Consider the following 72,089-nt stretch of genomic DNA (forward strand, 5'->3'; position numbering starts at 1 on the left):
TCTAAAGAAAAATAGCACGTCTGACCAACTGGATCGCCTCGCTGCTGGTTGCCCGTAAAAACAGGAAATGAGCTTAGGATGTAGCATTCAGGTCAGCGTGACCCTGAGCCCAACACTCTGGGCTGTGACGTATAAAGATGATGACTGCTATTATTGCTGTCTGACACGACTATTAGCAATTTTCTCTTCTGTTAATCTTATTTAATATTACACAACACAAATGTTGTTTTCCACAGAAACAAGGCTAGCTACTTGTACAGCTCCTTCTGGAACACTGTGCTCAAACAGACTAGCCCATTATTTTACATAAACCTCTAATCTCTGTCTTTGTGATGGCAAACACACTCCAAGGTCATGGGCAACATTTCCATGAAAATTAGAAATAGAATAATGCAAATATATTCCATACAAGTGCAGTTATCTTGTAAAATGTGTTTTTGCTCCAAGCTAAATGGCAAAATTTACATGCAAGATCAGTTTGAGAATTTTGCTAAGGCATTTCTGTTTTTGTTATTCTTGCGTTTTGTTCTTAAATCTTACATAGACAAGAGAGGCATTTCACTTTTCAGTGTTTTGCCTCCACCTGGGGTTTTCTACAGGAACTGCGGTTTTAGATGCCTTTGCTTTACAACTGGCCGAAAATCTACAGAGAATGAAATGACTAATGTTGTCCGATGAGTTCCTCTTGTTTCCTTTAATTTGTATTTACAATGTTAACAGTCCAGCCAAACAAAAACAATAAATAAAACACCGAATCATAAACAAAAAACAAATGTGGGAGCGTCAGAACAGCAACAGGACCTTCATGCAGCTAATATATGATTGTCCAGCAATACCTAAAAATCAAGCTGACTCTTCATGCTTTACAGTCACTTCATCGACCCAAATTAGATCCAAAAAACATTTGTCGCGCTCCGACACATTATTCTGCTCTTGTACAAGTCTTCTCCCATCTCTTCGTGTTGCTTCCGTGTTGGAGGGCAGTTTACTCGTCCACTGTCGTCCCAACAGATGTTTCTGTGCAGCGTGATCTAATCTGCAGTAGCCTTGCGTTTGTAACCAGCAGCTCACCATCTGCCACTTTTACAGTAAGGCACTTGTTTGCATTTAGAAATGTCAGTGCTGAAATGAATGTACTGTCATATCCTGACTGCTGTGAGTGGAGTACATTGGCAGGAACAGAGCGACCAACTACAGTATTCATACAAAGTTCATGATGTCTCCTGGTGAAACATCCTCATCTGAGAAAAAAAAACAAAAACATAATGGTTTCATTTGTCTAATTCAGTCACATGGAGTAGAACAGGTTTTAAATTGAGGCTGGATGTTTTCACACTTAATCCTTTCGAGCACTGAGCTCTTGTTCTGCCGATGAAAGGCAGGACGTCCTTAAAAAAACATTTGGTTCAGAAATTAAAGAGGGAAACTACATTTTAAATATCGCTTTGCTTTTCTGACAGCAGCAGCAGCAGCTATCCACGGCCATGTCATGTTAAAGGCTGTACTGTGGCTTCTCGTTCTCATTCAAGTTCACTCAGGCGGTCGATGATAACGATGAACAGCACATTTGACTGACGAACTAACAAAAGATGGAAAACATATTCACACAAACTAAAAAGGCTTTCTTCATTTCCTTGAATACAAAAACAAGTGAACTTATTTAACGGCTTCTTTAACCAGCCCAGAGTAATCAGCGAGCCCAGAAACACATTCAGTGTTTTGTACTGATATTTTCCCAGTGTTCACCAGTGCTAACTAAAAGAATTCCCTAAACATCATTTATATGTATAAAAAAATGCTTTTTTCTTTGCCCGTATCAGTCGTCAGTCTTACAGTAGTTAAGGCAAAAAGTAGTCTATGTCTTGGGCAGTGGCTTCTTTATCAATAATATGTCTGTATGTATCTAGTAATATTCAGTATGTCTGTGCATTCATGCATGTCTGTGATTTTCAGTCCTCCTTTGTTCTGCCCGTCAAAACGGATGACAGACAGTGAAGCAGCAATGCTGGCTGTGTAGGCTGTGAAACATACTGAGCAGCGAGACTGGTTCTAATCTTGTTGGGGGCCTTCAGTGTTTACTGTAAAACTGTGACATAGAAGCACAGTATGAGCAGACTATCTAAGGCCAGCCGTCAACAGGCGACAGTAGGAAAATAGAGATCCAGTCACAGTGGAACAGGCCACCAATACTGACGCAGTAAAGTGTGCACAAGGTTTCAAGATCCCAGTCTTTGTGCACTTTGTTTCTTTTTTTTTTTAGTCAGTTAGTTCCAATGCAAAGACAGAATGAGTGCCACATGTGGTGATTTGAATTATTTCAGTCAGTCGGTGCTTCAAAGCGAGTTACGAGGTCCCGTCGCTCCAGTGCGTGGCCCATTCCTTTTTGTGGACACCTCCTGACTTCTCAGTCTGGAACTGTGGCCGGTCCTCACGAGGAATCTTCACCGCGTGGTACTGAGGCAGTTTGTCTTTGTATTGAGCTCGCTGGAAGAAGCCACACTGTCGACAGAGGAAGGAAAGCAAGTTGAAGTGCAAGAAGGGGAAGAAAGGGACAGATGGAAAAGAAGGAAAAAAAACAAAGAAATAATTGTTGTCATTTAAAGGAATCTGATTGCATTTGTTTGATTTTATTTCAGAAGATGCTTCTATTCAGTATCATGCCTCGTAAAATCTAAAATATTCTGTTAAAGTAGCCTCCTCTAGTTCATCTCAGACAGACGAGAACATAAAGTTAATGTCAGCATGGCTTTTGCTAAAATCCACCCATAAAAATCACACCCACATGCTGTGCATTTCTAAATCCGCATCAGTCTAGTGTTTGTCATTACCACACCAACACGCTGAAGTGCCATTAGGAAAATGTACACTCATTAACGCCAACAAAAACACCAAGTGATCCTAATGACAAGTGCATTCTGGCACCTGGAAAAGCCAGCCGGTCGCGAGATGCAAGTCAGACGGAAATGTACGTCCTGAAAAGGAGTCATCTTCACAGACAGATGCCAGAATGAACAAGTGCAGCTTATTAATCAGTGAGAGCCACAACACACAGCACAGCAGGCATGTCGAAGGCCTGAAGGAGGGACGGCTGGATGGTGCTCAGTAGGCACAGACTAAAAGGGAGAAGCAATGCTGAATAAAGGGAGCAGTTTTGTATTTATTTATTTATACACTAAAGCCCACATTTCTGCTTGAATGATCCAATAAAACAGAGCAGCAAGGTTGCAGAAGTGTATACTGAAGGGTTGTTTCAGCCGAGTGAGTGATTGGATACAGAGACCTTGAAGCTAAAACCATGCAGTGTATGAATAATACCGCTTAAGCTTTAAGCACGGCTAGCTGCTCTGCTGTAGCGGTCCATGCTATGCCAAAGCTGACCATTTGCTAAACCCCTTCCCTGAATATAAATGATCACATCACAGCTTATAGCTTAGTAACCGTAACCGGTCGGATTTCTCCATATGTTGAAGCAGTTTACGAAGTTCTTGTACAAACGATACCTGTGACGTGAGGAGTTTGGCGGGTCTGGTTAAGTCTTTTCAAATAAAAACACAACAAGGATGCCTTTAATATCAACAATGTCTGTATGTTTCTCACTGTGTGGGAATTGGTCCTAGATGCTCTCAGTTTTGTTGACTAAAATTAGTGGGCAGCTGCTTCCTGCTTATTAGATTTTGGAAAATGAACAATAACTTCAGCCAAACACATTCTTAAAAAGAAAATCCCTTGAATCTCATTTTATTAAGGGAGAAATCCTGGTTGAAGAGACAGCAAAATACGAATTGAACCTCTGTCTTGTTAGTCCAAGTAGCTACGTAGGTGAAAGTTCTGCTTCAAAAATACTTTATGGTCAGTCTCATTTCTCTTGGACACTAAATGACCATGTGAACATTTTCCTGCTGAAAGTCAAAAGTTGCTCTAAGTTGACCTAAAAAAAATGAGCAGGATTCACAACTTCAAAATATATGTTGTGGAAACTCTACGCACACTCTCAGAGTGGACTCCAAGTGAAATAAGAAATGTCTTGTTTCCAGAGATTAAACTTTGCAATTAAAACTATTTTCATATTCATTCTGAATTTGAAGGAGACATAGGTGTCATTTTAGGAACAAACTATTTAATGTAATTTTTACATTAAGTTCTTATTTCTGGCAGAGGAGTTTTTTTTTTCTTCAAATAGGCCTGGAGGGAATCTTTGAGTAAAGCAAGAAATTTAGGGTTATTGGAGGATAAAATAAAATGTCTGACCTTATATTTCTCCTTATCAGAATAATTGGATGAACTGAACACCGTGACATTAAAACAATGCTCTAATTTAAATACTATATGTCTCTATGATTGAGCAGAATGCAGAATACATAACTGGAACATTTAGCTTCATAATATCATGTATGTAGGAAACAATTACATGTTGTTCAATACCTGTTTAACAGGGATCTTGTTTTAGGACATGTTCACCAAAAGCACTACAAAAGTCCCCCAGAGGCAGTGTTTTCAACAAACTCATGAAGCATAGAAAATCTAAATCCAGTCAGCAATGTCTTGGAAAAACTTGCTAAGCGACTGTAGCTAAGAGGGGCAGAGCTTTAGCAAAAGGTCAGTTACCATCCATCTTAGGTATTACTGCTGTGACATCACCCCACTTTTGTGGTCATTTGTGCCTAAATGTGCCCATATTTCATGCTGTAATGAACACCACCGGCCTGAGAGTGGGTCGAGAAACAAAGCTAGGGTTTTTTACCGCATGGAGGGAGAGGAGGAGGGGAGAGCAGGCCAGAGGGAAATATTTTTTCTATATTATAGTTCTGATGCCTGCTTCTCCGCCTCCGAGGGTTGGACCCCCAAGTGGGCACGGTAGTACTCCGTCTCATAGTGCCGGCGCCGCTCACTGCGTTTGAAGAACCCACACTGGGCCAACAGATCACCGCGGGGAACAGGGGAAACAAAGGATGGATGTAATAGAAAGGGGGATTTAGGGGACAGACGGTCCCCAGACAGAAGAGAGAGAAGACAAAACAAAGGGGGACAAGACACAGAGGACATACAGAAGAACAAAGGAGGAAAGGAACAGATGAGAATGAGCTGGAAGGAATAAAATGATTACAGGACACATCAGAGCAAAGTAGGCAAATAATTGGACGGCCGTGGAGAGTGAGAAGAAAATGGCAAAGTCATGGCCAGTGACGAGACAGGAATGACATCAGTGACTTATGAAGTATTACCACTTTACTTTCCTTTACTGTTTTACTCTGGAAAACTACACAATTAACTACAGACATGTTAGCTTTTGCTGGCTCACTATACAGTACAATATTGTACAATTAGTATTTTTACTTTTGCTACTTTAAGAGTACTTAGTGACAATATTTTTCCACTTTTACATGAGTAAAATTCTGAATGTTTGAATCCTACACTATTCCTGTTTCTTTACCTCTGCTTACTTGGACAGAATCTTGGGAATCCACTGTTTACTGATATCGGTTTCACGTTCTGTTTTCCATCGTTTTAATAATAAATACTGTCAGTGCTGTTCATGATAAAGAACTGTAATTTAACAAAAGACACTGAAGCATGTGAGAGTGTGCAGAAATAAGAGTGTAGGCAGGGTGGATGCCTGAGAGTTATTCTGTGTGTTTTACCTTCCACAGTATGCAGACCAGTAGAGTCAGCAGCAGGATGCCTGCCAGGATGGCGATGAGAATGATCCACCAGGGGATCCAGTACTGGTCAGCAAGACCAGGCTCAGGATAAATCATTACTGGAACCTGGAGAGGAAGGCAGGATGGAAAAACAGATACATATTATCAGTGCATCAGTCTGTAGGGATAATACGTGTATTTAAAGGCATATTTTTATTCATATATCTTCAAATTCCAACATTTTTTTTTGCTAAGTGTGAGTCATTGCTGTTAAAATAAACTGTTTATTCATACATCTATGCACTAACAGCTGCTCACTGGAGAGTGACAGTAAACACATCTTTAATCTTTTCTTATTTTTGGAAAATTTGCTTTTGCATGAATAAAGCGTGAGTACCTGTGCAGAAGCATCCCTGAGGACGAGATGTTTGATGGTGGACTTCACAGTGATGTTGGCTCTGACCAGCAGCTCCAGAGCACTGACTGCAGGAAACTCCTGAGAGACACAGACAGAAAAAACTGCTGTCAAAACTAGTTAACACCTGACGAGTGAAACTACTGTATCCTTACTTTTAAAGAAAAAAAATAATGGGAGATCTTGGAGCCATTTTCATTGGTTTAAACAAAATTCTACATTTTTCTGTTTCTGTTTTCTTCGCACACACACCCAGCGCACAGAGATATTATGATTTTAGCCAAAAACAATATGATTTTGTCTTATCAAATCACATCAGACAGGTTCTAACAAAAATTAGAAATATAAACAATGCAAAGGAAAACATCTCAAGTCCTGTAATTGTGTGAATAGTTTCTGATTTCCAAATGAGTCTCAAAAAAATTGGCATCCACCATTTCTTTGAATACCCCGCTAACATACTGGGTGAATTTTTTGTTGTTACTCTTTGGTCTCACAGAAAATTAAATGCACATTTGCCTCAGCAGTCAGCAATTAAAGCTGACTGCTGACTGCTTTCACATCAAACCTCCCTGACATCTCTCATTCATTCTGTAAAAGCATTCGCTGCAGTTATCACTCATTCACTTACAGCACATTAGTCACACACTTAAACGAACGTGAGAGCCAGAAACAGCCGTAACAGTTGGACTGAAGCTGAGATGAAGAGCAGTGTGTACAAAGGTGCTCCTGTGTTGATGACAGGATAGTTATCTTTTTGCTACCTCGATGAAGCTGCTGTTCCACAGTCTGGCGTGGATCTTGAGGACAGCCTGACCAGAGAAGCTGTGCAGGGGACACTGGAAGAGTACGCAGCGTGCCGAGCCCAAGAGACAATCCTGGAGAACAAAATGACAAACTGAGCACTCCGAAGGGTTTGTTCTTTAATAAACTGGTGCCAAATGTAAACAGTGATGAAAGCAGAGAAAAGCCTGCATCTCTTCATTTGTCCATCTACAGTTTTTTTTAAAGCCTGAGTGCATTAACAGGGAATCAGTAAATCATTTCCCTCTCGCTGCTTTCTTGTCCTGCTTACCAGTTTGAGCGACTTGCGTCTCTCTGAAGCTGCCACAGCTGGTGTGGTTCGTCCCACGCTGCCTTTTGTCGTGACTTGACCTTCCTCCTCTGGGTGGGAGCGCCGTGTTCTCCTGACCTGTTGAAAGAGACGCATGAATACAAGTTAGAAGAAAGAAAAGACAAAGGATGTGGAGACATAATGGATGCTGTTTTCGAAGAAAAATTACGCCTTAAATGAATTTTGAGAGAAAGTATTTAATGAATCCCACACAGTCACATTGTTGACATCCTCTCATATGATCTAGAGGCAAAAAGGTCCAGCACCAGGTTTCGAATTAACCCTTAAATTTCAATTCTCAGTCGGTATTTTTATCCTAAAAGAATAACTTGTTTGTGCGACTATAAAACAGATAATGAAAGAAAACACTGCTGCTTCATTGTTTAGCTTGTTAGAAAAATGTTAGCATGCTTGCCGAATATTTGGTACTCGTGAAAAAACATGCGTGTTGTTGGAACAGATTCTCTACCAAAGCCAGAGCTGAAGTGCTCCACTTACCGTGTGATTGGCCGGCTGAAGCTCTTCAGGTGAGGAGCTCTGAAGTGTCAGAGGATTCAAGGCTCCAGTGTTGCTGCAGTGTGTGTCTGGGTGGCCCTCAAAGTTCAGACTGGCCGGATACAGGAGCCATTTCTCATTGGCCAGCTCGTAAGGCCACATGATGTTGAGGAAGGCAGAGCCGAGCGTCTGGAGAGCTTGTCCAGGATTAGAAACCTGACAGAAAATACAAACAGCATATTATATCAGAAAGTGCACTTTTTGGCATTAATTTTTATTCTTTGCACTGTGTCCTTTATGTTTGCTGGACTATTATAGAGTATATTAAGATATCTCTCATCTATAAGTTACATCATTTGATTAATCTAAGTTAATATTAACTGAAAACTTGTCCAATACAGTGATCACACTGATGTGTACACGTGGCAAACAAAGCACACCTACAGAGACATGAGTGTCGTAGATAAAGTTTCCTCACCACAAACTCGAAATCCACCGGGCTGCCGATGTCCTCCAGACTGGCCATGGCACTCTCTCCTCTCACCGTCCCACTGAAGAACAGCTGGTGAGGACGAGCCAGTCTGCAGCAAAACACGATCACATCAGTGTGTCAGATAGCTCCATAAACGATCACTACAGCTCCACAGGAAAATCTGTTTACTTTGTAGATGCACTGCTTTCATTTCCAGTCATTTCAAATTCATGCTGTGAAATCATGAGTATGTCATGCAGATTTTGGAAAAATTAATCTCAAGACATCTGGAATATTGTTGAATACTTCTCAGAATGGTACAGACATAAAAAAACTTCCCGCAGTGTTCAACATTGGGAGTTGTTGGAACAAGACCATGAAGAATATATGTCAAACAGTGCGGAATAACACGATTCCAGCAACCTTAACCAGCATGTTAAAGGTTTAAAAATAAGCCAGCTTTACTCCAGCAGACAGTTTTATTATATTTATCGGAAAAAAAACTGTGTACTCACCCACTGACAGACAGAGGGAGCTCTATCACAACTTTAGCAAAAGCTGTGACCGGGGCCAAGTCAGGCTGCTCACTGATACTGAGGACAAAACAATAAAAACAGAACAAAGAATTATTTAGTCTTAGCAAGCAAAATACTAAATGGATCGAAAGCTTAACTTTAACTAAAACACTGATCTGTGCTGTCACATTCAGGTTTTACTCTCAGAGAGGATGTGGAGGCCTTACGTTGTCAGTAAGAGATCCACTGTCAGCTCAGTGGTCACAATGGTGATGTTAGCTGTGCTCAGGTTGATGGAGAATTTCAGCTGAGAGACAAAAATAAGCGTATAAACCAATTAAACACTCAAAATAATGACAATTATTGAACAAAATGCCTTTTAATTGATGTTTCTGCTGATGTTTTGTTCAATCTGGATGCATTATTGTTCCCGAAACTTAGTGCATATACTCAAAAAATAATGAAAAATGAATTAAAACTCAACGCGGTAAGTATTAAATGTTCATGAAAATGCATGACACAGTAGCTTTCATCAATTTTAGGATAAACGAAATGTATGCAGCATGTTTATATGACAGCAAGTTGTGCAATTTCAACATTTTGACAAACATATCCACTTTTTTCTCACCTTAGTGTCTCGTTTGACAGGATTTCCGAGGTCGCATTCAACTTGGGAGCCATTCGGGTTAGCCTGACACCTCATCTACAGTCAGGAAATATGATATAATATGATACCACCTCTATGACATGAATTTGAGACTGTATTTTTCTTAGCAGAGCTCACACCTGTGGTGGGATCCTGGAGCCGGCGTATGACAGGGTGTTTGGTAAAGATACGAGCAGCTGAGCGGCGTGAGCGTCATCGCCATCCTCTTCAGGGTTCAGAGGGTCAGAGGGCATGTTGGTGACGGTGATCTCCAGAACCACCAGCCGCTGGTCTGACAGAGAAAACACCTGCACGTCATCCTCATCTCTGCATGAAGACAAAGGACACAGTGGGGACAGAAGTAAACACATTGCTCAGCTAGTGGCATATCAACACTCTCTGAAGTACGGGCGCAAATGTGTTAAACAGAAGAAAAATAATTTATTATTATTTTGTATGAATACATAATCTGGCGCATTTTTACTCATACAGCAGAAAAATCCAGCAGTCCCTTCATTGTATATAAAATGGTTATCCTTCTTTCACATAAAATTTTGTCTTTTCAGCTTCTGACCCATCAGGACGACACATTCAGTGGAGACTTTTGCAGATATAAAGCTTATAAAATTGTTGTATTTAGGTGAGAAACACATATTCAAATGGTGAAAACTAAAGCTAAATGGATAAAATTTCTTATTATGAAAGCCAAACTATAGATTAATCATTTATTAATGCCTATACAACATCAAGAAATGATTAAATAATGAATAGTTACTCCATTAAAGCTTTTGAAAAGGTAACTTCCTATAATTTAGTACCAAGCAATTAATTTAACAAACATTAAATCAAGTGAATGTTCAAGTCTTAACACCAAACGGACCAAAAAACAGACATTATTCCCATTGCATACACAAAACTTTGTTGGTGTGTAGGTTGCTAGGCAACAGTTTACATCATCATATCCATCAGCTCATGCAGAAATGAGTGGACAGGTACTAACTTTGGCAGGGGGGTGAAGAGGTCAGAGTTCAGGGGTGTTGTTCCAAACTGATAGTTCAGCTTCAGGTTGCTCTGGCAGGTTTTGTCGGTGCCACATCCTTCTCTCAGGAAGTTCACCTTTAGGGGTTAAATCAGACCAATGTCAGGCTGTGGATGAACTGCACATCTGCGAGGGCATTCTCTATCTACTAACAGGTTTTTAAGTAGTGAGCAGAATTATTTTTTCAACAAAATTGTTCAAAATCCACTGTCTCCAGCTTCTCGTAATAGAAAATGGCCAACAAGATGTCAAATTTAGAAACTATGTGCATTGTGATCAGGTTTCTTCACTATTTTCTGACATAAATGATTGATCAGTTAGTTTAGAACATAGTCACCAGATTAATTGACAGTAAAACATTTTTTTGCATTTCTGTTGTACATCTGCATGCGTATAAAGACTGTTTAACAGCAGATATTAGTAAAAGGGTAAATAAAACTGCAGCAAACTACGCTAGTTAGAAGGTAGAGAGGATACATCAGCATAGGAACATTTCAGTCGATTGTGCTTTATTAAAATTTCATGGAGCCCTACACTCGGTTTATGGATGTTTCTTGCAGCACTAGTGTTCAACTGGGATGCATGCAAAGTACCTCTGTTGTAACAAAAGAATCAAGCAATCAAGCATGTCATATGTGAAAATAACATGTTAAATTGCTGTATAAAAGAGTCTAAATTAAAGCAGAGGGGCTATGTTGATGGAAAACATTCTATAAAGCATTGGCTTGTTTATGCAGTAATCCGTAGCCCATTAAAATTTAACCCAACCACAAAAAAAGTTTGTTTTGTTACTGACCTCAGAATGCAGTGTGTTAGAGGGGGAGACATTGAGTATAGGAGGCAGCTTCTCCAACTTCTTGGCAGAGTGTCTGCGTGGCGGCTGGGACTTGATCGTGTAGGTTATCGCCAATGAGATGGGACGCAGTTTGTCACGTATACTCTCCTATATAGATAGAAGATAACACAATAATGGCCAATCAGAGATTTGGACTAGAGGTTGGGGTCAGATTTTTGACTGCCATATATAAAATATATCATGAAAAAGAACAGTATCAATGCACTAAAAGTAAAGCAAAAAAACACATTGTACAAGTATAAATCCAGTATATTTCCCACTACTTGAATAAAACAGAGAACCCAAACAGTAAGCTACCAGTTATACGTTACTGACATGCAGCTGGAAGACAGCGGTGGTGCACACAGGTTGAAGCTGTCGATGCAGCTCCACCTCCTCTGTCTGCGTATACTCGGGCTCCAGTGAGCTGCGGCCCAGGAAGTTAACGCGGTGCGGGAGGCCAAGCTTCCTACGCTCGGTGTCAGCTTCAAAGTGCACCACAAGGGCTTGAAGGGGAGTAGGATGGGATGATGCATAGAGTGAGACAGAGTGATGGAAATACAGAAATGTCAGGACACACACAGAGAGCACTTAAAGAGCCCACCAGGGCCAGAGCATATAGGAAGTATTACACAGCTGTGATTTAATCCTAATAAAGTCTACTGTTACCTCACAGATAAGGTCTACTCTAAATAGAAATGACTGCTGCCACTGTGGGGAGTGACATGAAGTCCCACATGAGAGAAGAACAAGTTTAAAAACCGGGGTCAGACTTACTAATGTGTGGAGAGTAGTGGACAGGGTGGGCTGTGAAGGTGAAGCAGGCCTTGACCTCCACACTAAACAAGAAAAGGGGTAGATAGTGAACAAAATACATGTTTAGAAGCTTTTGAACTATACAAATTATGTTTTTAAAATCAAGGTTTAGTTATCTTGGTATTTTTTGACATTGTCAGTGCTTACCAGACGCCATCTCTGCCTTTGCAGTTGTTCTGCTCCAGATCGATGTATTGAGGTTCAATAGATCTGATCTCTCTGATCACATGGATGACTGGACGAGACCTTGAGGATAGAAAAAAGCACAATTTCTATAGGAAAAATTATGACTACCTGATGTAAAAACTATGATACAGACACAAGATTTATGACCCCACTTGTATTTCACACATATCATCACAGGTGAGGCATCTTTATTGTCTAATAAGACATGACTCTGATATTTAAGATTTAAGAAAAATATTTAAATAAGAACATATCTGATCTGATTTGAATGGTTTCAAAACTCACCTGAACAGAACCACTGAGTCATTTAGAGACCCTACTGCCACATCTGGATAGTGATTGTTGTCGATATCCAAACCACCTGAGATGGAGTATCCAAATCGTCTCACATCAAAGTCTCGGCCGTCCAGCACCTAATGGGTTAAAGAAAAGTGATGCTCAGTCTCATATGCGTCTTTCCTTCATTCAGTCTTTTCACCTTTATCCCTTAGTTCTTCTTTTATATATATATTGTTCATGACATATGTAAACTTACCTGAGCAGGTTTTGTCTCAATTCCAGCATCTGAGCCTCTGTAGATGAAAACTTTTCCGTGTCCATCAAATGGTGCTCCCACAGCAATATCTGCATAGACAGAAAACAGCATTCAGTTATGCTGTAAAAGTTTTAAACCTAAACCAAACAGTGATACTTCTGTTCAGTTTCGATTGATATTGTTTTAAGGAAGACCTCAAGACTTATACATTTTCAGTGGCTTTTGGGTTTTTGGCTGCTCTCAGTATGTCATATTTTTGTATTTTATTCCATTCTATTTTACTTTTAGATGTAGGATTAGGGTGATTTTTTATTGGTTTTATCCTGTTTTGATATTTTCTACATAATGTTGTTGCTGCCTGTCTGATAACACATACAGCACTTTGATTAGCTCCGGTTGTTTCAAATGTGCTAATTACAAACAACTGATTTGATTTGATACAGATATGAATGTTCCAGATGTTATCAAAAATGCTAACTGGTATATTAAAAAAAAAAAAAGCTTATATGATTTTCAACTTGCCCATCAAAAAGCAGTAATGACATTTTTATTTTAAATAACAGCAGTCTGAGATTATTTAAGCCCAGATCTTTGTTAAAGATAACACTGTCTCCTGGAACATGACAAAGACCTGAGCTCATTCATTCACCCAGTACATTAAATAAACACTGCTCCCACCTCCGTATCCATCCTGGTCCAGATCTCCAATGTTGGTGACTGTCATCCCAAACATGGAGTCATACGTCCCGTTGAGGCGGATGGGACGAGCCTGATCGTCCCAGTGGCCAAAGGGGTTCAGATACACATAAACGGCTCCACCAATTTCTGCTTTCCGGTCAAAAAAGTTAGGAGCTCCAACAATCAGGTCAGTCCAGCTAGGGACAGAAAACAAGGCAAAAAAACACCAATTATTTCTGGAGTCACCTCTGAGTCACTACTAGATTGTTTTGTACTTAAATGCAAATGTAAGGTATTGTTCTTGAGTTTATGTCACTACAAACTAGAGAAAACTATGAATAATTTCAACAGTTTTTAAGAAGAAATGTTACCTTTCTGTCTTGAGGGTTTTTTTAATAGTGTAGCACTTCTACTTTTAGTAACACTGGTCACAATGCCGTGTTTTATTTATGACCATTATCCAGACTGACTTTACATTCAGCTTCTCCTCACCCGTCCCTGTTGAGATCCGTGGTGGCTACTGAGTATCCGAATGAAGACGCCAGCTCCTCCCCCCAGAAGATGTGCTGTGGCACCAGCCGGTACACGTTGTCCTTCTTCAGCAGCAACACCGCCCCTGTATGGTTGGCCCGTGGTGCACCGGCCACGAAGGTCAGCTCCCCGAGGCTCATTATCCCCATGGCCGAGTCCACAGAAAATCCTGGAAGAAGAGGAATAAGATAAAAAAGAAGAAAGAGGAAGAAGAAGAGGAGGAGGAGGAAGGGTCAGGGGTTAATATTGACTGTGGGGTTCAGAGGCTCATCTCCTCTCAGTGTGCCATGTTCTGCTCATCTCCTTACTAATGAAATGTGTGCCTTAAGTGACTATTGATTTTATGCCAAACTCATGATGGCTGTAAACGTTGTGTGTGCCGTGTTTGCAGATGGTTGTAAGCCTGTTGGCAAAAGCAGAAAGGCCGGTTGTGACAGTAACAGGGGGGAGATGTATCGGCCTCCGTCTAATGTCTCAGGAGACGCTGCAGCTCTGCACCAGTTGCCTCTGGCGAAGGCAGTATGTAAACATGGTGGGAGGAGGACGTTAATCAGATTTATTACCTAAAGCATCCCCTGCTTTGTGTGGGTGTGCTGTGAAAATATGCATCTACACGTGTGTGTGTGTGTGTGAAGGAATGTGAAGATGTGCTTGCATGTAAATCAAATAAAGCAAAGGAGTGAATAAGAAGTGGGGGGGGTATTTACTTTATGTGCAGAAATTTTCTCATCAAGCTGCGAAAAATAACATGTATATCAAACATTTCAAGCTAACACAAGCAATTGCATGCTTTGCTAGTTTAAAAAAAGAAAAAGCAAGCAGAGGGTGAGAAAAATAATCTATCAGCACACGGAGGACATTTGTTAGTCCTGAGTAAACATGCAGAAGGAGACACAACAGAGACACACAGGGAGCAGCTCCAGGGTGGCAGGTGTGGAATGCAACATCGCAGCTCCTATAAAACCAGCGGACGGAGAATAGGTGCTGCTTTTTCCCTCACCGGGTGGCTTTTAACACACATGCTCTCAACAAGGTCGACACTGTAAAGCTTAATAGGGAATAGAAGCCTAACGGAGCACAAGGTTTTCAAAGGAGATGGGGACCCTGCGTGAGCCGAGCAAAGGCGCTAAATTCAATAAACAGCTTGGTCTAGGTTCATTATTTAGGCCAAGGACGTTATTTGTAAAGAGTGGAAGCCATTTCAGATGGTTTCTTTCCTCTAATTTCAGTCTACAGGTGTTTTTTTCATCTTATATTGTTAATTTAGTAATATTTCTATGTCAACATCTAATCTGATGTGCAGCTGTGCATAACTTGACCCAATAAATACAAATTATTCAGTAAATATCTGTTTAAGGGTAAAAACATCACCTGATTGGTACTTACATGCCACATTCTACATATATTATTAGACATTTTATCCACATTTCACCCTCAACACATTCACTGAGTTTAATTTCACATATTTTTATTTGCATGGTGTGACAAAAAAATTTTTTTCTTTTTACTTAAAACTCAAGATGTAGGCAGGACTAAAGATTTCAGTTTCAGCCTGATGAAACTTAAATGTAAAATGATGTATATGCAACAAATTAAAAGAGCCTTCATTGTTTTGACAATGACAATATGGGAATATAATAAAGCCTTTTCTTTGTCATTTTAGCCAAACACTCCGCAAAGAGGAGATTCTATAAACAGGATTTGATTTGGCCCTGAAGGAGGTAAAAGGGATGTTTTGGTTTTATTCATCCAGACTCTTTCTTCACATGAATCAATGGTTTTACTGTTTATATGTGGCCACATTTTAGCAGCAGTTGAAATCCTGTGACACTTGAGATCCAACAGTTGCTGCACATTTCTCCAACAGTCCCTGTCATTTTAGTGAGCATGCATAGGTGTGGCACATCATCTGGTTAGGATCAATGGAAGCATGTGAGTTATAAATGAAGGCTAAAAGGTCATGTGAGAATTAGTGTTGTCAAGGAGACGGCTCAATACGGCGAGGGAGAGGGTAAGCAGGCTCGGAGGAATGTGAATAAAGAGATTTATAGCAGATACACACACTTAGTTGGAAATAATAACTGCAACCTCACAAAACAATAAACAGGCCCTGTTCAGCAGAGGGCGGGTCGTTACCCACAGACACTGAAGATTCATAACTAATGTCTCACAGCGCTTTCTTCAAAACAAAAGAACAAGCTATCTTTTGGAGCTGCATGAAGGATAATGTCAGTCTGTCAGTTCACCACTGGTCGATTTAAGATTACAATGAAAGTTTGTACAAATATCCATGGTGCCCATTAATGAACCAACTCCACTGTCTTTGGTGATCCCTGGTATTTGTGTATAAATATCAAGCGGCTGTAGGCACATTTTGCCTGTCATGTCTACACATTTTAAGGTTTTCATGTGCCATTGTAGGGCATTAAAATAATACGCGACAGTAATTGTCAGGAGGAGAGGTAATTTGTCATGACTATGTGGTATACAATCATATGCAAAAAGACATTCTAAAAACATGTTTTTATATTCGCAAAATTGGCAAATCACTGAATTTGATATCCATCTTACCCTCAGGCAAATTAATCCAACTTTGGTTATTCCTTTATTTGGCATACAGAGTTATCATCTTATCAAAATTTCAAATTGTTTAATATGTAGTTATAAAATACCTAATAAAAACAGTCCAACCTCACCAGAAAAAATACATTACAGCGACAATATTGTGAATATCTCCGGTGAGGGATCAATAAAATTTATTGTATCTTAATGCTGGTCAGTTGTTCAGAGGGGTTTGAATGACCCATATTTATAAAGACAAACTGTTGTAAGCATGTCAATAAGTTCATGTAGACTCTCTGAACTTTTCAGAGTTGCGACAATGTTGTCACAGTAGCTCCTTTTAGACGGCGCGTGACTCATCACCGTGGTAACCAAGAAAACAGAGGAGAAGCCTATTGCAGATTTGAAAGCGTCTAATTTAACCCAAAACGTGAGATTTTCCGGAACTTAACCAAATAGTTTAGTCTAGTATAGTAACTAACAAAACAAAATCTGAATATGGATAAGAAAATAACAATAATAATAAAGAAATATTGAGTCAACTACATCTAAAAATGATGGTTCGACTTGGGGTATGGACCTCATTCTCCCTTGTGAACAAGCTCTGAAAGACTTACGGCACTGCCTTGCCTACCTCCTCCAATCACAGCCTTTAGTCCTTTCTTATAGTACCTCAATTAGCAAAACAATTATTTGCAGTGCAAAGTTTTGGGAGTCATTGGCAATCAATCTTTTCTGTCGTTTAGATGTGAGGACGTGTTTAAAAAACTTATGCCATTCTCATCACCCTCCATTGTACTTTGTGTTTAGTGCTAATTAGCTACAGGTTAGCATGCTGAGACTCAAAACTAAGGTGGAGAACATGTCAAACATCATACCAGCTAAACACCAGCATGTTCTCATGATCACTGTGGACATGTCAGTACGCTGATGTTAGCATTTAGCTCAAAGTAGAGAATGAGCTGTGAGGTTCAGCTTAGTAAAACTACAGCAATCGTCAGTAAAACCACCACCAAGATACCCTGGAAAGCTTCATCCGGACAAACACATGCAGCGGGCTCGACACACTAAAGACAACAAAGATCTACAGACAGAACACACAGACAACCTCCTGCTACTCAAAGAGACAACCATCTTTTTAATTCAACAGCTAGTTAGACAAAAAAAAATAGCCGTGAAACAAATCAAACTGAATAATTTTACAGAATAAATTTACAGTTTTGGATGGCTGTCTCTTTATAACAGTAAAGACAAGGTCTGACCTAGAACTACACTAAAATCTATAGACACCATGTGGAATTAGGAGACAGGACTAAGACAAAGACGGAGAGGAAGAATGTCCACTACAAGCCCAATCCCAGGTCCAAACAACAACAGCAACACTTCAGGCCTACAAACCTAAGTAGCTATTATGAGCTACATCCTCAAACGGTGTGGGCCGGTTGGTGGGCTCCAGAGTTTTGTACAGCAGTGCATCTTCAATGGGGCTAGCCATGAACAAGAGCCCTGAGGCCCAAAAAACAGGAAGAGAAAGACAGAAGGAGACAGAGGGAGGAGGAGCGTGGGAGGGGAGTGATGGGATGGTGAGGGTAACAGAAGAGTGACAAGAGAGAAAAAAAGAGGGGGGAGAGGGAAGTGCAGGTGAGACAGGTGGTGATTGATTGGTGCTTTGTTTTCGTGGCATTGCAGCGGTTCGTCCTGCAAAAACCGCCTGGTACCTGGAGGAGAGACGTCACTTTGGGCTCAGATTGCACTGTAAACCACCCTCTTAAAGTAAGGAGATGTTTTCCTCTTTTCAGACGAGGGCGGTGGCTGGTATGCGGATAACATCATTGTAGTGTTTTTTTTGGGACATACAGTGTTTGCCTTGTTCGGGAGCAAATACTGGCATCATAAGAATTCACGTCAGGCCACATGTCTACCCACAATGAGAAAGAGCTCAAATAATGAGGTGGAGTCATATTCAGGGTGTTATGAGTCATACACAGATAGGCTCAGCCAGAAATAATCCCCAGGGAAAGACAGGGACACTGAAACAAGTTTTCCCTCAACCGGTCGGAGGCAGTTTAGCAGCAGCTACTGTTCCCATGGTCGAGTCGGCCATGTTGGAGTGCAGTCTGAGCCCTGGTGTCGTCCCTCCCCCGGCCCTCTCTTTCTCTACTGTGCACAGGCAGCAGTGAGCAGGGAGGGCGAATCCTACCCAGGTAACTGTGGTAGGGCACAGGGATGAGCTGGGCATTAAGTTGTTTCTGATCTGCCACCTCGTAGGGTCCGTCGTCATAGTAACCGAGGTCGAGCAGAGTCTGGTTGAAGAGCTGGACGCGCATCTCACCTGGAGAGGAAGCAGGTGAAGGCACAGCAAAGCAACAAGAAAACATTTGCACAATGTCTTACACAGCAGACAAAACACCAGATACACACAAGCAAACACACACACACACGAGTGAAGTTCTACAATATGAGCTACATACTGATCAGTGTAGTGCATTATTTTACTAGTTAATGTACAAAAAATAAACATACTTTACCATTTCATACAAACATGATATGATAAAATTCACATGCAGCATTGGTTTTCGATCAAACTGTGACTTTGCAAAGAAAAGACAAAATTAAAATTCACAAATAACAAGTTGGCAAAATGTTTCCTTATGATTTTTCTTAAGTTATCTCACCAACAGTTGCAATTTACTTTTAATTTTAGCCATAAACAGTTCCTTTATTCCTATGGTGCATTGCACTGTGTGAAACAAGCATTCACCATTTGCAGTATTTTTAATTTCCATACTTTTCCATTATGAACTCACTGCAAACTCAAAACCTGCTTAGAATTTGTGGATCAAATAAATAAATTTGAATTCATCCAAGATGGTCACACAGTGTCTATCCGTTTAAGTACATATTCTTTACCATGGACACAGTGGATAGGCTTTCTAAAATATCATTTAGTGAAATGAGAAGCATCAGTTGCATCTAGCAGACTACACACAGACTTACATTGCAATGTTTTACAATGTGAATTATATAAATTAAGACTGTAGGGCAGCAAAGCACAGCATTGATCTCATGTGGCAGCCTATGACAATAAATTATAAATCAATCCAGTAACTGATTTCTACATCAGATAAATCTCAGGGCTTTCTTTAATTAAGTGCGGCCACTGTGCTGCATAATTTCACTTTCAATCAATAGATTGAGGTATAAATTAATGGCATTGTCCTATTAATAGCACTACTTTCATTAGGCAGTTTACATGGATTGCCTTTTTTCCTCGAGCTTACAGTTCACATATTATATGTTTTTACATCCACTGTTTGCACGCGAGAAAAAGTCTTTGAGGCAATCATATGACGGGTGTCAGCTCTTTATATCTATGCATTCCCAAATGACACCACACAGATTTACTGAGGGTTGATTTGGACAAAAAAAGAAACAAGCTTGCCAAAGTCAGACACTTTACCTTTCCAGTTGTATGTTCCTGGAGCCCCAAATAGAATGAAGTTGTTGTCTGGGGTGAAACTGACAGACAGGCCCTGCTGACAGAAACCAAACTGCTCGTGTCCCTGCGGCCGACCCTCACAGAACTTCCATTCCCCTCCATCCAGGTCATCTCGTTCAGTCAGGTCTTCACTCAGGACGTAGCAGCGCCCGATGGGATCCCGAGTCTCTGAAGGTTTACTGACACGTTGCCTCAGCTCATACAGGTGAGCACAGGTCTGGTGAGGGACATGGATGTCATGTCTAAACAGAATCATTCTCAATATTGTTGAGTCATGTGGAAAAATCTAATCTTCTTGCACCTAAATAAAATTGTAGCAGATGAACTAAAGCTGAAAATGTGTTCACACATGTCTAGATCAGCAGCCGAACATGATTTTTTTGTTATTCTACACATGAACCGACCGCACAGATGAATTTACACGATGTGTCTGATACTCACCACCACCTTCCCTCCAATCCCCTGACTCTTGACTGTAACTCCCAGCCACTGGTTGTCTTTGCTCTCTCTTTCCCATTTCACTGAGCGAAAACACAGAAGGAAATGCCGGTCGTGATGATTTCCATATTGTAAACCAATTAGGATTGAGGCCACAGTAAGCAAACAGCATTTTGTTAGGTAATGAGTTGTACAAATTACATTTCACTTTTGAATATTGCAGAGAAAATGTGTTTGAGTACTTTTTAATGACAAGCTTATGAAAGCAAAAATATGGTGGCATTCATAATTACTCATTATAATCAACCCAAAAAGGCTTTTTAAGGGAACATGTTGATGTTGCACAATATAATTCAAGAAAAGACAGGCTTTAAACATTTCTACTGTTGCACATACTAATGCTGTATTTAAGGATTCATTCTTAAAACTCTACATTAAAAAAAAAAACGCTCATTCTTTACCCTTAGGCTTTAAGTTAACATGTTGTGTGTAAAGTGTTGTTTTTCTTGGTAACAAAAACCAGCAGTTTTTTATTTGATATCCTGGAGGACACTGCAAATTTGTGAAACCAACATCAAATTTTCTTTACCCAAATTGCTCTTTCGTCCGCCAGTGAATTAACAAATCTTTTGACCTGTAAGATAAACTCACCATCTCCATCGATATCAACCCTCTCACAGTCGTACTCCTCCGGTGTGATCGGACACCTGAACAGGGCTCCTGGTCGACTGCCTCTTAACTTCCCCTGCCCTGCCGCCTGCGGTGCTCCTACCAAGATCCTAAAGGAAAATCAGACATCTAACTGTAATACCTGCTCCCAGCTATTGATTACACTTTGAAATGTATTCACAATAGTCCAAAATTTCAGTCACCATTTCTGTAAGGTACAAACACCACGCATTGTCAAGTTATCTTGATATACAGTGTGTTCATACCAGCTCTGTGAAATCTGTGTGTTTTTTGCAGCAGCATGCAGCAGCTATCACCCGTCATTCTTTTACTATCAAGGCAAGGAATAGTTTTATTCTCAGTGAGGTGGCTGCTGATATTTTGGGGCCAGTGTCAATGCCCTCTGCCTTATTAGGAGTGGCTGATTCAGGCTAGGATGCTATTTAAAAACCGAATGTTGAGCCACATTCCACCCAACACCATCAGCCATGGCACAAGCATGGAAGCGAGACGCGGGGAAACACAGGCAGACAAGAGAGAGTGGAGAGCAAAAGTGCAGCGTGTAAGAGAAACAAGAAAGAGAGAGATCCTAAATTGGGTGCAACAACTGAAGCATTTGCCTATACCTTAATTTTATTTATAACAATGATGCTAGCAATTAAGATGCTTGGCTCAGCTACGCGCTTACATACTGTACTGTAAAGCCTGTGCAGAGAGCTCCCACTACGAGTTATCCTCATATCTTCCATGCCATGTACACACTCAAATTAGAGCTATCTCTTTGGCTGGGAAGTATTTAACCTATAAATACAATCTAACAAGCTCAAAGTACAGCATGAACCATGCAGAAGAAGTGAGCGGTCGTCTGGGTGTTCAGAGTGAAGCAGCCATAACAAAAGGGTTGGACGCACAGCAGCTCCTCTGTACTGCCGTGCTGAATAATTGAGGTTATTATCTTTGATACAGTGCATTGAGTACATTTTGATATTACTGGCTCCACTCTATTCTTGGTAATGCAACTGGATCAAATGTGAATCATCTCTTTCTAGATTTTCAGGAACACACACGGGTGACAGCGGGCATGCAGACACAAAGCAACAAAGCAAAAAAGCTCGTTGAATTCTTATTTATCTGCTATGTTACCGACTTCTTTCTTGTTAAATAGTCCACATGTGTAGAGCGATGTAACCTATAAGCTACAGCTGTTGTATAAAGCTGTTGCCATATTGTTTAACTGATATTTGTGCTCTTAAAGGAGGTGGTGATCACCTGTGCAAGCTGGCAAAAAGTCATATCTGTACTACCAGCCCGATCTCACGAGGATTCGTGTTGGTACTACATATGCAGATGGTGCTATATTGTTAGCATTCCTAGCTTAGAGTAGGTTACAGCTTTCATACATACAGTGCTTTAATATCTCAACAAATGTCTACTGCCAGACTGATAACCCAATTTTTCTGATGCACTCTTCTTTTCCACTATGTAGGGCCAATATGATGGAAATACTGGATTGAAACATTTGTTTTGATCAGCCAAACACTTCATCATTTCTGGTAGATGGATCGTATTGCAGTGGGGCTAAATCAAGAGTAGCGCATGGGCTACAAATGGGGTTAGTGCAAATTGTAGTCTGCTAGCATTGTTTACATTTTAGTTTGTTGCCCTAATGCAGCAATAGCACTGCAAGAGTACAGCACACAGTAGCGCCATGCTAATCTTATAAGCAGCAGTTAGGGGCACGTTGGTTTGGTGATGACTGATCAGCATCATGCAGCCACTAGTCACTACAGCAGCAGGCCTGCATCCTGACTCTGATATATTTCTGTTATTCTTTCATCCAGGCTAAGTGTATCAGACACATTCACACTGAGATCTGTGATGGACTGAATAACTGAAGTAAGAGCTGAAATCGTCTACCATAGTAAAAAACACTGCAGTCAATTCTTAATGTATCAAACACTCTTTTCCGGGTGATATTTTATTAATAATACATATTATTCAGTATGATTAAAAATATATATTATAGGTTAGGAACAATGAATCAGGAAATCATGAAGGACTCCTGTTTCACTGCCACTGCAACATCCAATACATGGGCAATATTTCATCTTCATGTGCAGTATTAGAATTTAAATTGTACTTTTATTTATTACCCTGGTTAAGCAAATGTATGTCTTTTTCACACAGTGCTTTGTTTACACTTAGCTTTACACAATATTTGTTATGCTTCTGATACTAATAGCATTTTTTATTTAGAATTTCTCAGATTTAGATTTATATATTTATTTTGTTACTCTCTGTTATTGTTGCTGCATGTCAAATTCCTTGTGTGTGCGAACTCACTTGCCATTAAAGGCTTTTGTGATTCCGATTCTGATAAATACATCAGTTGATGTGGTAATTAGTCATTTTGCCAACATGCAGGGGACGCCAGTTTAATAACCTCAGTCTGAAAAGCAACTAGTAACTGCACCACTTTGACAGCTCCAATGAAAGTTTTAGTTCCCTCTGAAATGTAGATTAATATACAAAGCAGCGTCAAAGGAAAATATCCAAGTAAAAAACAAGTACCTCAAGTACTTTTCCTCCACTGATTAAGACACACAAACTGCCACTGAAGCCACCCAGGCTGCCAGACGGCTCTACTTTCTATTTTCTGCTGCTGCCTTCTCTCTCCTGACAAATCCTCTTGTTGAGGTGCAGCTGTGCGAGCCTAAGGAATGATTCCTCTCATCTTAAAGAGCCAAAACCTGGTGACCCACAGGAATAAACAACTAAGCAGTGTTATGCTAATGCAAACTCATGTTTACCAAAGCAGATTTAGTTGAGAGGAATAGTACATCACTGATAAAACTGATAAGATCCAATCCCTAAAATAGCCCCATATTCCAGGAGGCTCTGGTTAATGTTTAGGAGTTAAGGTGATACGGCTCCTTCCCCCTGTATGTGCAGATACACGGGCAGGTGTTGGGGTGTAAACCTGGGAGGTCTGGTTATCTGTTACAGGACCATTATTTGGACAAGAGACTGGGATGGCTCCCAACATGTCTGTTTCCAAAATCTGTAGGACCCTGCCAGACTGAATTAATTCATCTAGTAGAAAACATCACTGAATCCATAAGATACTGTATATCCAGGCAAACAACTGTTAAAGCAGGTTTTCTTGGGTTTCAATTATATTTTGTTCAATTTAGAATCAATTGCTACCAATACTACTGACCTGCAGTCGCATATTATATGATATTATAACGTCCCTTGGTCATAATGTAGGAAAATATTTCATACTGGAGCTGAAATGATTTGCTGACTGTGCAGTTAGTTAGTTGAAAGATTGAAGATTAACTTAATTGTAATTGAATTTTTGGTTTATTTTAAGGAAAAATACTAATATGCATACACTAGTTACACCTTCTTGTTATGAGGATTTTCCGTTTGTCTTTATCTTGTTCATAGCCAATTAAAAATGTTTGGGTTTGGTCAAAGAAAGCAAACCACCTGAAAATGTTGTTAAATGGTTCATCAATAAAACAACGAGCAAGTGAAAATAATCATTAGTGTCAGCCCTGTTTAGGCCATTTACGTGTAAAGTTTCCTTAATCTCCCCTAATTTGTTTGAAAATCTTAGTTTTTTATAAATGTCCATGGCCTTGCAGCCATTAACAATCCTCACAACTCTAAAGCTTCTAATGTGAATACTGATACTAGAATGGGTTTGCTGTAATGATCCTTTGTGTTCATACTTGCCATTAAGAGATCTCCTTCTCAAAGCACTTTGAATGTTAATGATGGCAGACAAATTTACAATTTTCATTCTACGCAAAAATGTACTAAAATTGTATTTGAAGACACAGTAATATGAAACTTCAATCAGTAAATCAAAAAAATCATTAGATTTCTTCTAACGTTACAAAGACGGTAACAAAGAGGGAATTTTATAAGGACTATAACCATGAAAGATACCATTTAATGTACTTACCCCTGACTAGTGAAGCCTTAGTTTAGTTTGAGATAAACTTTGAACTATACTTTCTCCCATCAGTCACACTGAAGCATGCTGGGAATGTGATCTTTCAACATCCAGTATGAACAGGAGGAAGAGAAATTTGTTCAAGTACCTTTTCTTGTAGATTAGCCTTCAAACTTTGAAAAAGTGTAAATCTATCCTCTACAACTGGAAAGTACCCAGCATACAGACAGGCACACGTCTCAAATTTGACACAGATAAATTGTCACAGCTGAGTAATACTTTCATTTATTTGCCCTTTACCCACTTCTTAGCCCACTTCATTGTTCAGGATTGACTCATATGATTATGAGCTCCAAGCTCGTCTTTCAGTAAATCCACATTTGGCATTGTGTGTCTGCATGCGTGTGTGGCGTGTAATGTGAGTGTTTGTGCATGACGTTCCTTCTACACACTGACCCTACAGAAGATATCAGGGTGTTGAGTGTGACGGTGACGCTGTCTAGTGGAAAACCCACATGAACCCAGACGCCACAGAGCCTGCACCAGCATGCACAGATATGTGTGTGTGTTTGTGTGAATTACATGCCAGGTTGAACACACAGATTAGATAGAGCACCTGAGCTCTGTCTGCATCAGGGAACCCCGAATAAAACACATCCACAGACACGCTGGGGGCTGAACTATGCCAATAGCAGCATGCTAACATGATCACGATGGAAATGTTAAGAAACTGATGAAAAGTAAGGAGAAGGTTTTAATTTTCTCAATCTCAGATTAGCTTTTTAGCAGTGTTGCTGAGGCTGATGGGAGTGATGTTGATATCATCTGGGATACGTTGCATGTTCAAAGAAAATTTCCTGAAAGTGCATCCATTGTTAGTTGATACATGTCAGTCTGGAGCTAAGTAGTGAACCTACCAATAGACTGACTGGCATTGCTATACCTGCAGGCTTGACTACAGAGCAAAAGAAAGAAAGAAAGAAAGAAAGAAAGAAAGAAAGAAAGAAAGAAAGAAAGAAAGAAAGAAAGAAAAGTATAACCATGAAAAAAAACTTGCACTGATTACAAATATGGACAACTATCATTAATACTTGAAAAATAGCACTGAAATGGTAATGGAGAAGACCAAACCGTTACGCCATCAATCATTGCACCAATCTAAGAGAAACTATTCATTGTATAAAGAGGGAAGACGAAGGAATACACAACATGAACATCCCTGTGGTCTTCTTATGCCATCTGTCTCTCACACAGATGTTTAGCTCCTGTTTGCAGGTGTACATTTTGCATGTGAAGAAACAGATTTTTTACCACTCAGCCGCTGTCAGCGACAAAAAACAAAGGCAAAGCTGTTAAAGTACGATGCCAGAATCTGTGAAATTCATATTCCTCTGCTTTGATTTGTGTTTTATGACTTCCCCTTTTCCCTCCACGGGCATCACTCTGGTTTTTCTAGTTGATCATCACAAAAACAACACAGACGCTCATTGCACTGCGCTCGTACCCATGTGCGCTCTGAAGGGGAGCATGTGCACTGACCCCAACACTCTCTCCTGTCCACCCCTCCCCCATCCTCCCCTCTGCACCTCCCCATGGGTACACACAATTTATAATACAATTTCATCCCCACTCACTCCTCCCCCACTTTCAGGAGTCACATCTCTGCATGCATACAGCCTCAAATACAGGCAGTGAGAAGAAAACTGGACAGTAATGTGATCGAGATGAAGAAATGCATCACATGTGAGAATACTATTCAGACCGGTTTTTCTACTTAGGACATTGTTTTCTGTCGCAGGATCACATGCTCCTCCATGGGTTGACAACATTCCAAAAATCTAATATTTCATACGTTCAAAAGAATCAGCTGATGATGTAAAAATGAGGCTGCAGTTTCTTCGCTACTAGAAAAATACTGGAGAGGCAGTAGCGGCATGCCCATCTGTGAACACATCAACTGCACAGTCAAACAAAATGCACAAACATCTGCTGAAAGGTATTTTGTCATCGCAAGAGAATCCCTCCGCTCTGCTTGGTTTGTTTACGGAGAGAAAGTACTGGCACTAAAAAAGGAGAGAAGCAGCAGAAAAATGACAAGAGAGAGAAAAGACTGGAAAACACTTCAGACGCTAATGAGGCAGCCACACAATCTCTGTTCTGTAAGAGGGCCTCAGCGTGACTCCACATCATCGAAGCAATCTGCCGAAGGGGACGGGAGCTTTTACACAGTTGTAGTTTCAATGTGAAGATCCACTTAGAGAGGAAATTTTAAAAAATGTCTCTTTTTAAACCCAACCCTACCTCGGAATGTTGCAGCCACGGGATTTTATACAGTTTGTGAGACGCCCTAAACATTTCCATTATTTAGTTTCATGACCGTCGCTGCTGGTGCCTCCTCGTCTGTGCGCCTGTAACATCTGCCCATCACAGATCAGTGCGAGGCTGTTGCTCTATAGACCGTGGCTCTACAGGAGCATTGAGGGGGCCAGAGGCTTTTTAGACCTTCTGTTGTTGTCCTGGGGCAAGACTGTGACCTCTGACCTGGGCACACACACACACACACATGCTTTCACACACATACAAGGAAAACATGTGCAAGCATGTGGACATTAATAGAGGCATGAGCAGCTAGAATATTTATTCACAAACTCACACACGCATGTGCAGCAGGCAACAGAAAGCCGTGCAGCAGCTGTGTAAACTATAGAAGGACACACTGACTGCAGCCAGTCTGAGACAGTCAGTCTAGTAAGACTAAACGGCCAATATCAGGAAAAAAAAAAAAAGCTGATTTGACACCTGGCTCTAGTTGCTTCTCTCTGTTTTGAGAATACGACAGCTGAGAATGAGGTGACAGAGCCGTGAATCATTATGTTTTTAACATCTCAACTCTCACACTCTGGTCAAAAGAGAAAAGGGTTGGACAACTCATGACAAGGTGCAAAGAGAGAGACAGAAACAGCTGCTGGTTCCTGCAAGAAACCCCTCTGGGATATTGTGGTTCACTGCCCACGGATGTGACTCAACTTGACTCAGCTTAAACGATTTGTTAATGAGCATCAAATCTTCATGTTTTAATTTTAAATTAAAATAAATAAATTTTGCATGGATTCATATGACTTCAGCACAGCAGAGAAAGTAGATTTGAAGCAGAAGGAGGCTGTTTGCTGTCTCTGAGGACAGTGGAAACCTCATCCTCACTGTACATGCATCTTTAACAACCCCCCAAGCTCACCACCTGCCCCACTGATCAATAAGGGAACGGACACTTTGAGGCATAGATGGGGTAATGATTGGCCCTCAGGTCCAAAGTGTAAAGAGGACACAACCCCGACACCATCCCTTCCCTGTTCCTTTTTATCTCCTCTTTTCTGCTCCTCCTTATCTGTTCATCCATCTATTGATCTGTCTATCCCTATACTTATCTACTTGGGGTCTCAGATTCCACCTCTATTTTAAGACTTTCCTCCTTCCCTTTTCTTTTCTTAAATGTTTTTCCTTAAAGCAGTTTATTGGTAGTTAAGGCCATGTACATTAGTGGTCTGTCCATTTATTCATCTATTTTCTGGGAGATGTTTATGCAGAGTACAATCAGTGACAAACAGGGAAAACACCCCGGATAGATCAGCAGTCTATCACACAGGCAAACACATTCATTCAATGACACCTTTAATCAGCTTTAAGTTTCCAGGTCACCTTTGTGTTTTGTCCTACAAGAAACTAATCACTTGCATGATTTCACCGTGTTCTTTGTGTTTCTGTATGTGGGTGTAAATTACAGAAAATAAATTGGTTGGCTGTTAATTGCTGCTTTACAATTCACAGTGTTTTCACTGCTCTACAGCTTACATATTAATAGGATGAGGAAAAAAACTACTGGTGCCTCATTTCAAGCAAAAAGCTAAGACATATTACAGATAACAACCATGCTGCCTTTATTGTTGTTCTCACTAGTGTTAAAATATCCATCCATGTTGACTCTAGTTAGGTGAAAGAAGCTCTAACACTGGTATAAACTGAAGTCATAAAATGAGTGCGGCTTTTCCTAACTTCTTTGAAACTGCCAGATTCAAAGTCTTTTTTACTAAATCGAGCTGCACTTTTAAAACTTTCCAAGTTCTTAACTACTGACTTCAGCAATGTGCATAGCCGCTGCAGCACCACTGAACATAATAAATCCATACATTGAACATCAGTGAAAACTTTGTACATCTGTATCACTTAGTTTTGTTTTTTAAAAAGATGTTTTTCACAGTTGATAGTCATGTAATGAGTAATTAAAGGAACTCCATTTAATTTAGCAAAAGTTATTGGCATAGTGTTTTGTAATTTCAGGGACAGTGCTTTACTCCATTTTAAATATAACTCAATTTAAATTCTTAAGGAAAATCAAATTTAGATGAATTGGTTCACATCATATTATCAGGTAATATATTAGCATGCTGACATTAATTACACAGCAGATAAACTCTGCAGTGCTTTAATATGAATATAGCAACTAGCATAAGTGGTGAAACAATATAGTATTACATGAACTCCCTATTTAATAATATTATATTTGAACTTCTGTATGTGTGACCTCACACAAACAATGAGCTTATTTATTTAAATCTTATGCAAGAGGCCAACAGGGATGACACATGCTCAGATTCATATCAACCATCTCAACTCATACCGTTTTGAGGAAATTAGAAAAGATGCGACCATGATAATGCACAGGACATCTATTGAAAGAACTGTAATGTGACAATTTGTATCCAAACACCATCCTGGACAATCAAACGCAAAATCTCTTTCAGTAAATGCAAACAAAAAGCTCCATCTCCCTTGCAATTTCCTGTCAGCTTTTCATTGCGTCTTTCTGCACACAGTTCAGTATCAGTTCCCACTTGCTGCCATCAGCTAATTGATTAAACTGCATCTTTATCAGAGTCAAGCTAAGTGCCTCCATGCGTGCACACACACACACACACACACACACACACACACACACACACACACACACACACACACACACACACACACACACACACACACACACACACAAAAGCGTGGACACACACATACACATACATAATCAAAAGGGAGACATGCAATGATTTATTCATCCCTCAAGCTCATATTCCCTCTAGACCTTCTACACCTCCCCCATAGATCATATGGCATTCAGAAGCAATCCAGAGTCAACTCAAGGTAATGTTGCCTTTTCATAGAAGAGCATGGAAGGTAAACCTAGAGCTAGAGTCAAACATGACTCATCAACACCAAAGACAACAGTTAGAAATGCATGCAAAATCAGAAAAGGCCAGAAAACTTCGTGTGGATGCAGAATCAGCTTTTGCTCATCCAACACTGCCAAACTGCGCATTTTCTCTGCACCTCCATCACATCTAAGTTGCGCGGTTCCTCCTGACTCTGCAGATTTTCCCTCTGCATTCAGTGAACACGTGGTCCGCAAAGTAATATTCCTGAAAGCTCTCGGCCAGGCAACGCCGCTTCCTACTGAGCTTTTGTCCAGGTCTGGGCAGCCCAGTAAAGGAATGGGAGAATGCTAAATAGACAGAGAGTAAGTGCGAGGTAGAAAAAGGCATTAATCATGTGTGTGTGTGTGTCCCAGACTGTAAAGCCCATGCCATATACCCTTTGCTCTTTCGGATCCCTCATATAAATAAACATCGCAACAGTTCCTACATTTACGAGGCTTTCACATGAATGGCCTCTCAGAGATTTCGCAAGAAAGTTACTGTGGGACAAACTGCAAAGGGGCGAGAGAAAGAGTGAGCAGGAGTAAAATCATGAATTGAATTAGGGAGGGGAAAAGGGGGAAGGTTCATTCTCAACTCTTAAGCTGGGGGTGAAAAAGCAGCTTTTATTTGGCTATTGTAATGTAAATGAGCACCCAGAAATTCTTCTTTGTGTTATGAACGTGCGAAGCAGTTCTGCTGAACCTCATTTAAAGCCATTTATATGAGTGCTATTCAAAGTAAATAGCAGTAAAATGTACAGCATTGTGAATTTTTACAATATAACAACAAAATCAAAGTTGACACTGAGAAAAACACATGTATTGACATATTTGGTACAATTCCTTGCAGAAAGTTGGACACAGTTTTAAAGATACAGCCATCCTTCTTGCATGCTAAATGTGAAGTCTGTGCTGTAGCTTAGCATCAGCACTGGAAATGGCTAGCTTGGCCTTGGGACTATAAGCCCTAATAGAATTTATTAATGAACAAATTATATCACCTTCCCATAAAATATCCCTGCATATTGCAAGCATAAAATAAATTTATTATGTGCCTTTTTTGTTTTACACAGTAGGGGATAATTCCAGTTTTTGTGCTCATCAAGCTAACCAGCAGTATTAAGTCTTCCTCCCTTCCTTCCTCCCTTCCTCCCTCCTCAGAATCCATCCATCCATCCATTCTCTATACACCACTTTATCCTCACTAGGGTCGCAGGGGGTGCTGGAGTCTATCCCAGCTGACTCAGGTGAAGGCAGAGGACACCCTGGGCAGGTCGCCAGTCTGTAGCAGGGCTACATATACAGACAAACAATCACACTCACATTCACACCTACGGGCAATTTAGAGTAATCAATTAACCTCAGCATATTTTTGGGCTGTGGGAGGAAGCCGGAGTACCCGGAGAAAACCCACGCATGCACAGGGAGAACATGCAAACTCCATGCAGAAAGATCCCAGGTCCAGGCCGGGATTTGAACCGGGGATCTTCTTGCTGCAAGGCGAAGTGCTAACCACTACGACACTGTGCAGCCCTCCCTCTTCGGAATGAAGTTTGTAAATGTATTACCCAACCATGCAAAGAAATACAACCTCCTAACATGAACAGCAGAGATTCTTCACTTTTGCGTTTGACTTGTTTTGCTATCTCTGTAGCTTTAGTCCTCTCAAAATCACCTCCATGCTCTAGTCGAGTTATTTAAGCTGTGTTAATCAAGCCTCCAGTTCAATGAGAGGATTTGTTCAGCCTCAAAAAGCTCTGCTTTGGATTCATACTCAGCCACTGAAACCAAACTCCAGACAAGATGTCTAGGACTATATTGGCTACCTGTGGCCCCCCTGGCAGTGAGGCTGAGTGTTCCTGCTCGCAAAGGCACCAAAGCAAGTCTACATATAAACATGAACCTCACTGCAACCCGAGACTTTTCTACTTTCCCTTTGACAGCAATGCAACACAGCCAATTCTCGGCCTACTGAATCAACATCCTGACAGTAGGATCAATCAGAGTCTAACAATACTGTCAGGGATGTGTGGGTGACAGGGTTTGGAAAAAAAAAGATTGATTGAAATGTATTCATTTCCCAAAGAAAGGGTGTTCAGAAAAGGGAATTACTTCTGTAAATTGAAATGCGAAAGGGGGCCACTGAGTTTGAACAGAGATATCGCTAGATGTGTCTTTCAAGGCCAGCTACAGATCCCTCAGCACAAAACAATAATGGATGATTTGTGACCAGAGCGGAGCAGTAAAGCAGAACTGCCTTCCCCGCCACATTTGTTAAAGCACTCCGAAACAGCAAGAAATCCTTACAATGAGTTACGAGGCAGAGATTAACTTAAAGAGAAGACGGAAAGTGTAAATCTGGATGCTTTCCATTTGGGCCTAGTGGTGGGTACAGTATGATTTACATGCCTGATGCTGTTAGCTAAACATGTGCAGAAAGATTACTGCTATATCATGCTGTCATGGGTTTATTCTAAGTATACTGATATATGACACTAAAGCTTTGCTGTATGTAGAATCAGTAAATTCTGAATATGCTATAGAACATGAGCAGTAAGGAAACAGTTCAGTGTGTGATTCTCATATGGCTGACTTTGTGGACAACGAGACACATTGGATTGCTTGCCATCAATTAAGAATTGACATTTATTTACATCTCAAGGTGAATTATAATCACTTCAGTGAGCCCTGAAATTGTAATGTAGTGGTCCAAATTATTTGACTTTTAGTGTTTTAAGTTCATGTCTCCATCATGCACCTGCACAGCATATCTCCCTACCTTAGTACCATATTTTTCCTTACCATCTGTTCTCTTTTAAATGCTGAGATGTACATATATATATATATATATATATATATATATAAATATACACACACACACACACACACACACACACACACACACACACACATATATATATATATATATATATATATACCATAATATTGGGTTTGGATTATCTGGAATTTATTTATTTTTGTTGTTGGTTGACTTACTAGAATGTAAAAACATGCAGTAGCCGTATTCAGCCACATTAGCGGTGTGGGGATTAAGCTCAGGGGGCTTCCTGTCTTCACCAGGCAGTAAACTATTAGCAGAAGTACTTCTCATGGCATTATAAATAGCAGGCACATACATAACTCAGACTCAAATACCCCCACATCCCATCCTCTGTCTGGCATCAGCAGCAATAAGCCCACTAAGTTCAGTTTGGGGCTTCTTCTTCAGGGCGATGAACAAAGAAAATATTGCAGATGTACAGAAGCCAAGGATGCCAGATCAACACTCTTATCCATCTCTGAGTGTTGGCATACTTTTACTTCCTCCAGACCAGGATCTCCTTACAACACATCAGTCAATATGACATCACCGTGTCACATGGTTTGACCTTTGCCTTGACCTTTGCTGCCACACTGAAAATTAACTGTGAAGTTTGGGGCAGTCGTACTGAATAGACCATGTAAAACTGTACAAAAAGACAGTCAGCAGCATATTAAGTCACGTTTCTAACTCCAACATTGTGTAACCCAGCCTCTACAGAAACACACTGGTTTTCTCTGATGCTTTAAGAATCCACTTGGTTGTTGTGCTTCCAGTAAACTGTAAACCCCAAAGCTATAGTGAGCATATACAAAGATGACAGCATGACTAAGCTGATCTCTATGACCACTTGTGCATTACAGGTTGTGTGATTCAACTATGAGTGAGCACAGAATGGAGCATCAAAGCAGCAATATCATTTTCACAATTGAATCAGGTGGCATAACACACAATGACCGTGAAACAGTAAAGCCACAGGCGAAAGTAACCTAAACCTTCAAAATACAAAGACAAAGTGAGTCAGTAGCATTTAATTACAGTAAGCCTCATGCAGACATGTTCAAGCCAGTATATCAGAAGGGCAGAAATTTTAATAGCAGCATATTGGAAACTCCCAGATATGAAGTGCAAAAACACAGAGGGCACCGTCATAAAGCTTAATGGAAATGTATTATTCAGACAGGAAGGATAATTGCTGTGTTGCTATCTGAATAATACATTTGTATGACTGAAAGTGCAGTAACGTAAACTCAAAATGTTTCAAACTCATACAGTGAACGACAGAATCAGTTGTTTCAGTCCGAAGTCCAAAGCAAGTCTGCATTCACATGCCCAACTATGACAACAAAGACTGTCAGTGTTGCTTGTTTTGTGTATTTTTATTCAACCATCGTGACCAAAGCACTTATTTTAACCCAAATCACAATTTCTCCTGAAACCAGCCAAGCAATTTTTGTGCCACACTAATTAAAACTCAACTTAAATTGACTGCGAAATGGTTTTGAAAGGCTGAGAGAAATGATGTTTTTACAGATTACAAATTGTAGATTATGTTGTATAGAGCATGAGCAAACAAATTTTGTTATTTAATTTGATAAGATTTGATGGAATTTAGGTCTTGTGGGGCCTGGTAGGAGTTTTCCTTCGACACTAGTAGCTATTTCATATGTATTTAGTGTCTTTTGGACTCAAAATATTTAATTTTGAACTTTTCAAGTAAAAAATTAGTGGAAAAATAGAGGAATTAATTTTTATCCAGTAGAATTTTATGCTTGCCTAAAGATGCCCTGTTTAAAAATGTGTAAAAGCTTGTGTATCATAATTAACTTACAAAAATATTGTCTGAATCTGCAGTTCCATAGTGTGTTTTTAGGCTATTGTTCAACTGTCATGTGCTTAATGTTACTCTTTTGGTGTGTAAAAAGTTACAGCACACCACCTGCCCAGCACCAAACAACAGACAGACACAAAATTACTCATCAACTTTATGATATAATACCGTCAAGGCTTGTTTCTGTTGCACAAAAGTGGCAAAAATAATCCATTATTGCAGATTTAAGTACTGCATGTTTCTTTGATGAAAATCTGCAATGTCTCGGACTAAACATTTTAAACGCTGTAGGGTTTTCTGAAAAACGACATGGTCACAAGGCTGAAAATAGGACCAAAATGAAGCAAATAAGAAAAAAGATTAGTTTGTTCAGTTTGGTCTCTGCTCAAATGACTGGGATTCATGATCTCAGTACTGCTGAAGGAAAGTCATCCAGCCAGACTCAGATCACATCAGGGATGAAATCACCAACAAACATAAAGTAATTGTGATGTCACGGCATACTGGCAGCCGCATTATTCATGCCACTCTCTTCCAGTAGATGCATCACCACATCAGCACATCAGGTCACACTTTTATTGACTGTCTTCTGGCACTAACATCACTGACGGACACTTTCTCCAGATTCGTCTCTCTTGTTCGCTCAGGTCACAGCAGTAAGAAGTACAATAACTTTATTCCCAGGGTCAATTTTTAAAATAAATTCCAGGAAGCCTGCAAGGCAGCGGGTAAGTTTTTAGACCGGGTGACACGACTCTGATGTCATTCCCCCGGTCTTACCAGGCGACAGGATGACTCCAGCCTGGGTAAACTGAGGAGTCGCCAGTTAAATCTGGAGCTCCAAAACAGGAGCTTATTGTAAGTTAATTCCCTCATCCTAAAACTTTTAAAATGTATTTCCACTTATATTGCTGATTAATGTAGCATTTGTAATCGTAAAAATAACTCTGAGTTACTTTGTCCACTTTATGCTGCTTTATAATTCTATTCTACTGCATGTCAGAGGGAAATGGGAAACTCTGCTCTCTTTGTTTGACAGCTGCAGTTACTAGCTAGACTGCAGACTATATAGAAATATATATGTTTATATGTTAAATTAAGCTAGCCAGGTAAGTTTTTAACACTACAGCAACAAAATACATGATCAACCCAAAAGTACAATACAAGCTCTAATAATCTACAGTATAAAACATTCAGTTTTACTTCTGACATTGTAATAATCTAAAAACAAGACTTTCACATTGTAATTCTGCTGTGTAAGCAAATGATCTCAACACTTATTTCATCACTAGACATAGTACAGTACCGTGCAAACAGTCTCGCAGTTGTTAATGTATAGAGACACCAAGAGAATTTGTAGTGGAAAATTAGGTACATTAGCTATAGGCTAATGGGGAAAACTCCTGAATACTATCTACTCCATATTCAGGGGAAAGATCTGTATTCTTCCCTCAGTATTAATCACAAAGCTTCAGGAGAGCTACATTAATTAATCCTCCTATTTACAGCCCTACAACCAGCATTTACAAAGACTTACAAGCAGACCTGTTGTTATCATCTATGTATGATTTATGGGGGACGGGAACAGGGCTTATGATTGCTCCGGTCACACTGAAAGACGCATCAAAACAGCTGCTGACAAACAGCAGATCAGAGAACAAACATAGACAAGCAAACACACATGCAACACTTCTCTGTGAACACACTGAAGGACACCTCACTACCAAGACTCCAGTCCAGGATCTTCAGCATCATACATAAACTGCTACACGAAAACCACTTTAAGAAGCATTTTCTTCCTTTCAGAGAAATCAAACGCTGCCTGCTGATTTAGCGACCACTCTCATTCCACTCTGCATGTACTGTAAACCCTTGTCTCTGAACACGGACCTAGAAACATGCTGAAACTCCTGGCAGTGATTTGGCAAATCTGAGTTGCAACACAGAAATGCTGACTGTATAGTGGCCATAAAACTCCTATTTCAGCTTTTGAGAGCACCTAAATGATCATCCATGACAGAGGAAGCATTTTGCATGAGGAGCAGGTGCAGATCCAAGATATCGCACATTTAAACCGAGTCAAACACACACACAGGACACACAGGACAAGCTCACTGCCGCATTCTCTCACTCACCAGCTCTGAGGGTCTGGGGTAAGCTGCTGGTGAAGTGCAAGAGAGAAGCCAAAAAAGGTGCCCTGGTCTCCCAACTTGTGCAGCGTGTGGGTAGTATCCAGGTTAAAGCCCCGGACTTGACACAAGAGGGTCAACAGAGCCCAGATCAAGGTAGTCCACCGATGAGAGGGGCGAGATGAGGGGGAAGCAGTGTTCCCATGTCCCACCGGGTCTGCCATAGCAGGGAGCAGGTCCTTTAGCAGAGCAAGTTCAGTTCAAGAAGAGCACAGGGGACGATTCCTTTTATGACTCCCAGAGAGCCAAAAGAGGCAGAAAAGAGGCAAATCCTGTGTAAGTGCTCGTCTCCTGTTCCTCTCCTCTGTGGATGCCTCCCTTGTTCCCAGTCCTCTTTCTGCCTCGCTCTGCTGTGCTCTCAACTCCGTTTGCTGCTGTCAGTCTGAAGAGCAGGCTGCTACTACTAAGTGTGTGAGTGTGTGTGTGTGTGCAAGTGTGTTTCTCTCAATGCATGTGCGCCTCCCCCTCCTCTATGCTCAGAGGGAGACAGAGGACAAGTGCCTTGAATAGCCCGCTCACTCCTCCCCCTCCCCTCTCTCTCTCTTTCAGACCCTCCTCCCCCTCCCTCCCCTCTCTCAGCTGACATCAACACTCAGGGGACTTGTGCCAAAATACCAGGCAAGGTTGTCAGGATACTTGGAGGCTATTGAACAAGAGCGGGAGAGGGTAAAAGACAGCAGACTGTTTTATCAGTCGAGTTCACACGGTCCAAAGCTGCCTCCCCCGGCGGCCGCTCACTGCTGCAGGTGCTTGTACATCCACAAAGCATAAAGGGGGAAAAACCTGAGACACAATTTTGAAAGTTAAAAAGCCAGCAGACAAAAGAAACTAGGGGCTTGCTTTTTTCTTTTTCAGTCTGAGCTTGAAAGCCCTGACATCTCTCTTCTGGTGGCAGCGATCTGGAAAGAATCTGGGAGACAAAAGGGGCAGAAATGTGCACAGTGACCCAAGAAACTTTATTGCAGACCTTTAGCCCCACTGAAAAGCCGGAGTGGGAGAATGTAAGTGGTGTGACACAGCAATGCTAACACAGACACAATCAGGAAGATTGCAGAATTACAACAAAGCATATCATTTACGTATTCACAGTATAATTTACTTACACAAGTGCCTCTTCCATGCATTTTTCAGCACAAAATTCAACCCACCAAATGCATTTCTTAGTTTTTCCTTCCCTGCATGATGGGCAACTTCACCCACAGCTGCTTTACAAAGCTGATTTCTGTTTCTCTTGGGTCTGTCTCTGTGCAGCTGTCAGTGTGTCACCTCAGCTGTTCAACACAATAAACCTCACGCAAACAGTTGTGGACCAATTACACAAACAGGTGGAAAACTTGGATAAGGTTTTCAGGACCTCATTCTAGCATTATATTGGAGTTAATGTCCCTTTTAGAGCGAGTTTGTGTGTCCTTGGTTAGAGAGCTTAGATAATTCACTCAACTGGACTGAAAACAAGCTGTTTTTGTTTGTAAATAGTTGAATATGGACTTCAATATAATAATGAATAATTGGTAAAACTCTTCAATGCATTTCAAGTCTTGAACAGACAGACAAATCAGTTTGTCTGTGCTGTGGCTAAATAAATACCTTGAGCACAAAAAGGTTCCACTTGATATCTGCAAGTATACCATCAATATTCAGTAAGTCTGTCAAGCCAAAAATAGTGAACCAGTTAGAAGAGCATATCAGCCAATTTTGTCACTTATCTGTGGTGGAAACTGCACAAATCAGACAAAAAGTAGTCCAAACTATTACAACCCACCACAGTAATGCATTTCCTTGCAGCTAAAAGCACAAAATCTATATTTTTTGGTCTCATTCCAAAGGTCTTTCTTGTCTGGGCCAAGTTGACACACGGCTGAAGTGCTTTTGGAGTATTAAAATCAAGACAAAGAGGTACTCTGATTACTGTGTGGCAAGAGGTTGAAACACAACGCATGACCACAATGAAATTGAAATTTGAAGAAAATGACAGGAACCACAGAAATATCTCTTTTCATTCTGTGGATCTTTTCTGGTGCATAAGATATTCTGTTTTGAAACAGGTGATTCATGGCTGACAAGTAAAGTCTTTTAAACGGGAAAATAACCACTCATTTCTAAGCTTGTGTCTCTTATTTGGTTCTGCTAAATGGTATCTGTGCTTCATGAGAGTCCCTTCAGAAAGTTTTTACATGACTCGAAGAAGCTGCTATCATTACTATTAAGTACACTTGGATTCAAGGCACAGAGCCTACAGCTGACCAAACTAGTTAGCTGCTGGTACTTTAATACCTGAAAATTCAGGTGAGAAGTTAACAAGACGTTGAAATTTTTTTATAACTCTTGCAGATTAACAAGGATTAAAACCAGCCTAAGATTAGTGTCACTGTAGTCTGTCATCAAAGTCTACATACTCCAGTTTTCTGCAGGATGAGGCTGAAATCCTCTCATGTGATCGGGCTGACATCAGGAGCCAGTTTCCTGTTTCTGCCCCCTGCTGCCCTTATAGGGTATTTGATTGAAAAAAGACACCAAATCACCTTTTACTTCTCAACACACACCACATTAAAGCCCTTCCTTATATTGTATGCTCTTCTCATGCTGTCCACACAGCTCTGATGTGTGGACAGCATGTACAATAATCCAAGTCCTGTAAGTTGTGAGGTGGGGCCTCCATGAATCCTGCTTTTCCAGAGAAAACCCATCCCAGAGACGCTTGATTGGATTGAGATCTGGAGAATCTGAGGTCCGAGTTAACACATTGAAGTCTTTGTGATATTACTTAAATCATGCCACTGCCTTCCCCCAATAGTGCATCCTGTGCAATCTTTTCCCCAAATAAACGATACGCATACCAGATCATCCATAAATGTAGAATAAAATGTGATTGTTTACACCAGGTCACCTTCTTCTATTGCTCAAAAGGCCCAGGCAATGCAGCCCAAACAAGCTGCAGTGCACTGTGTGTTCTGAAATATTGCCTGCTTTGAGGTTTTCAGCAATTTGTGCAATAGTAGCTCTGCTGTGGGATCAGACCACACAGGACAGTCTTCAGTCTTGCTCCAAACGTTGAATGAACCTTTGGCTGCCATGACCGAGTAGCCAGTTGTTTGTCCTTTTGGTAGGTACTAACCACTACACAACCCACCTGCTCTTTGGGAAATGCTGTGACCTCTCAGTTTTCCTGCTTCCAGCACATCAGCTTTCAGAATTTTTTGCCTATTGTACCCTTGTTTGGTGCCACTGTGACAAGATAATCAGACTTTTGATTTAATGCTGTTGCCGTTTTCTGTATCTTCAGCAAAGTCTTACATGAGCATGTTTGTTTTTTTTGATTTATCATAATTCTGTCTTCCTGTGGTGTGAATGAGCTTTCATTTATAACAGCTATAATATGCAGTATTGTGACCACACAGAGCATGCTTCCTTAAGTATCTCTGCAGATGTCATCATATTAACGCTCTGAGTTGTAGGGGTTAATCGGCTGTTTTTCACCACTTTTGATTTTACTTTTATATTTCACCTTAAAAATTGTTTAGCTTGCCTTGCTCAGTGTCTCTTTTTTTTTTAGCACAACCTCACCTGTGTGATTCTACAAGTGTTTATTTCGTTTGATATAATCTATGAACACACTGGACATTAAATTGAAAAAAAAAAGATACAAAATTTGAGTAGGAAGAAGTTTTTACTGCGGAAACCACAAACATGTGCTCATATGTAGTAAGTATTATCTTTCCAATGTTCACCCACTTAGTTTAGTTAACATACTAACACTAATTATCACAAAACATAAAGTACACCAGTAACTACTGTCAGTGGCGTGCACAGACATTTTGAGGGGCAGGTGCTCAGTGGGGAAAAAAAGGGCACCTTGTGCGGCGTGTAAAACCACTGGCTGCCTTAATATAACAGTGTGAGGTTTGAAAAAAATTGAAAAAATCATTTTCTGTAACATCATTTATTTTAATATCTTAATAATAACACACAAAGGGTCAATAAAATATTGTAGCGTATCATTGTAAACGACATGTAGCTCCCTTTCTTTGTCTTTGATCCTTTCCCTTCTGGGCATGCTGCAATTAGTAAATGAAAAGAGATCCACAATATCAAGACTGATTCCTGACATTAGGCTACAACAAGGCAGAAAGCTACTTTTTCTTTTTTTCATTTAGCAAATAAGTCAGAGCAAATGTTGCCTCTACCTAATGTAGGCTAATAATAAACCTACACAAACTCAATATTCAGTTATAGCATACTGATCATATGCTGTACCAATTCACCAAATAACTTTGGTTGTGTGGTCATGTCATCACATTGTGTGATTAATTGATTATTAGTATGGGTAGCCTGGAGCTTGTTAAGCAGGAGGGCTAAAAACCAGAGAGGGTCTCCAGGTGGGTGGTTTCAGAGTGGAACAAGGTATGAGGTGTTCCGGTTAGAGAACAGGCAGCCAGACTTTCCAGGTTATTGGTATTTATTGTTGGATAACTCAAAAGGCTGTTGTACTATAGACAGCTGTGGCAGACAGCTATGGTTCTGAAATATTACAAACAAACAAGAATAATTAATCAGTGACACATTTGCCATAAGTACAGCCACAAGAAATAATAATTATACTGACATATAACATAAAATGCACATAAACACAATAGCATAAAATGCAAAATACTGTGTATGGCTTAGCATTTCAAACACATTAACTCACATAATATTAGCAAGGCAACCAGACACGCACTGACAACCCACAACAGGCCAATAGCTAAGCTAATGTCAGTCAAGTATCAAAAACAATCAACAGTGAACAGTGAATGCTCTACACTGGGGAACACAAGACCACTCACCTTTGGTCATTTATACACAGCAAGTAACGGAAGCATGGAACATGCATTCAGTCCGAACATGTGCACTGGAGGAACTAGTCAACAAACTGCAGCTAGAAAAACACGGCACTCGAGGTGCGTTCAGGGACATTAAGGAAAAAACATCAACATTCAATTAACTCAGCAAAGGACGCAATGCACATAAATAACACAACCCAGACAATATTCCAATGGAAATATGAAGGCTTTCTAACACGGGCAGTTGGCTAATTTAGGCACGGTTGTTCAGCGCTGCCCGATACAGGCTACTTCACAACAGAGACAAATAAATGCACCGTGTGGCTTGGCAACCAAGGCTTATGAACAATACACTTGATTCATGTAGGTATTACCTGGTTGGTAGCTACAGTCAGGGTGGAGATGCCTGTGGGCTTTGCAGCCGTTTGCAGCTGCGTGTCCGCTCCTCCTGTTCAGGTTATGAGATGGGGCGGGGCGAGTAGCAGCACGGGTAGTTTGGGTGTATCTGTGTGAGTGTTTAATGTTCATGTTTTTTTTTTTAAAGTTGAGACGGGAAGGCACCTGCTTGATACTGAGGGCAAGGGGCAGCTGCTCTAGCACCACCAGGTGTCTTTCTGTGCACGCTACTGACCACTATAGTCATCCAGCAAAAATATTCTGCAAACTAATCTTTGACCTGATAGAAGTAGGTGAAAGGTTGTTGAGATATTTGACCAAAAACCAAAAATGTCAACCTGCACCTGATGGGCAGCATACCTGTCTGTTCAAAGTTCCATGGCAATTTCTCCAATAGGTAATAATTTTGGATGGATGGATGATATAGTTCAGTCTCAAACGAAGCATTTGGCTAATAAAAACATAACTCCATGGTTCTGTCTTTGCTAAGGCTTATCTTTAGTGATGGGATGTGGAAACTTGTTATCATTTATCCTTAGACATGAAAGTGATTTAAAAATACTGAGACATCATAAAGCTGCCATATGGGTCTGTTTGTGTTTCCATGGATGTGGGAAAGTTCAGCAGGCTTGTATCTCTGTGGAGCATCTTGGCCAGTGTCAGAGAACACATTGGGGACTTTTGTGCTTCTGTCAGCAGCTCTTCCCACAAACAACTCACTAGTTCACTGCAGAGTCCCAGATATTATTATCTAAGAACCGATGCAAAGGTCGGTATCTAACTGATCTTCAATAACACAGTGCATTCACTGTCCATTATCTGTATGCAGAGCTGCTTCGATTTGAGATAAAAATTCCAGAGAGACTCAGAAGAAAAGGGAAAAGAAGAAAGGAATGGTGTGGGATGCTGAGAAAATGCTGAAAACATTTTAATGGCAGCTCGGGCAGGAGGCCAGACGAGAATGCCTTTCGACAGAACAAAGCACAGTCAGAGGCTGAGATAGATGAGGGGAGAAAAAAGAAGAAGAAAGGGATGGAGGGAAAGAAAAGAATGAAGATGGCTGGCTATAAAGATTATCTGCCACATCGTCCATGACACTGGCATCTCTGCACAAGTGCTCATTAGCAGTCTGAGCAACACTTCAAGGAGAGAGCTTATTTTAGACGGCAGGCAGCAGCAGCAGTATGTTACAGTCAGGGTCGTTTTTCCCGTTTTAGCCCCCCTATGCTTCGATGACTGAGATAGCTGCAGTCAGCACTATTACTGTATTGATTAATGGATAGTACAAGATGCTATAAGAGGGAGTGGCGCTGGTTATTATGGGATTGAATGCAAGCACGCCCACTCTGGCTATTTTTACAGTACGTGATCCCAAAGGAAGTGACTAAACTGAGTGCAGGGATTTTGACATATGATAGTAATTAGCAAGAACTATCTGGATTTCAGAATATAAGTAAGATTTAATTTTAGAGTAAGATGATTCAGCAAGCAAGCTTATCATGTTAGAAACAAAAGCCTTTCGTACATAGTATACATGAGTACAAAAGCCTCTCATCTGAGGTCTGAACTTGCATCACAAAGAAACCTGTTTTCAGTTGTAGGAAAAGCAAAGAGAAATGCATTAAGAAAAACTGAATGTTTATAGTTATGATCACCACATTTGGGGTAGAACACACAACACAGCAAACAGAAATGCAATAAATCAACAGAGATGAACTAGATACTAGATATTTTTATTCAATGTACTTCAGTGGTGTGAAATTAGAGCTTGAAACTACGTAATTTTTGATCTCCATACATTCAACGCATCAAGTACTCTCCAACACACGTCATTCACTCGACCAAAGAAACAGAAGAGCGAAAGAGGAACGAAAAGCGTGTTGACTGAGAGCTGAGAAACCTCTGTGGTTATTGCAAGGTTGCCTCAGCTCTCCTGTCTGACATAACCTTCTCTAGTCTACCTGCTCTTTACTTTACCATCAAACACAACAGAGCATCTTTGTCACTGTCTCACTCCAGTTAATACAATCGAACATCACCCAACCTTACCTCAGGTATTGAGTAAGAAATCTGAGTTCCCACTTGCCAGTGAATGTTACATTAGCCCAAATGTCATCACCAAAGAACCTTAAATGAACTTGTTGCACTGCTGCATTTAACCAGCATGTCAGTGAAAGCACATTTGCGTGCCCCTTGTAGCAGTAAATTTACAGAATGATCACCTGAATCTGCAGCTTTCCCAAACTTATACAGAGCTTTGAATCAAGTCTCAGCTCATTATCTGGCCCAAAAACAAACTGGTTTATTCTTAGTTTAGGACGACAGGATAACAAAGTTTGTTGTAATAATCCAAGTGCTCTTCAGAAAGACTGAATGTGCTTCACAGAAGATGAAAATGCAAGAACTTCCCAGTCTCCAGAGATGAGTGTCATGCATTAGTGCTATAGTTTTTGAAAGATTAGAGTTCTACTGCTGTAACTAAGGGGAAGTGGGTCTGTTTTTTTATGGATGAGCTTTTACAGAGTTTATGCATTTACAGTTTAAACTCCATTAAAGATATGCTTAGTTATTATTATATTATACAGTCTATGATAGCAATGAGCCTGAGTTATGTTGTCTACTTTTAAAACCATATTCAGGAAAATGCAGTTTCACTTTCTTTACAAAATAAAATTGGAGCAAAGGCGACCTCTGTTGGCAGGCAGAGTTTACTAAAACAAAGACAAAAATATTTAACCATGTTAGCCGAAGGAGTTTGTTTATAAGTGCTAAAAGAAATGAAGCACCACACTGTAGCATTCAGTAGAGACATGCAAAGTCAGCTCATATGGATATAGTCTAATAAACACTGTAACCAATAAAGTATTGTACAACAAACAACACTTTTCTGTTCATTTGAGGGTTTAAGTGCTCCACATTGGGTTAAACTGTGCAGTGTTTCATCATTGTTTGAATGGCACGGCATAATTTTAAGGTAAGAAATTAAATCAGGAATGAGTGCAATACTTCAAGTAATGTTCACTGCAGGTGACCTTGTTTGAAATATCAAAAAATCATTAAAAATTAACTCTCTGAATAATCATAGTTTTCATGTAACTGTTGCTCTTATGTTTCTCTTTCCTGACTAAAAAGCACTTTGGACTTGTATCTGTCCACTAAACTTCCTTTGCTTTTCAACACAAATTTAAACACGTAAAACACTGTAACAAGTGTATAGTCTTTACAGGTCATTTTGCATTTGATATGTTTCTTATTGCTTATCTTATTTACAGCACAATTTTGCCTATTAACCCGTATTTATGGTGGTGGGCTGTAACAACCAACCAATTTCCCCTCAGGGATTAATAAAGTATTTCTATTCTATTCTATTCTATTCTATTCTATTCTATTCTATTCTATTCTATTCTAACAGTGTAGTTTCTCTTTAAAAGCATTTTCTTTTTTAATTGAATACTGCAAAACAATCGATCATCACCGAAGCTATTATTTAAAGCAGTTCACCCATAAAAGCAACAGCAGGAAGATTTCCCAAGGTTGATACAACTCTAATCTGACGTCCTGAAAAGCACTTCCCAGTATATCAGCAAAACATAATCCACATGCATTTCACATTTCCACAAGAATTTTGTAAACTATGAGGTTTGGGAGTTTGGTTCATAAGAGGGGTTGTAGGGTGGCTGCACATGCTCGTCTGATTGTGGTGGTTCTGCATAAACCTGGTGAGGGTTGAGCGGGTACATCGGCATCCCTGGATTGTATGGAGCAGGATGAGGATAACCTGGATTGTCTGAAAACACAAAGAGCAGATATTTTTGTTGTTTTATTTTTATTTTTAAATGAGTGCTGCTTTTCAAATCATTGTTATGTTATTGTCTATTTTTGCGTAAACTCTTGACCTGGTACAATAAGTATCAAAGGAAGCAACAAAAATTGGAAAGACCTGAAGCTATGCTGTCTGTCTTGACCTGACCTCAGTCATTGCTACTGAAGAAATAAATCTATGCAGACATGTAAAACATCACAATCACACTCACATTCACACCTACGGGCAATTTAGAATAATCAATTAATCTCGGCATATTTTTGGACTGGGAGGAAGCCGGAGTGCCCGGAGAAAACCCACGCATGCACAGGGAGAACATGCAAACTTCATGCAGAAACTGCAAACAAAAAGAAAGAAATTTGAACCGGGATCTTCTTGCTGCAAGGCAAAAGTGCTAACCACTACCCACTGTGCAGTCCATGTAAAACATATAGAATTATATCTTTTTTTAAAAGTGCAAATTATTTGCTCACACAGCTGAACCCTGGGTTTAGTTTTGTTTGTTTTTAGCAGACATTACTCTAATAGCAGTGAATTAACTGCTTGCACATCTGGTGTTCCAATATTCAAGGCAGCTGCTCAGTATATAGTATATAAGATTTTTTCAAAGTAATCTATAAAGCTGAAATTGTGGCTCCATAATGATTTTTAATTGTTAAGCATAAGAAGCTGCTAGATTAAAGATTTTGTATTCCATTCTGGTTGACTTAATTTGGCAACAATCTTGTTTGTCTGTGTTTTTTGTGTGGCAGATGACTTAGTCTGTTATTGTAGCTCTACACAAAGCACACTGCTGTAGCTGAATTCATCCAAATCTCACCCAGAAATAAAAAAGTAATACTGTACAATCCAAGCTTTATCATTTAACAGAATTATATGTTTAGTGAGTGGATGTTTCTGGCTGGAATGAAATTGGTCAATTATAGTTAAAGTTAATTACAGTTAAAGTAGTTACAGTGTAGTTTTTGTAGCACAGTTGTTAATATTTTGTATAGACCCGGAGAGTTTCATCCAAACTGTAGAATTGTAAGTCAAGTAATGTTGTTTATGGGGAATGATAAATGGGATGTTTTTGACTGGAACAAGGGGCACCTAAAAAGGTGTTTGCATCCAATAAGCCAACTGATTTTTGGACAGACATTGTTGATGCTTGCTACTGTTGGTCTTTTCATCAGATTTGGATCTTCAGATGTATTCTTTTCTGTATCTTGGAGACCTGAGTGACATCAGCCAAGCCTGCTGTCATCTTTATCAATCACTATTAAAGTAATGCAATAACAAAACTGTGGAGTTTTAAAATGTCATGAAACAACTTACTATATGGTGGCGGTGCAGGCGGCATGGGGCCTCCAAACCCTGGCACCGGCTGATAGCCTGGGTAGCCTGGCTGATAACCACCTGGCTGATATCCGCCTGGCGAGTGTGGCTGCACGGGTGGCTGGACCACTGTGGAGGAAATTATCACAGCTGAATAAAACCACAGATCTAGTTTCATTTGAAAATAATTTATAGAAATACAAAGGTGTTTTCTGGCTGAAGCAAACTGCAAAAAAAAAAAATCATCCACTAATGCAGCAGAAACAGTTTACTGTGAAACAGATCAGTTGGATTTCAGGAAATATTCAAGAGTTATTTGTTTCTCATTTGTTTAATGTGAACAACCACCACAATGAAAACAAATATGACGCTGGCCTCCCGTCCCCCTCCATCCGGACCAAATACCAGACCTGGTGTGATACACACGTGGACAAAATTGTTGGTACCCCTCAGTTAAAGAAGGAAAAACCCACAATTCTCACTGAAATCACTTGAAACTCACAAAAATAACAATAAATAAAAATTTATTGAAAATGAAATAATCAAAAACAGCCATTACTTTTGAATTGTTGATTAACATAATTATTTAAAAAACAAACTAATGAAAGAGGCCTGGACAAAAATGATGGTACCTCTATAAAAGATTGAAAACTATTTGACCAGAGTGACATGATTAACTCAGGTGTGTCATTTAATTGACATCACAGGTGTTTCCAAACTCATAATCAGTCAGTCTGCCTATTTAAAGGGAGACAAGTAGTCACCCTGCTGTTTGGTGAAAAGGTGTGTACCACACTGAACATGGACAACAGAAAGCGAAGGAGAGAATTGTCCCAGGACATCCGAAAAAAATGATAGACAAACATCTTAAAGGTAAAGGCTATAAGACCATCTCTAAACAGCTTGAAGTTCCTGTGACAACAGTGGCTCATATTATTCAGAAGTTCAAGACCCACGGGACAGTAGCCAACCTCCCTGGACGTGGCCGCAAGAGGAAAATTGATGACAAATTGAAGAGACGGATCGTTGGAATTGTATCCAAAGAGCCCAGAGCAACCTCCAAAGAAATTAAAGGTGAACTCCAAGGCCAAGGTACATCAGTGTCAGATCGCACCATTCGTCGTTGTTTGAGCCAAAGTGGACTTCATGGGAGACGACCAAGGAGGACACCACTGCTGAAAAAAACTCATAAAAAAGCCAGACTGGAATTTGCAAAAATGCATGTTGACAAGCCACAAAGCTTCTGGGAGAATGTCCTTTGGACAGATGAGACCAAACTGGAGCTTTTGGTAAGGCACATCAACTCTATGTTCATAGACTCAAAAACCAAGCATACGAAGAAAAGAACACTGTCCCTACGGTGAAACATGGAGGAGGCTCAGTAATGTTTTGGGGCTGCTTTGCTGCATCTGGCACAGGGTGTCTTGAAAGTGTGCAAGGTACGATGAAATCTGAAGACTATCAAGGCATTCTGGAGAGAAATGTGCTGCCTAGTGTCAGAAAGCTTGGTCTCAGTCGCAGGTCATGGGTCTTCCACCAGGACAACGATCCAAAACACACAGCCAAAAACGCCCAAGAATGGCTGAGAGAAAAGCGTTGGACTATTCTAAAGTGGCCTTCTATGAGCCCAGATCTGAATCCCATTGAACATATGTGGAAGGAGCTGAAACATGCCATTTGGAGAAGACACCCATCAAACCTGAGACAACTGGAGCTGTTTGCTCATGAGGAGTGGGCCAAAATACCTGTTGACAGCTGCAGAACGCTCATTGACAAATACAGAAATCGTTTAATTGCAGTGATTGCCTCAAAAGGTTGTGCAACAAAATATTAAGTTATGGGTACCATCATTTTTGTCCAGCCCTATTTCATTAGTTTGTTTTTTTAAATAATTATGTTAATCAACAATTCAAAAGTGATGGCTGATTTTGATTATTTAATTTTCAATAAATTTTTATTTACTGTTACTTTTGTGAGTTTCAAGTGATTTCAGTGAGAATTGTGGGTTTTTCCTTCTTTAACTGAGGGGTACCAACAATTTTGTCCACGTGTGTACGTCAGAGAATCATCCTCACTCTCCTTATTCAAGAAATCCATAAAGACACATCTATTCAACACTGCCTACATAAATCCCCTTATCTATGTGCTCCCTCACCACTATATTTTATTCATGTATTCATTTTTTGTGTGCTCTCACCTATGCTGTAAAGTGGAATTTGAACATTTGTCTGTCTGTCTGTTAGCGACATTACTCAAAAACGGACCAACGGATTTGGATGAAATTTTCAGTGAAGGTCAGAAATGACAAAAGGACCGCCTGATTAAATTATATGTTGCATTAAATAAAATAGTGGCTTATAGCCTGGATCCACGGGATCACTGTAACTATGACAACAAGTGAACACTACATCAGCTGCCTGCTGACAATCACATGACTGCGATCCTACTACCACCACAGCAGGATTTTCAGGACTTATCCGAAATCATACAATGACTGAGCAGCCTTGGCAGAGTACTGTGGTCTCTGAGTACTTTACTTGTTATTATTGTTCTTATTTTTATTATTACATACCTGTTTTGCAAGCATTTACACACTGGACTGTGTTTTTGTCTACTAGGGGGAAACCAACAGCGACTCCAAGCAGTAAAACACTCAAAACACAGTGATTTGTGGTTATAAGGATTGAAATTCAGTTCAAACAAGATACAGCTTGATCGTTTGTAGAGTTCACAGGTGCTGTTAGGTGGATTCTGCTGTTAGACAGTGCAAGGCTAGCAGTTTCCACCTGTTTGTAGTCTCTATGCCAAGCTACATTAGCACGAGTGTGGTGTCAATATCAGCCACAAATGGAAAAGCATCTCCTTCAACTACAACTGCTTACATTACACACAGCTACACATTACACAGAGAAAAGTTTACAGTTTTACAGTGTATTTTTCTGCACAAGCTAAACTACAGCCAAATTTGTGGCCTACCTGTATGCGATCGGTTGCCTCCTTTTCGACATTTCTTGTAGCACAAGCAGCAAGGGGCCACACAACAGATGATGAGGCCCACACAGAGGATGATGGGAAAAACAGACCCCAAGATGCTTCCCAAAAGTACACCAAGGCGGTTGGTCTTATTAGAATTGACACCAGTCCTGTAAAACAGAAAAAGAGCAATTTTACGGGGTATAATGATTAAAACACGTTTTTAAAAAAAATCCTATAGTGTCTTGTGTATTATACACTGTAGCAAGAAACACCTTGATGAGCAGCGTTCCTGTTGGGACTGAGTTAGGCGTTGTGCCTGGTCCCTGCAGCAGTATTTGTAGGTGCAGTCTCCACAGCAGTAACTCATAGTACATTGCTGTGTTCTATGGGAAACACCACTCCTGTCCGTGTAGCTGGTGCAGTACTCGGCTGTTGGACGTAAAACACCAAGTCATGGTAAAAAGCAGTATAACAATAAAGAAATCACGAACATAAACACTACACAATGATACTAAAGACAGTATACTATCTTACAGTGCACTGTTGCAGGTTGCTCCTTTGGGTTTTTACAGTTGACCAAATAAGTACCAAAGATACTAAATTTGTTGAAATAAATACCAAAATAATAAACTTACCCCATACAGCCGGGACCACGGCCACACACAAAATACACACAAGACTGGACAAGACGTTTGAATCCATAACTGCCAACATGTAGTGTAATGAGGAAATGAGCGTGACTCTGCAGTGAGACAACTGTTTAAACTTGTGTATCTGTCCCACCCTGTCACAAGCAACCCAGCAGCATTCCTAACTTCATGTGAAAGGCTTGACACCGGATAATTAATGAAAGATTGTTGCAGATGTTATTGTAAACAATTCTCTTACTAGTATTAATCCCTTTAGTGTTTGTCTTTTCCTCACGGAGAACATTATTTAAACAGGTTAAAGTTGCATTGACAAGAAACCGACTTTTGGAGAAACGCTTGGGAATGTGGAACTTTTATAGATGTTTCCAGATGCTTAATTTACCAGAAATAAAACAGTAATAATAGAGCTTCTCCACTGAAAAGCAATTACAGCCACGCTTGCAGCTACCTGCAGCAACATTACTGCCCAACGCTGAGGTACATGATACTATATATGAGCGCAAACTTGACCTATGTTATGCCATCAGTTATTTCCATTGTTCACCCTTCTTTGTACATATGCCATTTTTTTCACTCCATATTATTCTGACAATGTATCAGAAATAATACTTCAGTAATATGCAAAAACAAGCCTCTTTACCTTAACTTGATGTTATTTGTTTATGCATTTTACTAGTATTTGAATTCTGCCTTCACCAATGGTAGTGAAAGAAACATTTGAAAATAAAACTATACAGAAACCCAGAACACAGTCAGGTCTCACAATGCCATGTTAAATTTCAGTTTCTTTTCTTGTGCAACATGTGGATGCAATACAGCGAAGTAACTCCACCCAAGTTGGCTCTGAAGCAGTCAGTGTTATCTGCCTCCACCCAGTCTCTTTTGATCCGGTCTGCTACACTTGAGCACTTTAAGCTAATTACCACACAGCAACAGCAAGCCCAAAATACCCTCAATAAAAAAAAAGAAAGAACAAAATGGATTTCTACTAAAACAGTAAGTTTAGTTGTTAGGATTTAGGATTAGTTTTGCTCTTCTGTTTTCCATTATTGAAACAAAGAAGTGACTGCATCAGTATTCGTAAAAAGTTACTACTAATTATATAAACCAGAAAAAACAGTAAATGTTGATTTGTTCTTCCTATTTGTAAAACTGTTTACTTGTAGACCAATTTCCAATTTCTGTTTGCTCTGCTCACCTGCTGTTTATAATCAAACAGCTTCTTGGCTACACTGGTGACTAATAGAAATTACATCACTAAATAGAAATGTGTCAAATGAACACCTTTTACTCATTAGTACCGGATTATTTTGTACCAGTCTTTTGTTTTAAAGGAAACTATTTCTTCATTACACACAGATATTAATAAGTATCATCATATTACTCTCCTATTATAAGTTTCAGAGCAAAGAAAATACATGACATTGCACTTGCAATAATATTCAGTCCCTCAAATAACTTGCATTTGTAATTTAAAAAAATCTACTCATGAATCTGATTATTTACCAGCACTCCTGATTCTGTCACTTTTGTCTTGGAGTTTGAAGTTTACCACCAACACAAATGCACGTATCGCATTCATCTCTGAAAATTCAAGACCTCAAACTTGTGGAAAACAGAAAATATACACTTTATTGAACTTTTTTTTCACAAAATGAAAGTTGTATACTAGGGCTGTCACGATATCAGATTATCAAGACACGACTATCCTCAACCAAAATTTTATCACAACAAATGACATTATGGCAATGTCTGGAAGAAATCTGAACATTAATGCCGTCAATCAAAAGAGCTTGTTGAACCGTCTGTTTTGCCTCATTTTTGTCAAATTATTTACACTCAAAATCTGAGTGTAGGGAGGTGGAGAGTCAGCAAATGTGACTCTAGGTTGTTCCAATGTCGGAGTGTCAACCAGATAGTTGATCTCACTGTTTAATTAACACGATATCAATCTTTAATGTCGGCATATCGTGACACCCCTACTATATATACATATATTCTCAAAGAAGCATCAATGACAATTGTTCTTGAATAAAAAACAGAAAGGGTGCAAGAACAAATCTCTGCCACTATGTTTTTTCCCAAAGAACATCCTGTATATGACTGTAATCTGTAATCCACACACTCACACAAATAAAAACACTCCAATTAAAGTCACCTTAAAGAATCAACACTGGCCAAAGGACTGAACTCACAAGCACAAGGCAACATGAAAGACAGTTTTCAGTCAGAAAGCAAGGCCTACAACAACGTATGCTACGACAAACAAATGGATTAGTCAGTCTATGTAAGAACATTACAAACAAAGGTGACATTAGGCCCCTGTTCATGAGCTGGCATGTGGTGTCTAGAACATCTAAAGGTAAAATAGGTCCTGGCAAACATGTGAAAACAACTAAATGGAATACGGTTGCTACTAAGTTCTTTGCCCGCAACCACAGCCTAAACAAAGAAAAGTCAGGGACTTCCAAAATGGTGGCTCAACGGACTAATGCCAGGCTCGTCACACGACTTATGAATGTATTTCAGCTGTACTTCGCAAGAAAAAAGGTCACTTTTGTAAAACTAGTTTCAAGTAATTCAGTCAGCAGAAAGCAGAAGTGATGGCTTTTTGGAAGGAAAACACGAGTGGCACAATACAAGACAAAAAATGTATAATTTAACAGCACTGAAGGTAAGAAAATTAAAGCTTCACAACATGCAGCATGTGTTGTAAAAAAAAGGAACAAAAGTTGAAAGGCTACAATGTTTAATGGCTGCTTTTACAAAACAGCACAAATAACAAGCAAAAAGGTAATGTGGATGGCTTCGTGAAACAGATCACTCAAGAATAAATAGAAAAGAAGTGTTCTAAATGACATGCACACTTTTGCTTGGTAAAAAGTAAGGTGGCTAAGAAGGCACAATTGTTTCTTGCATTTGTTATGTATAACATGAGACTTTTTCTGTTTGCCGTCTGTGGATGTTTGGCTGATTGAAAAGAAAATAATCTCCTTTGGTTAATAAATCTGAAGCTGCCGCTGTGTTTCAGCTCAGTTAGATACATGTACAAAAGTAAGATGGGCAGATGAAAACAACCTGAGGAGGAAAAAAAAAACTTCATGCAAAGTCTTCTGTGTGCATGAACACAAAACAGTAAACCATAGTATTTTGTTGAATTGTCATGAATTTTCCCTTTTGCTGGTGGGCTAAATAAGGACCCTGGGTGCTTTTCATTATGTCAACGTGTCTCATCGCCTCTCCTTCTTGTGGCTTAGTTTCTCCAGAAGCCTCCTTTTTTTAGGTGCATTTAAGGAATTGGAAAATATTCTAAGACAGCGAAGAGGGAACGATTTCCATGTCACAGGAGAGAAGTCATGAGCAAGCATAAGTTAGCACAGTGAAAAGCACTCAGCTTCCTAAACACTCCCTATCCACTCTAACAATCTGAACGCCAGCAGTCAGCTGACAACGACAGAAATCTTTTCCAGCATACATCCTCCAGTCACAAGTTTTGCACGCTTTGGACTTGATTTGTTCCCAAGTAACATTTACAGGACTTATGAAGCGGAACACACTTTTTGCGGCAGAGAGGAAGAACATAAGAAGAAGTAAGAAAAGGGTTCAAAGCACTTTTTCAGTCTGCTATAAACTGTCATACAGCAATGAGATGATGGCCACAGACATCAGAATACGCTCTCCACAATCTGACCGCTGAATGCGACCGCAGTCACTGTAGGCCGATTAAGAGGTCAGGCAGGTTTGGCCGGAGGAGAGTAAAGGCAGGAGGGCACAAGGCCGAGAAATGACCAAGGACTTCATCTACTCTTTAAAATCAGACTCAGTGGTTTCATGTTTAATTTTGCCAAGACGACTAAGATGGAGCCAATAAGGAACTGTTTAAAAAAAAAAAAAGACAATCTCACTACTTATACTGTAAGTCCATGCAATACGAGCCAAAAGGTGTCAACATTTTCACTTGGCAACTGTTCAACAGAACAGTCACACCATTACTGTAACAACATTCCCATATTTAACCAACAAAACACACAATCGAGGTGCTCTGGAATTTCTCATCTTCATTCAGATTTCCAGTTCTGCCAAGTTGGAAAATGTCGCAGCACGTTTGAGGCCGAGAGCGCGGCGCTGAGCTCCACTATCCGGTCTTGGGTGGCGGTGCAACATATTCGGGGTTGTACGCAGGCTGGGCGAGGAAGTCTGGGTAAGCGGGTGGAGCGTTGGGCTGTGGCTGGACGGGAGGCTGTGGAGGGTACGCTGGCTGGCCGGGGCCGTACGCAGCCTGGCTGTAAGGCATCGGTTGAGGGGGTGGGCAGGACCGGCTGGAAACAGAAAGGAAAACATAGTTCGAGGATTAAAGGGGCTGAAAAAGCACCGACCAACGCTGCAGTTCTGTAACATACACAGATATGTTTGCTTTCCTGTTTTACAAAGCATGAACCAACATTTATACCAGCGGTGGTTTTTCCACCTCCACTTCCGATTACAGCTATTCTGAGGCACTAAATTGCATAATGTTGCTAAATTTCCTCAAGCTTCAATGTAGTATGTAATTACTTTGTAAAGGGCAGTGTCCTGTGTGCCTCTAAAGAAATCTATGTTATTGACACCTTTGTATAATTGCAATACATTCTTAAAACCACTGTTTCCTGCAGTTTTCTGTAAGAATGGAGCCCTCATAGCATTGACACAGACAGCAATTATTATAAACAAGACATGGTGAAATAAAGGAGTGTAGATGTCTCTTTTAGTTTAGCCTTTTAGTTGACAAAAGCTAACAAAAACAAACCCAAGCTATGCACATCATTATTTACATCTGTGGTTATCTTATCTTGGGTGAAGTATTCAATGTTTTAGTAAACAAAGCTTTCAACACTGTGACATTTTAGTCAGATTTTTGTCGTGCCTTTTCTGTTTTTGCCCATCCAATGTCTTCAAAAGAAGCAGTGTTATCTTACGCAAAGCAGAAAGTATTCATGTCACTCTGCTCTGCAGTAGCACAACAGACAAATCCAGTTTGTCATTTCCAATTTCTGGATGTTTGAACAGTTACTCCCTCGCTGTCGTTGCTCTGCTGGAATTACTGCACAGAGGCCTGATCATTCATAAGCAGTATTCATTAACTAAAGCGCTGTTTGTTGTCTGGGTTCAACTCAAGCCGAGCAGATAAAACGCCAGGAAACGTCAACACAGTATTATGCATTTGGCAAACATCTAGATGAAGACTTTAAAAGGCTAAAAGCTGTCATTAGTTGTCACTCATTATTCCTAACAGCAGAGAAAAAGATGAGTGAAAACACTACATTCACAGGAGTTTTGTTGATCTTTATGTTTGTGCAGCTGACAAAATTTTGGTCATGCAGTAGATTCATTTACCTTTTCCTTCCAGGAGCCAATTATGTTAGGTAACACTGCATGCACAGACAAGATTCTGCTGTCTAAAATAGTCTGAGGCTAAATCAACTCATGAAGAGATGTTTTAACGTTGTTATATATTCTTTTTAAAGAGGAAAATGTCTGTCAACTAACATATTTTGTCAGCATTTAAAGCAAAAAATATTGTTGGTGTTGAAATCCACACTCACTGGCTTCCTGATACGTTGGTGGTGGGGTGAACTGTTGTCCTTGGTAGGGTGATGTGGGCATGGGCTGAGCTGGGTAGCCAGGCTGCACTGGCACCGGCTGGTAGGCTGGATACTGGACCGCCTGGTAGGACTGAGAGGGTACGGGCATGACAGCCTGCTGCTGGGGGTACGGGTGAGGAGTGCCAGTGACCACTGTGGTGTGGGTGGTGGTAGCTATCACAGCTGGAACCAAACAAAACACAGAAACAGATAAGAAATACGGCTAATATGTGCTAGCTAGAGGTTCAATCACAGGCTGTGTTTTAAATTGTATACTTTTTCTTTTGTTAAGTACACACTACAGCTGTCCCCAGCAAACTACACACCGTTTCATGCAGTATGCGTACAACTGGGCTGTACCACGTTGTCATTGCACCTTAAACTTTGTCTCTTGCAGTTTGTTGTGCAATTTAATCAACTTAACAAGCCTTAACGAACAAAAGCTACTTTCTGGTTTGAGGTGAAACAGGTAAACTTGATCTTAGGCTGGTTAACAAGGCCAAAAAAAACAAAACACCAAGGCTGACAGTAACAGTAGCCCAAACAGGTGCAAATATACCTCCAGATAAACCACAATGTATTTTCACAGCCAAACCTCATACACAGACACGCAAGGCAATGGTAAATACCCAGCATTACAACAATAAAAGAAAGGAGAAGTCCACATTTCAGAGATGTCATTTCTTCCAGATGAGCTAACTCAGACCACAACTTCTGCATTTAATCTATTGTGTATACGGGACAGTAAGAAAAAAGCTAAAAAAAAAGAAGAAATTGTCCTGGCGTGCAAATGTTACTTGGCTTAGTGTCACTAGGATTCTTGCACGGTCTTGCTGTAATATTTAAATAATAATTCTACATTTTTTTCTTACATATGGCACCAAATCATAAGATAAGTCATCGCAGGGCACTTAATGTAGTGAGGTCTCAGTATTACTGAGACAACCCCAACAAGTCCCCCTTGAGCAGCACATGCCGACAGTTGGGAGGAAAAACTCCCTTTAAACAGGAAGAAACCTCCAACAGACGCAGACTCACGGTGGGCGGGCGTCTGCCTCGACATGCTGCTGTTACAGACAGCACAGAGAACAGATGAGCACTGAGAAACAACATTAAACAAATGCTGTTTTTGGTTATTTTTACCAATGAAATGCAAATCTGCCAAAATCTAGACACAGGAGATAAAAATGCTACACATAAATTTACACAACCATTTATCCCGTCTTACAAATGAAAGTTTAGCAAAGCTTTAACTTGCATTTTTAATTATACTTAATACGTTTGGCGCTTATTTCACTGCAGCTATATCACCTATCATAAACTATCTCGTCTTTGTCAGGGAATTTAAACATGATGTAGATCACAGTATTTTGAGAACTAGCTTAAACAAATCATTATCACTTCCTAAGATGATATTTAGTGCATATAAACACAGATTTAAACACACACAATGACTCCACCTAAAGTGTACATCCAACAGCACCCGGAAGACAACGCTGCTAAAAAAACTTGAGGGACGACAGACGTGCGTATGCCACCATGCCTACTTTTCTCTCTGTTTTTTTTTTTTTGCACAGAGTGGGAGTCGTCATGACCACTTCCTGTAAATGACGTGGGATGGCCTTGAGTTTTCCCCCTCTGTGGTTGTCGTGGAAACAATGACTCATACGAGGTGGAGCTCTAACATTCCTGGATTTGATCCCAACGTGCAACAGACTCAGCCAAGGAAGCCACGCTATGTTGCTCACTTCTGTTTCAGCCTCTCTGCCAGAGCGTGGTCACCGACTGGCAAACCTTGAACAAGCTGGCTAGAAGGCCAAACGGACAGAAAGTGAGTTTTGCTAACATACTTGACTGTATACATAAAAACACAGGAGTGCTTAAGGAATTCACTGGGAAAAGCGGGCTTGATTTGTGTGATACAATCTATTAACTGTAAAGAGATGAGAAGAAAAGACAGCAGAAACAATGGATTAAGTGGTGCAAACTAGAATCAAATCCACACAGTTGGAATCCAGTGCAGAGGGGTTCTCTGTCACAGATTGCACAAAGCTCCGAATATATAAGGTGTGGAAGCGTCTATGTACAGATTTAATGTAAGCTTTTGTCCTCACACTAACTTGAATACTCATCCTGATAAACAAGCGTATCTGCTTGGATTTTTTCCTTCCAATATGCTGGTTTCGCTGAGAAAAACACAAACCACTTATACAATCAGGTTTGTGCAAAAAAGGCACATTTGAGTTGGGAATTTGGGCCATTTACATATTTTCTCAAAAGGTACAAATACAACGTGATGTGATCTTTATTTGATTTTTAAATGGCAGATTTTGTCAAAACTACACCTATAGGTCACAGGCTTTAATATTAATTTATCCCAGAGTCATGAATTAAATTTTTTCACATAAAGTTGAACAGGAAGAATGGATTATCATACTAATGAAATCTCACCGACACACACTTTCAGAGGTGATATTTATCAGGATAACAGTGAGCGATTTATAACAACTTTAATCAAGCCGAGCGAGTTTGGAGAATTTAAAAACGGGTCTGAGCTAGCCACACAGAAAAAAGTGAGTAGTTCAAGACATGAAAAAGTTCATGTGTGAGGCCAGTTGTGTCTGCTTATGACTCAAACTCTGAGCAATGAATAAAATGTGTAGGACAGAAGCCAGAGAAGAATTCATTGGATCTATGTTATGTTCTGGACATGAGATGCAGATAGAACTTTAAAAGACAAAGGCTTGATAGCAAACACTGCAGGCTAAACTAAATTCCCAAAGAGTTTTTGTTTAGTCACACTTACTGATGGAAAAAAACTTTTCCACATAAATATTGGTTGATTCCGACATTTGGTCTCAAAAACTGCACAGCAATTACTCAAAAATGGGAGAGGTCAAAGGCAGCAGCAGTTAAATGTTAATGTCTGCTGCTCAGACACAATGAGTACACTGACCACAATTCGTACAACAGATTTGTGGTCAATGCACTGACTAGCTGATTAGCCGAGCATTAAAAAACACACGACTACAAGTAGCAGACAAGTGTAACACAGCATATCTTACAGTCATAACACAGATTTTTGACTTTGATTCTAAGAGAAATGACATGAGGATGGACGTTGAAGCCATACTAGGAACGTACAGAGCTACCCTTAAACAGTAAACACTGAAAGCAACAAAAAAGCGACAATTATTTAATAGTCAAGGTTGGTGAGCTTCATACAAAAGATCCATCCATCCATCCATTCTCTGTACACCGCTTTATCCTCACTAGGGTCACGGGGGGTGCTGGAGCCTATCCCAGCTGACTCAGGCAAAGGCAGGGGACACCCTGGACAGGTCGCCAGTCTGTCTCAGGGCTACATATACAGACAAACAATCATGCAAACTCCATGCAAAAAGATCCCAGCCCAGGCCGGGATTTGAACCGGGGGATCTTCATGCTGTAAGGCTAAAGTGCTAACCACTACGACACTGTGCAGCCCCATACAAAAGATGCAATTTTTACAAACAGAACACAAAGAGACTTTTGGCTTCATTACATAGATTTGTTGTATGAAACATTACTAAAACAGGAGTAAATAGTGTAGGTTAAGGTCATTATAGTTACCTACAAATTAAACTAAAAGCCAATAGTAGGTATAAAAAAAAAACCTTTTGGTGACCTGAAACAAAAATGAGATTTGAGCAAAAATAAACCGAAGACAGAAATGATCTTCTGCCCTTAAAAAGTACCTACAATCCAATAAAATATACAGTAAATGTCTACAGCTCAAATCTGGGTCAATTTGGTTCCATTTGTCAGTGCAAGAAGCACAAGGAGGCACTGATGCATGTTTATTGAGACTGGGATGTTGACATGACTGTGAGTCAGTAGCCTTAACAAAGTGTTGTGTCTGTAATGTAAGAACTGCTCAGAATTTCTTAAATCTTGTCCCTGAGAAACAAAAAAGGAAAAAAATGAAACTCAACACTTTGAAACAATATAAACTAAACTGAAACACGCACATTCACTCTAGAAACGAACTGAAACTAAACTGAAATGAGAACAAAAATTAAAGGCAACATAAAGAAAAGGAGCTGATGAAAAATCTTAAACTATAAGAACACTGATGCGGGATGAAGCTACATTTAATGTTCAACAGACTGAAGAAACATGTCAGCCAGTCCAATATGGTGACATTTCTGAAAGTGTTCTCTGGCTAGATAGATAATATTTATGGCAATCAGCTAATTGTAAAGTTTGGTTTTTTAGTTAGATTTGTTCACAATAAGAAAAATACAGGTTTACTTATAACATATAAACTACCATTTAAAAGTTTGGGGTTCCTTATTTTTGAAAGAAAAGCAGCTTTTTTTCAAATGAAGATAACATTAAATTAATCAGAAATACAGTCTGGACATTATTAATGTAGTAAATGACTGTTCTATCTGGAAACGGCTGATTTCTAATAGAATATCTCCATAGGGGTACAGAGGAACATTTCCAGCGACCATCACTCCTGTGTTCTAATGCTACATTGTGTTAGCTAGTGGTGTTGAAAGGCTCACTGATGATTAGAAAACCGTTGTGCAGTTATGTTAGCACATGAATAAAAGTGTAAGTATACACAGAAAACATGAAAACGTCTGGGTAACTCCAAACTTTTGAATAGTAGTGTAGATACTATAGATGCGGCTTAAAAAAGACAACTTCATTTAAACTACAAAAGCCCATAAAGGTGTTTCTAAGCATCTTTAAGTTAGAATTCCCATCTGCAGAAAATGTATTTATCATAAATACAGCTGAATTCATAGCACTGAAAGTACGCAGCACCGAAAATCAAGTAAGGGCATGATCTTTCCACTGAAGCAAACACAATAGCATCAAAGTTAGGCAAGAAGTCCAAACAGTAATTACCTCTGACTGTACTGAATCATCAACCTGTGGAATAGACGGCTCACCACAAAGGATCTCACAAAAGCGAAACCGTCTACGGTATGCCAGAGAAGCACAAATATGAGCCCCACACTTCCACACACAGTTTACATAATCTTTGCAGATTGCGGTGATCTTGGAACATGAGATTAGTTTGCTGCCTGTGTGTCAGTGCCGACGTTATTAGTAAGACCAAACCGCTGCAATAATGAAAGTCATGTGGTGGGTGGGCCAGCAGTCCTCAAATGAGTCCCCTGATGTTCTGCTTCGCGAAAACAACACAGACAGATACTCCAACACACTGGAAACCAAGAGTCTGACTTCTTGTTTTAGACAGGGCAAAGATCCGACACTGCATGTAGGTTAAAACGCTCTCAACAGCCAGCAGTTCAAGAACGTGTGGCTCGTTGGTTGTGTGCAGGAAACCTACACATGTGCAGCACCACGTTGCAAATGCAGCAGGATATGCCCACAATCTGTCGATATATTACTCAATAAGCAGTATTAACCTCCTGTTTGCATCATTTACGTTTAGACACATGGGTCAGTCTGGTCTTTGTATAAAATGATGCCTAAATAAAACTGCTACATGTGCACTGCGAAAAGTTTGCGGTTGTTGTAATTTGGACAATCACTGCTGATGTGTTACAAACTATCAGATTGCTGCCATGCATAAAAATGTAAGCCGTGATTCAGCATTTTGTGAAGAAGATTTTGTAACTTGAATCAAGCACAATAATGGGGGTTCTCACAGCTGCTGATTTGCAAATCTGCAAATCTGGAACAAGTGCACTGACACAATTCGTACAACAGATTTGTGGTCAACGCACTGACTAGCTCCTATTATCCGAGCATTAAAAAGACACACTACAGACAGCAAAAAGTGGCAACGCAGCATATGTTTACATTTTTAATACTGACTGTTTACTTTGATTCTAAGAGAAATGACATAAAGGTGGATGTTGAAGCTACACTACGTACCTACAGAGCTACTCTTAGTAAACTATAGAAGATGCACATTTTTAAAAACAGAACACAAACAGACTCAGCTTCATTACACAGATGTGTTGCATGAAACATTACTAAAACAGGAGTGAATAGTGATACTCTCAGGTGCTGTTTTGTAGCAAGACAGTGCATGTGGGACAAGGTTATTAGAGTTAACCAGAAAGGAAACCAAAAGCTGATAGGTGTGAAACAAACATTTCAGTTACCTGAAACAAAGTTTCTTTTTTCAAAAAGAACACGAAATTAAATGGTATTGTAACCTTACAAAAGTACCTAAAACCTAATAAAAACATACAGTAAATGCTTACAGTTTAGATCTAGGTCAATTTGGTTAAATTTGTCGATGCAAGAAGCACAAGGAGGCGCTGACGCAATTTTATCGAGACTGGGATTTCTCCATGACTGAGTCAGTAGTGTTGTTGTTTTTTTGGTTCAAGCTTCAAACTATCAATGAGTAACATAAATCAGTGCTCATGTGTAATGGATTATGATGGTTTACTACTTGAAGGGCTATTTTTGCGTTGATGCATGTCTCATCATGAGTAGGATTTCTGTAGAGTATTCTGGGGTCATAGCCACTAAATATATCAAAAATGTGGTGCCTTATGTTGACCTCCAATATCAATAAATAAAACTATGGTCTGTTTTAATACTCTGAAACACTCTGAATATCAAGGCAGTCAAACTCTTGGTCAAAGAACTACCAGCCAGATGCATCTAAAAGCATCACCTTCGACAAAAGAAGTATCATCCATCCACTACTTACGTCGTGGCTTGCGGCACATTTTGTACAGACAGCAGCAGGGACAGACACAGCAGCAGATGAAGATCAGCATAACGATGACGGAGATCACGAAGCCAATGACCATGGGCGCTGGACCATGAGAGAAATTTTTGTACTTGCTGAAAAAGAAACAAAAGGAAAAATTACGCAATTAGTATTTTTGTTACTACTGCTGTACTGATAATGTGCACATATTTTCAGAACTTCCCAGCAGTACGTAACAATATATCCTATTCAGGAAGCTTATGAATGTAATCTGTACTTGAATTGATTAACCAGTTAAATGAATCCTTAAGCAGCAATGAGACAATGATTTTCCACGGTGTTTCTACATATCTTAAGATGCTGAATTAAATGCGCACACAGACTTCACTGCGGCAGTAATCCAAATTTTGATTTGTCTGGGTATGCCACAGACACAATACAAAAACACAAATAAAGACATACATGAAGACTTCTAATACTTTGCAAAGGCCTTTTTTTAAAAAAAAAATCAAACTGAAATTCGTGCCTTTAAAGGCTTTTCTAGACCAACAAATACCATTTTAATCCTCCACTCAGTTTTTAACATAGCTTATGAATGTAGCTGCTGCACACATTAGTTCCATTCTGGTGGTCGTATACAGGAAGACACGGCTTCCTGTTACCCAACTGTAAAATCATTGTACACACAGCCCTGTTGAAACTCCTGTTGATGTCAGTCTAACCATCTAAAATGGAAATTTTTATCTCACTCAAGAAGTAGAGAGACAATTTGTTAAGAATTACAGAAGATAACAGCATACCATTCTTCTTTTTCTTCCTCAGAAAGCCACCAGTTATTATCACTGCAGCGATCCCCTGTAGCAGACAGAGAGCAGAGACGAAGAGGAAACATTAGCCTTGTTACACTAATGACAAAATTATAATAGTGGTTTAAATAGCAGTGATGGATGAATTGGGAGAAAAGCATGAGAGGAGAATAATGACACACACAGCTCACATTAACACGGTGGCTCAGGTTTATGGCAATCCAGAGATAAAACGATCCGTTGATTAGTCAATTGGTCGATCAGCAGCTATTTATACTATAAACCAATTGTTTTTTGTTTTTTTTAAATTATGTACTTACAACCTCTACAGATACGTACATTTTCAGATTTTTGCTTCATTTCTGCAGTAATAATCCAGATATATTTGTGTTTTGGACCACTAGTTGGATGAAAAAAATAATTAGACTGCGTCACTGGTGGCTCTGGGAAATATTACTGGGTGAAAGTAAAATAATCTAGACAGTTACAAGCCTATGGTTAAAATTAATCCTGTATTTACAGAGAGGTTATTTGGTCCACCCTTATTTACACACCAGTCCTTTAGGTGTACTTAACTAAACCTAAAACAGTGTAGTGAACTGTTACAGCTGTCCTTCATCTGTATTATAATGTTCAGTTTAATAAATAGTTTAGAGTTAATGATTCAACTTTATGGTTATTTGGGCATAGCTTACAGTGGTGTTAAATTATGCAACAGAGCTACTTCTAATATGAACACATTAATACCAATGAAGTTAGAGTAACTAAAAGAAATAACTCAACACAATCCTAAGCATCCAAAGTTATTAGTTGATCAATAAAAACTGAACATTACAACCTTCATTCGGGACCATCCTATATCTTATAAACTAGGTAATGTAGCTTCAAGAGTTCAAATTCACACATTATTAAACTCTTCAGATGTTTCTACCTGAAGTGGGAACATTATGGTAAAGAACAGCACTAACCTAACTTTGTAGAAAATACTAACCGGTTACACGTTAGTTAAATGTGTTTTTGTCAAACAACGACCATTTAAAGAGTCTAGAAGCATTAACTAGCTGAGAGAAACTAACGTGACACAGCGAAGACAACATTTTATGTAGAAGGGATAAGTTTTAGCAGACAGCAGAGGTCTGGTTTCAGGGCGAACGTCAGTGGCATCGCCCTGAATGTGGTTTGTTTGAGCTCCTGTTTGAAGCTAACCTTTCGGACAGGAGCTAAAATACGTAGCTCGTGAAACAAAAGAAGAAGAAGAAGAAAAGAAGGGCAGTCTGGAGAGAGGACTTACCATAAACACAGGGGGACAGGACGACACACAGAGCCAACACAGCGACACCAGGCAGGCCGGACGCCATGGTCGCTTCAAGATTCCCGTATCGAGTCAGGAAACGAGGAATCTCATCTGACGCCAAGCAGGAGGACGTCTGATCTGATCCGAACCAGCGCCGCAGCAGAGAGCCTCTCACCATGGACCCGCCTCCGAGCAACCAAGCTCCGCCCACCGCCTGCTGCTCTCACCGTGCTCCGTCATCATTACTATCATTATATGCATATATATAATTATAGTTGGTAAAATAAAAAAAAAAAACAATAAAATAACTTAATTTAATCTCTACATATATATGTATGTATATATAAAATTAACCTGGCAAAATTTTAAAAAAAAAACACTAGAAAAGCACTCAGAGAGTGCAGACCTCCGCCAAGGATAGAGAGGAAAACAGGAAACCCATGCAGTAAAGGATCATGAGCTGGAATCGAACCTGCGTCTTTGACACAGTTCTGTTTACGAATCACCTTGCCACCAAAATTAAATCAGCTCTTCCTCTTACCATAGTCTACATCCCCTCAAAATTGAATGTGAATCTGCCCAGGCGTTTTTAAGTTATCTTGCTAACAGACGGACAGAGGGACAGACGGACACACAAACGGCGGGTGTCGCATAACCTCCTTGGCAGAGGTAAAAAACGCAACCTGGACACAAAATTAATTAATTGCTATTTTCTAATGTATCAAGACTATAATAACACACTTTCATGATTTTTTTTCAAAATATGATCTTTATTTTCAATTTTACACTCTGTATCCCCGGAGATACATTGTCCATTTAGGGTATAAATTTAAAATTTTCCAACTTTTAAAATGCTTAATTTTTTAACTTTTACAACATATTACAGGCAATTATTTAGCCACTTTCTTTCAAATCTTCCACACATGTTTTTTTTAAAAAACTTGGAAAATCCTGAACAATTGATGATGATTCACATTCACATGTATTGAGTACCGGAAACAAGTCTATAAACAAAGAGCTGACTAACAGGAATACACAAACAAACTAACGTATGTACAGAAAAATGGTCTTACTCCTGTTCTAACTGTAGCATCTTCCCTCTGGAGCTTTTACACTAACAGCATCCTATCGGCAATGGAAGCTGAGGAAACAGTTGCGAGCATTTTGACCACTAACAATGCAAAGCCTCACATTGCACTTCTGACACATGATATTGGTCTGTCCATCCTGGCACATCCTGCATTGACCTTTCACTGACTGCTAGTTGCCTCATCTGAATCTGATGACCCATCAGGTGGCAAAACTGCAGATGTCGCCACTCTTTTTCTTGCAGCGTAAAACATGCCCACAGAAATTCCCTGTAAATGAGTAAACCTCTGTTGAATTAATCAGTAATACACATTTAATTGTAAAATAAAGAGTAATAAATATTTTACAGCTTTATATGATTGACTATCTATAGAGTATAGTCCTCAAAACACAAGTATATGTGAGGGTGAGTGTTCTTATTTTATACCCCTATCTGGACAATGTATCCCCCAGGATACAGACATTCAGTGCCTGATCAAGCTGTGTAAATGCAATTCATTATTTTTAAACAACAACACATAAAATCATCCTAAAAGAACAATATTTTATTAAAGCAAGTCCTACCAAAATATTATAAGCATGAAAAATATCAGAACTGACCTCATGACCTTGGTCTTTGTCCACGTAGGCTGCCATTTTGGAATTTGATCAAAATGTATCAATATAGTTTTAAATGCTGGCATGAAGTCACATGGCCTTGTAGTTGACCTATCCCCTCTTAAGTTTGTCCCATAGTATGAAGTACAGATACTTAATGCCCCCACCCCCCACCCCCCCCAGCCTGCCAGATGTCTGTATCTCCCAGGATACAGAAACCATTTTTAAATTACCAAATAAGTCTGGAGTTCCCTCTTCTTGTCCCACCCCCTGATCACCAAATTGAATGTCAAATAAAACAGTTAAAATTAAGTTTAAATCACCTTTTTGGAGTAAATTTTTTTCATTGATGTCTCTTGAAATTGTGGGGAAATATCAACACAATTAACTTAATCAACAAAATATTTTCAACAATTATTAGTTTGCATGCAACACTGTTAGCAACAGAGAATCACATGATAGGCTGGAATTAACATCATCAAACAGTTTTCTAAAAGAATGGGTAGAGCAAAGCTATGTCCTTTCTTCTATTTTTCATATTTTCCTAACGTCAGCCTTGATTGAATGTCTCACTCGACCCCATGCAACCCTGTTATGCATTTTATCAGGAAAAGAACAATTCTTTTTGCTTTTTTCTTTACTTTTTTTCAACAGTAAGTTTGTCCTATTGCTCAGTAGTAACAGCGAGCTAAATATCTGGCTTCTACTGCTTAGAAAAAGCTAACATTAGAATGGATTTGCAAACCTGTTACTGTGATTAGAGTAGGGCTAGCAAACAACAAATAAAACATGGAATAAAAAATTTGACCATTGATGTATAAGCTGAGCTAATCAAGCCTTTAATAGTTTATTCCCTTTTAGAAAATTGTAAAAGAGAAGGTTTATTTTTCAAAAATTTTGGAAAGTTTTCTGGAATGACCCATATATTTAACCAGCCACTGCTTTTGTCAGTATTTCACCATTAAATCTTTTTTCTTTGCTCCCTCTGGTTAACTGAGCATATTGGGTATGCATGATATTCAGCAGTATTTCACAATAACTTTGGACTTCTAAGTTAAAAAAAACATGCAGTGACACAGTTGGTGGCACTTACTGTTTGTGCTTTCAATATATTTTTTCCATATTTTAACTAAAAATTTTATTTGTTAAAATATCGCTTTAATTTTTTTTTATTTACTTTTATTTTCTTTGTGTGTGAAAATTTTAACCATTTTTTTTGTCAAGGTCCAACTTATTTGCTCTGAGTACTTTTACTTTTGATATGTTTACTTTCAGGCTAATAGACAATTTTTACATTATAGTGTTTTTGGCTAATAAAAATATTTTAAGATCTGAGTCTAGTGTTTGTATGGGCACCACTTCAAGACAGATTCTCCGGTTAGATAATGTGGCAGGACCCATGACACATTGACATTTGTTTAAAAAGTGCATTAGACATTGGTTATGGAGTCACAGGAGTGCCACATCAAAATATAAACAAACAAACAAACAAACAAACAAACAAATAAATGTGGAAATATAAAGAGAAATAAATAAATAAATGTGGAAATATAAAGAGAAATAAATAAATAAATAAAAGGAAAAACAGAAAAGGTAAAAGCAAAGACAAAATTTTACTTTTTTAAATTTATTCATTTATTTCTCTTTATATTTCCACATTTATTTATTTATTTATTTCTCTTTATATTTTCACATTTATTTATTTATTTATTTATTTCTCTTTATATTTCCACATTTATTTATTTATTTATTTATTTATATTTTAATGTGGCACTCCTGTGACTCCATAATTGGTACTATATGTTTTTCAATATAACTTTTTTATTAAAATATCAGAAATTTTGAAACAATTACCATTTGCCAGAGCCTGAGTCCAGGCTGGATAAATCCTACACAGAGGCCCAAAACAAAGACGCCCCCTACTGGCCCCCTGATTTCTTGCACTTTCTATGCGCTCTATATCAGTCACTAACTTGTCTTTAGTAAATTTGTAATAACGTAAACTGAAATAATAAAAGGTTTTTCTTTATTTTTATAACTGTTTGCATTATAGATTCACACATATATCTTGCTTCATAGTTTTGATTGTTGAGGAATTTTCACTCTTGGTTCTGCAAAGTTTGCTGAAGTGGGGTGTTAATTGGTATTCCGGGCCGGCATATGGTGGGCTTACCAACACAGAGCATGAGCCTGTGAAGGTAGGTCGACCCAGAACATTTGGAGATTTCCCATTGTCACAGGGTGGATCAGAGGGTAGGGAAGGGCTGTATGCAAATACAGAGGGTAAGACAAAAGGAACATCTCAGAGAAAATTTTGGGAGTTGTAAGTAAATACCAAGGTAGACAGTGGTTAATTTGCATATAATTGAATCAAGGGTAACAAAAGGGCAATTGGATAACAGGAGGTAAGATGGGGGGTATGGCAGACGGAAACAAAGAATAAGTCTGGATAATACTTGCAAATAGCAAAGGTGTGATAATAGGAGATAAGACGGAGGGTATGGCAGACGGTAACAAAGGATGAGTCTGGCAAATACTTGCAAATAGCAAAGGACGTAGGAATTGTGGATAACCATGAGAGATTGAATGAATGGGTGATATGTGACAGTGGTATCAAAGGTGTGCTATTTTCTTCATCATGATGCCTCCAATATGTATCTTCAATGAAGTAAGTAGTAAAAATAAAGAAAAACACACTGAATGAGAGGGTGTGTCTAAACTTTTGACTGGTGTATATGTGCATAATGGTCATCCAAGTACGGTTTAATCAAGGACAACTGGACTCAGCAGTAGATTAAAGACATTTCTAATCTCATCCAAGAGATTTCCTCAGTTCTGACTGACTGGTGGGGAGTATTTCACCTCTGTGGGGTCATTATGACGCTGTTGGTATCATGTGGTTCAATACTGCTCCCAGCTATTTTGATAATCACAGCCTTCAGAGTCACTGGAGTCACATGAGGCCAAATACCAGGGATTCCCCATCAGTCAGTCTTAAAGCATCTACTACTAAATCCAGTTGCCCTTGATTCAACCATTCTTTTGATAAGCCAACCTGGATGACTGATAATTTTCTCTAAGATAGAAAATGCATCTTTATATACTATATCCTTAAAATAATAAAACCTTCATGTAAATGTTTCTTTGAATTTCAATGAAGTAAAATATCTAAAGTAATCCGCTTCTGGATTAATATTGTGTCACAGTGTCTTCCAGACCAAATTCCCACTAGAAAATGTTTTCTGAGTTTTAGCAAACTACTCGGATCAATGTAAACAAGAGACACCATGCCACTGGGACCAATATACGTCATTGACTGGGACACTCTTGTAGGTAAAACTTCAGCAAACGTAGCCTGACTCGATCAGCAGAGGGCAGCAAAATACCACAGCTGCTCAGCAGAGGAGGAGACATTCTGACAGGGCCTGAGGACACAGGAGAGCACTGACAGATTAAGATATCAGAATGAAATATTTCACAGATCAAATATTCAGCCACTGGTAGTTGCTACTTTTTAGAAGACAAGAAATTCTCTTGAAATGCATGAAATTTTGATTTCATTTTGCAGAGGTCGGGTGGAACATATGAAGCCTATACTTTGTAGATATTAGGCCTGAGCTAAGTGTATTTTTTCAGTGAGTTATTTATTTAAAAACACAAGTGTTATAGTTACTAAACATGCCCCCAACATTTAAATATTCTGATGAAATATTCTGCTTTTGTTGGAGCAGGCACTTCCAATAATTAGTGTCAGTATAGTCGCAACAGGGGTAATAAAACAATGATAATGTGATTTGTCCGTATAAAGTTAAAGTGTCAACCATTATAACCTAAGAGATTAGTCTTTCTTTGTTTAGTTTTTTTCTGTTTGCTTTAAAATAAAAGCTCAAAATGCACATATCTGCAGAAAATCCAACTTACATGAAGGTTGTATTGCTCTGCTTTTGTTTAAACTCCTTTGGCAAGTAATTGGTTCAACTTTTACTTTACCTATGCTGTAGTTTTTACTGATTATAGTGACGTGCGTTTCATTCAATATTTGTGTCACTAAGGGTTGAACATAGACTGTATGAGATAAATTATATATACAGTAAAATATCTCTAAAAGCACTTCACTTAAAACTAAACACTGTAGTCTTTACAGCAAGTTAAATACCTGCACCTATTGTATATACTAGCGATTGATTGTATACTGTTTACATCTATATTAGCGTAACCCGCATTTTTATTTCAACTGTACTTGATTTAACAATGTCAGATACACTGTATATGTGATTAATGACTTTTCTGTCACAAACTTATGCAAATATTAGATTACCAAGATCACACATGTATATACTGTAGGTTCAGTGCCCCTGTTACCAGAGGTCACATGTGCACAGAAAATCTCTGCAGCAGATTAGGATGTGAGAAGCTCTTATTGGAGCAAAACAACTGAGCACCTGTGACAGTTGAGGGAATTATAAACCTACAAATCTTTGACTCTTAAGCCATTTTTCTCTCACTCACGTGTGTTTTACAGCTATAAATTTCACAATTACAATTCAGGTCTTTGGTCTGAAAACTTTTCCTCCACTAATAACTCCATAAACCAGTCGTTTAGGTATTAAGCTGAGGTTTATGTCTTGTATGCCAGTAACTCAAAGCCACTTTAAGGAGCAACTTGAGGTGCCATATATGGGCAGATATCAATGCCCTTGTAAATTACCATCCTTCTAGAATGTCAGCAATAAATGTCACTTGACAGTAATAAATGTAACTGATTCATATGCAATTATGTCATAAAAAGCCAAAACATATCACGGATTTTTCCTCATTCAAACTTCGAGCAAAAGAGAAACACCCAACGTAAATGTGCTACAGGTC

General features: G+C 39.5%; 3 protein-coding genes across 5 annotated transcripts; all 3 read right to left on the reverse strand.

Annotated features, from left to right (window-relative positions):
- Window positions 1–675: 675 nt before the first annotated feature.
- Window positions 676–37,630, reverse strand: itga7 (integrin, alpha 7). Of its 2 annotated transcripts, none has more exons than XM_022192254.2 (25): window positions 37,084–37,630; window positions 21,067–21,194; window positions 20,419–20,498; window positions 19,939–20,194; window positions 17,877–17,984; window positions 13,878–14,085; window positions 13,386–13,582; window positions 12,708–12,796; window positions 12,458–12,585; window positions 12,134–12,232; window positions 11,948–12,009; window positions 11,507–11,676; window positions 11,132–11,278; window positions 10,297–10,412; window positions 9,437–9,623; window positions 9,279–9,353; window positions 8,878–8,957; window positions 8,651–8,728; window positions 8,142–8,244; window positions 7,667–7,879; window positions 7,130–7,246; window positions 6,819–6,932; window positions 6,037–6,135; window positions 5,640–5,765; window positions 676–2,499 (listed from the first exon to the last, which is right to left on the reverse strand). In XM_022192254.2, exons 1-25 carry the CDS (start codon window positions 37,299–37,301, stop codon window positions 2,344–2,346), a joined length of 3,354 nt encoding a protein of 1,117 aa, XP_022047946.1. In that variant the 5' UTR covers window positions 37,302–37,630; the 3' UTR covers window positions 676–2,343. The 2 variants fall into 2 exon arrangements, with proteins under 2 accessions (XP_022047946.1, XP_051804526.1); XM_051948566.1 differs by lacking the exon at window positions 17,877–17,984 and adding an exon at window positions 18,679–18,810.
- Window positions 37,631–44,070: 6,440 nt separating this feature from the next.
- Window positions 44,071–51,313, reverse strand: LOC110949186 (protein shisa-4-like). The gene is made up of 5 exons (XM_022191085.2): window positions 51,105–51,313; window positions 50,742–50,898; window positions 50,470–50,636; window positions 47,494–47,622; window positions 44,071–46,140 (listed from the first exon to the last, which is right to left on the reverse strand). The coding sequence occupies exons 1-5, from the start codon at window positions 51,181–51,183 to the stop codon at window positions 45,986–45,988; spliced, it is 687 nt and encodes a 228-aa protein (XP_022046777.2). The 5' UTR covers window positions 51,184–51,313; the 3' UTR covers window positions 44,071–45,985.
- Window positions 51,314–52,725: 1,412 nt separating this feature from the next.
- On the reverse strand, window positions 52,726–65,730 carry LOC110949933 (protein shisa-5-like). 2 transcript variants are annotated; one of them, XM_022192270.2, is made up of 5 exons: window positions 65,535–65,730; window positions 64,238–64,292; window positions 63,435–63,571; window positions 56,702–56,923; window positions 52,726–55,438 (listed from the first exon to the last, which is right to left on the reverse strand). In XM_022192270.2, exons 1-5 carry the CDS (start codon window positions 65,713–65,715, stop codon window positions 55,182–55,184), a joined length of 852 nt encoding a protein of 283 aa, XP_022047962.2. In that variant the 5' UTR covers window positions 65,716–65,730; the 3' UTR covers window positions 52,726–55,181. The 2 variants fall into 2 exon arrangements, with proteins under 2 accessions (XP_022047962.2, XP_051804531.1); XM_051948571.1 differs by having other exon boundaries at window positions 56,698–56,923.
- Between the last annotated feature and the right edge of the window lie 6,359 nt (window positions 65,731–72,089).

This window comes from Acanthochromis polyacanthus, chromosome 5, assembly GCF_021347895.1.
Source record: "Acanthochromis polyacanthus isolate Apoly-LR-REF ecotype Palm Island chromosome 5, KAUST_Apoly_ChrSc, whole genome shotgun sequence".
NCBI classification, from domain to species: Eukaryota; Metazoa; Chordata; class Actinopteri; family Pomacentridae; genus Acanthochromis; species Acanthochromis polyacanthus.

What these genes read in the sequence shown, in the direction of transcription:
- LOC110949933 (XM_022192270.2), bottom strand. Translation starts at nt 65,715, where the DNA reads ATGGTGAGAGGCTCTCTGCTGCGGCGCTGGTTCGGATCAGATCAGACG. An exon ending in CCTGTCCCCCTGTGTTTATG is followed by an intron (nt 64,293 to 65,534) that starts GTAAGTCCTCTC and finishes TGTCTGCTACAG; the next exon opens with GGGATCGCTGCAGTGATAAT. An exon ending in ACCAACGTATCAGGAAGCCA is followed by an intron (nt 55,439 to 56,701) that starts GTGAGTGTGGAT and finishes TTCTGTTTCCAG; the next exon opens with CCGGTCCTGCCCACCCCCTC.
- itga7 (XM_051948566.1), bottom strand. Translation starts at nt 37,301, where the DNA reads ATGGCAGACCCGGTGGGACATGGGAACACTGCTTCCCCCTCATCTCGC. An exon ending in ACGGATCTCAACAGGGACGG is followed by an intron (nt 13,583 to 13,877) that starts GTGAGGAGAAGC and finishes TTCTGTCCCTAG; the next exon opens with CTGGACTGACCTGATTGTTG. An exon ending in TGGTCTGCATACTGTGGAAG is followed by an intron (nt 2,500 to 5,639) that starts GTAAAACACACA and finishes CTCTGTCGACAG; the next exon opens with TGTGGCTTCTTCCAGCGAGC.
- LOC110949186 (XM_022191085.2), bottom strand. Translation starts at nt 51,183, where the DNA reads ATGTTGGCAGTTATGGATTCAAACGTCTTGTCCAGTCTTGTGTGTATT. An exon ending in CAGGAACGCTGCTCATCAAG is followed by an intron (nt 50,637 to 50,741) that starts GTGTTTCTTGCT and finishes TCTGTTTTACAG; the next exon opens with GACTGGTGTCAATTCTAATA. An exon ending in AGGCAACCGATCGCATACAG is followed by an intron (nt 47,623 to 50,469) that starts GTAGGCCACAAA and finishes TTTCCTCCACAG; the next exon opens with TGGTCCAGCCACCCGTGCAG.